This window comes from Mercenaria mercenaria, chromosome 13 (assembly GCF_021730395.1).
Source record: "Mercenaria mercenaria strain notata chromosome 13, MADL_Memer_1, whole genome shotgun sequence".
NCBI lineage: Eukaryota > Metazoa > Mollusca > Bivalvia > Venerida > Veneridae > Mercenaria > Mercenaria mercenaria.
In genome coordinates this window covers 14,338,079-14,395,709 of record NC_069373.1, presented here as the reverse complement: position 1 = coordinate 14,395,709, position 57,631 = coordinate 14,338,079, and the positions used below count along the sequence as shown (strand labels likewise).

At 35.9% G+C, this 57,631-nt stretch overlaps 3 protein-coding genes across 3 annotated transcripts; 2 read left to right on the top strand and 1 right to left on the bottom strand.

The window, feature by feature from the left end:
* Window positions 1-2,489: 2,489 nt before the first annotated feature.
* LOC123530175 (protein RD3-like) lies at window positions 2,490-18,995 on the bottom strand. The gene is made up of 2 exons (XM_045310916.2): window positions 18,860-18,995; window positions 2,490-13,107 (listed from the first exon to the last, which is right to left on the bottom strand). Exon 2 carries the CDS (start codon window positions 13,096-13,098, stop codon window positions 12,457-12,459), a length of 642 nt encoding a protein of 213 aa, XP_045166851.2. The 5' UTR covers window positions 13,099-13,107; window positions 18,860-18,995; the 3' UTR covers window positions 2,490-12,456.
* A 127-nt stretch (window positions 18,996-19,122) lies between these two features.
* Window positions 19,123-42,396, top strand: LOC123529020 (probable protein BRICK1). The gene is made up of 3 exons (XM_045309187.2): window positions 19,123-19,276; window positions 31,175-31,257; window positions 38,894-42,396. Exons 1-3 carry the CDS (start codon window positions 19,153-19,155, stop codon window positions 38,918-38,920), a joined length of 234 nt encoding a protein of 77 aa, XP_045165122.1. The 5' UTR covers window positions 19,123-19,152; the 3' UTR covers window positions 38,921-42,396.
* Window positions 42,397-53,222: 10,826 nt separating this feature from the next.
* LOC123529738 (tubulin alpha-1A chain) lies at window positions 53,223-57,236 on the top strand. The gene is made up of 3 exons (XM_045310248.2): window positions 53,223-53,383; window positions 55,291-55,513; window positions 55,855-57,236. Exons 1-3 carry the CDS (start codon window positions 53,381-53,383, stop codon window positions 56,982-56,984), a joined length of 1,356 nt encoding a protein of 451 aa, XP_045166183.1. The 5' UTR covers window positions 53,223-53,380; the 3' UTR covers window positions 56,985-57,236.
* Window positions 57,237-57,631: the final 395 nt, after the last annotated feature.

Sequence of the window (57,631 nt, the reverse complement as noted above, 5' to 3'; positions counted from 1 at the left end):
CTGATGTGTATCTATGTAGTTGTTAACATGTTGATACAGTTGAGCTTTTTGGAATAATGAGCTCGATAAGCTCAAGTGGCCAAATTGGTAAACACTGTTACCATCTCCAGATCATTTCCGTAAAATTATTTTGAAATCAAAAACCAAGAAGTTCATAGTTTTAACTATAGTTATGTAAGGAATATCTGCCCGATCCTCTGGCTACCATATTTTTAATGAAGCGGAATAATCTGGATGGATCTGGAAGTGGGTACCCAAAGGAACATTTCTGTATAATTAGATCTATTGAGAACTGGAGTTTTTGGCAAGATTCTGGAAGTTTCACTAAACCTGCCCTGGTCATTTTTGGTAAAACATGCTCTAATTCAAGGTTTTGCGAGTGGTACAAAATGCAAAAGATAGCTTTATTCAAGGTTTCAGTGTTCTGTGGGTTGCAGATGCACTTTCTCAAGGTTTTAAGAGGCAGTGCAAGATGGAGATGCTCTAACTCAAGCTTTTGAGTGGCGGTGCTATATGTAGATGCTAAAACTCAAGCTTTTGAGGGGTGGTGAAAGATGCAGACGGCCATATAGATCGAGGTTTTGCGGAGTGGTGCAAGATACGGATGACGGTATAATTCAAGGTTTTGAGGGTGGTGAAAGATACAGGAGATATTATATTTCAAGGTTTTGAGAGGTGGTGCAAGATACTGGAGATGATATTATTCAAGGTTTTAAGGTGGTGCAAGATACTGAAGATGGTATAATTCCAGGTTTTGAGGGGTAGTGAAAGATACAGGAGATGATATAATTCAAGGTTTTGAGAGGTGGTGCAAGATACTGGAGATGATATAATTCAAGGTTTTGAGAGGTGGTGAAAGATACAGGAGATGATATAATTCAAGGTTTTGAGAGGTGGTGAAAGATACAGGAGATGATATAATTCTAAGTTTTGAGAGGTGGTGCAAGATACTGGAGATGATATAATTTAAGGTTTTGAGGGGTAGTGAAAGATACTGGAGATGATATAATTCAAGGTTTTGAGGGATAGTGAAAGATACTGGAGATAATATAATTCAAGGTTTTGAGAGGTGGTGAAAGATACTGGAGATGATATAATTCAAGGTTTTGAGAGGTGGTGCAAGAGACTGGAGATGATATAATTCAAGGTTTTGAGGGGTAGTGAAAGATACAGGAGATGATATAATTCAAGGTTTTGCGGGATAGTGAAAGATACTGGAGATAATATAATTCAAGGTTTTGAGAGGTGGTACAAGATACTGGAGATGATATAATTAAAGGTTTTGAGGGGTAGTGAAAGATACTGGAGATGATATAATTCAAGGTTTTGAGAGGTGGTGCAAGATACAGGAGATGATATAATTCAAGGTTTTGAGAGGTGGTGCAAGATACTGGAGATGATATAATTCAAGGTTTTGAGAGGTGGTGCAAGATACTGGAGATGATATAATTCAAGGTTTTGAGAGGTGGTGCAAGATACTGGAGATGATATAATTCAAGGTTTTTAGGGGTAGTGAAAGATACTAGAGATGATATAATTCAAGGTTGTGAGGGGTGGTGAAAGATACAGGAGATGAAATCATTCAAGGTTTTGAGGGGTGGTGCAAGATACTGGAGATGATATAATTCAAGGTTTAGAGTAGGTGAAAGATACAGAATGAAATAATTCAAGGTTCTGAGGGGTAGTGAAAGATACAGGAGATGATATAATTCAAGGTTGTGAGGGGTGGTGAAAGATACAGATGATATAATTCAAGGTTGTGCTTTTTTTGGGGGGGGGGGCGGATTTCAAGATACTGGAGATAATGTGAAACATACAGGAGATATAATTCAAGGTTTTGAGGAGAAGTGCAAGATCCGGATGATGATATATTTCAAGATTTTGAGGGGTAGTGCAAGATACGGGAGATGATATAATGCAAGGTTTTGAGTGGCAGTGCAAGATATTGGATATGATAATTCAAGGTTTTGAGTGGCAGTGCAAGATACAGGAGATGATATAATTCAAGGTTTGAGAGGTGGTGAAAGATACTGGAGATGATATAACTCAAGGTTTTGAGAGGTGGTGCAAGATACAGGAGATGATATAATTCAAGGTTTTGAGAGGTGGTGAAAGATACTGGAGATGATATAATTCAAGGTTTTGAGGGGTGGTGAAAGACACAGGAGATGATTTAATTTGAGGTTTTGAGAGGTGGTGAAAGATACAGGAGATGATATAATTCAAGGTTTTGAGGGGTGATGCCGAAAATAATCTAATGCCAAAAACATGACTAGTTCTTTCACATATCAAATTCAGAGTACTTATATACACAGCACATACTCTGGCCAGACCAAATCAGAGGAGGGAATTGGTGTGCCAGTTTACCTACTAATATTTACCAACAACTTTACTGTTTATGTAACAATAATAATTAATCTACATTGTATACACTTTTAAAAGTAATAATGTTTTAGTAGTAGGGTAGCAGGAAAAACTTAACACATTCATTGGTTTTGTACTATAATTTAACAGTCAAAAATGAACAATTTTAACAATATCAATCAACAATATTAAACTAAGGAAAAGAAAACAGATTTCTGATATAGTTATTTGGCATAATTTGTACGAATGATTTAATCTGATAAGAACTTCTTTGTCTTCATCAGAAAATGTTCCTTGTAACAAAATATTTCATAGTACAACAAAAGGGTCACTAAAAAGATAAAAAGACTGTCAAGTGCTTCAAAGAATTGTAATACAATGTATATCAAGTTTATATTTAAGCATCATTTTAGGTAACCATCATAGACTGGAAATAGAAAGGTGCCTCATTTTTATCATACTTTTATAACTATATACGTGTGTGTAGGTTGACATTGTATAGTAGTAATAAGTGTCAGAAGTGACTGCTATAATCCGAGATTACATTCAGGAGGTACAGTACCATACTTGCAGCACCAATTTCTAGTTGAATCGATGTACATTAACATTTAGCAACTTTTAACAGACACACTTCAGTTGAGGTTTATCAATAAAAATATAAAGTGTATGCCTGTATACACATTATCTTCTCAACCTCTATCCAGGATATGATAGATCTTGAACATTGCAACCAAAAGGTAAAAGTGAATGTTTTACAATAAAAATATACAATACAGAAACACACATTTAAACACAAAACAATTAAGAATAAAAATACAATATGCAGTAATGATTAAAACATTGCAGTATTAGCACCACAATAGACTGAAACATGATGTGTTGTTTTTTTTTCAAAACAAGAGGGACATTGTGATCCCAAATTGCTCACAGACCGTGACTGTTTAACATTGTGTATGTATGCCACACTGAATCATGAAATGTAGTAACTGTGTTCAGTATAGACTAGTGACCTCTAAAAGGGGTCAAATGCCATCATTTGGACAAATTTTGGGAGAGGAATTTGCTATGAATTACTACAAACAAAGTTTCACGAAGATCCACCATGAGTTTATGAGAAGAAGTAATTTAGAAGTTTTCCTATTTTTAGTTCAAGCCACCTCTTTTGAACCAACTTTGGAGAGGACCATATAAAGATGATACAGACCAAGTTCTTTGAAGATCCAAAATGTGATTGAAAATAAGTCCTTTAAAGATATTTCTATTTTTAGTTCTAGTAGTTTCTAAAATGAGTCGAAAGCCCCATATGGATAAATATGGGGAAAAGACTTTATAAAAATGCTATACACAAAGTCTGATGAAGATCCGTTATGTGATTATTGAAAAGTTGTTTAAAAAGTATTTCTACATTTAGCTCTAGCAGTCCCTACAAAGGGTCAATACATAGATAAATAGACTAACTCTAAATTAAGCATAACTCATTACTAACACCACATTTTTCCAGTTCAATTATTCAATGGTGATGAACCCCTTTAAAAAGACCACTTCGCCATTTGCTATTAACACAACCTGTAGCAGTCCCAAATGAACCCATAACTCCAATAATAAGACCAGTTTTGACATTTCATACCTTTTTTTTTCTGTCAAGCCAGGAGAAAAGAAGAGAAATAAAATTCTGTGTATTGTATAATAATGTCATGCTGTGTTAAATGAACTTGTTTTCTTTAATCACTTTATATATAAAGGTCAAATTAAAAAACAAAACCCACTTTTTACTTTATATTTTAATTTTGATTTTTTTTCTAAATGTTTTGATTTCATCAAAGCTAAATATGTACTCTCAGAAATATTTGTCTGATAATATTAGGACCACTTCTTAAAGGAAACATAAAATTGTCTCATTAGTGGGGTTCTACTGTATTGAAAAAAGAACCTTACAATGATCCTCCAGACTAAGTTTGATGAAGATCCATCAATTGGTTCATGAGAAGGAGTCATTTAGAAGTATTTTTACTTATAGCTACCAAAACCTGTTGAATGCCCCAATTTGAACACTACAGACCAAGTCTGATTATGATTCATCAAGTGGTCAATATCAAGAATTTGTTAACTGGTACATCTATCTTAGTTCTAGTACCCCTTAAGAAGCCTAGAGCACTTATTTGAACAAAACTGGGAAAGGAGCTTTAAATGTTTCTACAAACCAAGTTTGATGAAGATCCAACGAGTGAATCATGAGAAGAGTCACTTAAAGGTATTTTTATTTTTGGCTCTAGAAGCGCCTAAAAGTTACCAAGTGCCCAGTTTGAACAAAATTGGAAGAGGATGTTATAATGATGCTACAGACCAAGTTTCATGAAGCCCATCAAGAGGTTCATGAGAAGGAGTCATTTACAGGTAGTTGTATTTTAGATCTAACAGCCCCTAAAAGGGACTGAGTGTCCCCAAACTTGGTAAAAGATCTTATGAAAGTGCTAACAACCAAGTTCAATGACTATTCATTAAGTGGTTCATGAGAAGAAATTGTTTGAAGGTTTTTTTTTTTATTTTAGCTCTAGTGACCCCTAAAACGGTCAAGCTAAACCACTTAATATCAGTTAGATGCTACTGACCAAGTTTGGAATAATTCTGACCAGTAGTTACAGAGAAGTTGTTGATGCACAACAGACAATGGATGCCGGACCATCCACCTATACTAATAGCTCATCCAGAACCTACTGTTCAAGTGAGCTAAAAACAGAAAAGAACCATTATTTAAGACTAATTCTAATAGAAAAACATTAAGACATGTATATTTCTAGGAAATGAAAAACAAATAAAGAATTGTCTAGTACTTTTAAACAACAATAAAAAGATAAATACTGTCCAATTGGGGAAAATACAACTGAAATGATATGTTTATTTCTAAAAAATACAATTAAAAATACAACAAAGAAAAAAGTAAAAATTGAATCCAAAAAAAAAAGAGTCAAGGAATGTGCTACTAATGACACACCAGAGGCTTTCACTGCATCATTAACTTCTAATATCAGAAATAATGTTTACAATAACACATAAGATATAATAAACAAGGAAAGCTTTTTCACTGACACTACTTTTTAGGTCATACAATATTTCAAGACTAAACTATGATTGTTTGAATGTACCTGTATGTAAAAGACAAGGAATATAGGCATTATTAGTTGATTTTGTATAAAAGCCATTGTCAAGCTTTTCATAGCACTGAAAGAATTATTAAAATCTGACAATTATTGAAAAAGAAATGGCAGTTTCAAATTTAAAGGCACTGACCTCCAGATCTGACTAAAAATAATCATTCTTTCAAACTGAAGTTTGGTCATTATTATGAACATTAGAATATGAGTTTTTGTTTCTAAAATATTTGAAAAATTCAAAAAGAAAAAAAAAGATGACTGCGTCGGGAATCCAATCCCGGGCAGCCCCGGCAATAAAGACATTTTCCCCGTCATCGTAACCAATAGCGCTATAGCGGAATTTGTGAATTATGACTTCAAATTATAGATATTTATAATCGAGACAGTTTACCTGGGGTAAAGCGTTACAAACGCTTTTCAATTTTCATCGTAAAAAGAAGTAAAAACAGCAAATTCTCATGTTTTTCCATAACATATAGTTTGTCAGTAATTAAGTTTTAAGGCCTTCTTAAGAAATATAGCACTTATTTCCAGATATCTAAAAAAATAATATTGTTTTGTTGTCAAACCATCTGGAGGCCAGTCCCTTTAAGAAAATGGCTGTCCATGGAGGGCTGCCATTTTAGTAAGTTAAAAATTTACACAATGCTGAATTATTTATATAGCAAACAACATTTGAATAGATAATGTCTACTGTTTCTTGAGTTTAAGATGTAAAACATGAAAGTGTCTGTCATTCTTAAAAAAGCACAGATTTTAAGGAAATAGAAATAAAATTCCAGGAAATTAAATGAATCCAGCATTTACTTACTTGGTGCCATGGAAACAAACTGTCTGTAGTTATTTAATGTGATTAATGTGAAAACTAAACATTTTGACCATGTTGTAGGGTTTTTTTTTGACTAGGTTAAATAAATGATTTAAACAAGAAGGCCAAGATGGCCCTATATTGCTCCCTTGACTCAATGGGTACATGATTTCTAGGCAGAGGTCCTCTACACAAAGCTAAATGCCAAATATCTAAGCTTTAGGCCTTCAAGTTTTAGACAAGAAGACAAGTGACCCCTTGGGTGGGCCAAATTTAACCCAGTGGGCATATTTTGAACAAACTTGATAGAGGACCACTACACACTTGTTTTTCAGCCAAATATCAAAACTCCAGGGCAAGAAGATTTGACAAGAAATTTTTAAAAGTTTTTCCTATATAAGTCTATGTTAAACTAGTGAACCCCTGGGCTGGGCCAATTTTGACCCAAGGGGCATGATTTATACAAACTTGGCAGAGGACCACTACAGAATGCTACAAGCCAATATTTAATTTCTTAGTCTAAGAAGTTCAGACAAGATCTTTAAAGTGTTTCTTATATAAGTAAAACAAATGAACCCTGGGACATAACCAATTTTAACCAAAGGGGCATTATTTGAACAAACTAGTAGAAGACCACTAGAAAATGGTACTAAATTGCCAAATATCTTAGCTCTGGGCATAGAAGTTTTGTAGAAGAAGATTGTTGATTTTTTTCTATTTGGGTGACATGGCAACAAGAATTCTGCAGGCTAAGTTTCAACTATTCCTACTGAACAATTTCAGAGGAGATATCCTTTGAAGAATGGTCAGACAGAGACAGATGGCGGATAGCGAGTGATCATGACAGCTCACCCTTAGCACTCCAAGCCTCAGGTGAGCTAATAAGACAGGCTATACTAAAATTCCCAAAGGCTTTATAAAATTTAATAATTATCACAGTAGGATTTTAATGACTTTGACTTCCACTATTTTACATATTAACAAACCCTTTGATGAATTATTTCATACAAAAATAGCAATGTATAATAATAAATCATTTCTACACAACCAAAAATGAATTAATCATGTAAATTGTGTAGGTTTAAAGTTTTTAATAGAAATGATCATCTGAAAATGTCTGGGTTCTGCTTTATCGTTCTTATTCCAAAACAATAAAAACAGTTTGTTTTTTTCATTTGGAAAAGTTACCAGCATCGGTATTTTGTATCCCTACTGGAGTAGATCAACCAACAGCAGAGTTGCTACATAACAGTATGAAAATAACGCAAACTTTTGTTTTTCATTTCAATTTCTCAAAAAGTTTAAGTATATGTGTAACAATGACCCAGACACGAGCGAACTAAATTTTATGCAGCAGAACATTGGTCTCTAACCAAATTACCTAAGTATCAAGCTTAATAGTGTAAAGTATTAGGTTTCATTCCTAACGGAAAATACTAACCAAAAATATTTTTTCTACTTCTATCTCTTTCTTAACTGAAGATACCGTGAGTGACACAATTATTTGTATTTTTAGAAACAATGACCTTGACCTTGATCCAAGCATCCAAACTACAACTCAATCCATGATCTCCATATAATCTTCCTAAATTAAAAGTTTGGCGGCAACACCTTACTCTATGCTGAGGATATTGAACAAAAACAATTTTCTATTTTAGTAACAATGACCTTGACCTTGATCCAAGCATCCAAACTACAACTCAATCCATGAACTCCATATAATCTTCCTAAACTAAAAATTTGGCGGCAATACCTTACTCTGTGCTGAGGTTATTGAACAAAAACAATTTTCTATTTTAGTAACAGTGACCTTGACCTTGACCCAAGTGACCCAAAAGCCCTCAAGAAAGCTACATACTATGCATTAAGTTTGTTAACAATATCCCAAAGTAAAAATAGACCTATGTCATTTGCAAAATCATAATCTGTTTAGTATACATTATGTAATTACTAATAAGGTCTAAAAGTAGATAAGGACGATGACTCTTGTTTTCCTCAAGCAATTTCACTGAAACTTGCAGGGTCACATTTTGCAATAACAGTTGAAATAGTCTAAGCCACATTTTACATACGGTAGGGCTCCAGACAGACTAATATAGAATAAAAACACCATATGTGCACTACATCATAAAGTACAGAGGATCATAAATCTTGTGTTCCGCAAGCAATCTGACTGAAATTTGCAGGGTCACATTTCCCTTTTGCAGTTAAAATTTCTACAATGTTTTATTACAATCCTTCAAACCATATCTGAAACAAGACTCCAGAGGGACAGAAATCTGAATACATACATTATGAATACGTTAAATATACATGTATGTTAGCACACAGGACCATAAATCTTGTCTTTCTCAAGCAGCCTCACTGCCAGGTTTCTATGTAAGAGTTAACATTTCTATCATATCTTACTGAAACTTTCAAAAAACATAATAATTGGGTCACGCCATGAGAAAATCAACATAGTGGTTTGTGACCAGCATGGATCCAGACCAGCCTGCGCATCCGCGCAGTCTGGTCAGGATCAATGCTGTTCACTAATGGTTTCTCTAATTGCAGTAGGCTTTAAAATCAAACAGCATGGATCCTGACCAGACTGCGTGGATGCAAACCCACTATGTTGGTTTTCTCATGGCATGGCTCAATTCTCTTAGATATGCCTTAGGACAGAATGACATCAGGAAGAATGACAGACAAGTCCAAAATTATTATACCACCTTCGGCAGAGGATGATACAAAATCTTGAATCTCCTAAAAAGTGACATACTATGAAACGAGATTTTCGAAGAACAGCAATGATACTTAATGTTTGCTTGATGAGCACTTTAAATACCTGAATGTTCATAAATTATAATGCTGTGATATGTTTCTTATTTGGCAAAGAAAAATGTACAATCATCATGATCATGACACAAAAAACATAGTTTTATAATTAAAACATGAAGATATTTATAATATTCAAATACACAGCGAATACACTGAAAACAAGTAATTATCAAAAACAAAACAAAAAAAATTTAATTTAACATGCAAACTGTCTAGAATAAAGAAATCAAAGCAAGAAAACTTGCTGTACAAGACTTCATTTCTCTACTTATTTTGTTGGATTTAAACTAGTTCTGGGGTTAAATCAATAGGAACAGACTTTCAGATATAAAATGTTTATATATAAACAAGAGGGCCATGATGGCCCTATATATCGCTCACCAGAGTTAATCTTGCCTACTGACCTTATTTTTTACCCCAAATGAGCCAGTTTCGAAATTAACCTAGAGTTCATCAAGACAAACATTCTGACCAAGTTTCATAATGATTGGGTCACAACTGTAACCTTTAGAATGTTCACAAACTGTGCCTTTGATTTGACTAAATGACCCAGATTAAAACTTAACCTAGAGATCATCAAGACAAACATTCTGACCAAGTTTCATAAAGATAGAGTCACAACTGTGACCTATACAGTGTTCATAAGCTTTTCCTTTGATCTGGCCTACTGACCTACTTTTTGACCACGTATGACCCAGTTTCAAAACTGATCTAGAGATCATCAAGGCAAACATTCTGACAAAGTTCCATAAATATTGGGTCACAACTGTGACCTCAAGAGTATTCACAAGCTTTTCCTTTGATCTGGCATACTGACCTAGTTTTTGACCCCACATGACCCAAATTCAAACTAGACCTAGAGATCATCAAGACAAACTTTCTGACCAAATTTCATAAAGATTGAGTCAAAACATTGGTCTCTAGAGTGCACATGCTCTTCCTTTGATCTAGTCTAATGACCTAGTTTTTTACCCCATATGACACAGATTCGATTTTGGCCTAGAGATCATCAAGACAAACATTCTGACCAAGCTTCATAAAGATTGGGTCACAAATGTGGCCTCTAGAGTGTTCACAAGCTTTTCCTTTCATCTGGCCTACTGACCTAGTTTTTGACCCAACATGACCAAGATTCGAACCTGGCTTAGAGGTCAACAAGACAAACATTCTGACTTATGAGTTTCAAACTTGAACTGTGGTCTCTAGAGTGTTGACAAGATTTTCCTTTAATCTGGCCCAGTGACCTAGTTTTTGACCTCACATGACCCAGTTTAAATTTGTCCTAGAAATCATTAAGACAAACATTCAGGATTCTGACCCAGTTTCAGAAAGATTGATTCACAACTGTGGCCTCTAAAGTATTCACAAGCTTTTCCTTTGATTTGACCGGGTGACCTAGTTTATGATCCTAAACGACCCAGATTCAAACTTGACCTAGAAATCATCAAGACAAACATTCTGACTAAGTTTCATAAAGATTGGATCACAAATGTGGCCTCTAGAGTGTTCACAAGCTTTTCCTTTGATCTGGCCTACTGACCTAGTTTTTGACCAACATGACCCAGTTTCAGACCTGACCTAGAGATCATCAAGACAAACATTCTGACCAAGTTTCATAAAGATTGGGTCACAAATGTGGCCTCCAGAGTGTTCACAAGTTTTTCCTTTGATTTGACCCGGTGACCTAGTTTTTGACCCCACATGACCCAGTTTCAAACATGACCTAGACATCATCAAGACAAACATTCTGACCAAGTTTCATAAAGATTGAGTCTAAAATGTGGCCTCTAGACTGTTCACAAACTTTTCCTTTGATCTGGCCTACTGACCTAGTTTTTGATTCCACATGACCCAGTTTCAAAACTGACCTAGAGATCATCAAGACAAACATTCTGACCGAGTTTCATAAAGACTGGGTCACAAATATGGCCTCTAGAGTGCTCACAAGCTTTTCCTTTGATCTGGCCTACTGACCTAGTTTTTGATCCAACATGACCCAGTTTTGAACTTGACCTAAAGATCATCAAGACTAACATTCTCACCATGTTTCATAAAGATAGGGTCACAAATGTGGCCTCTAGAGTGTTCACAAGGCAAATGTTGAAGGACAATGCACGAGGCACTGACGCAGGACGTCGGACGCCGGACAATGACTGGTCACAATAGCTCACCTTGAGCACTTTGTGCTCTGATGAGCTAAAAAGGATGTACTAACCCTAATATTAACATGTTTTAATTCCACTTCAGCAACAAAAATATCCTCCACATAGTATAATTATAATTTTACTTAGTTCTCAGATTTTCAATGTAACTGGTACCTGTGAAATAATCCAGTCCATCTAATATCTTGATATCTGCAAGGGAAACTGGCCCTGTACTAATCACGTTTTCTTGTACTTTACACCAGAAATCTAACCGATGCGGTATAAAAATGCCTTTCTCCAAACCACAGTCTAATGTTTGCAATATTTGACTTCAAGTGCACATGTTAATTATTAAGGATACAATTTGTAAAGAAATGACATGCCTAATGTGGGGACACAGAATTTTGAAGGTTTGCCCAATACGACCATATCATTGGGATATAGATTTGTGATTCTGACATATAACAATGGGAATTTTATCGATACATAGGAAGTAAATTTTGTGTATTCACTCCACTTAAAGATACATGAAAGTTAGTCCCACACAGAATACAAAATTTGGTAGAAACCATTGAAAAAAAAAACATATAAAATAAAAAGAAAACTTGAGCCGTGCCATGGGAAAACCAACATAGTGGGTTGCGACCAGCATGGATCCGGACCAGCCTGTGCATCCACACAGTCTGGTCAGGATCCATGCTGTTCGCTTTCAAAGCCTATTGTAATTAGTGAAACTGTTAGCAAACAGCATGGATCCTGACCAGCCTGTGCATGGATAGATCCATGCTGGTCGCAAAGCCACTATGTTGGTTTTCCCATGGTGTGGCTCATTTCTTTGTTTCCATATGCATGATAAGATCATGTGTGAACATCAGATCTAAATATTTTACTCACTGCTTTGTGGCTCATGAAAATACTGCATTTGGTGTTCATTTAGTGAAAGACACCTTGATCTTACAAACAAATACTCTGTCCTCTTAAAGTGCTTAAAATGTAAAAAATGGTTGATCAAATATGATAGTTTCTTGGTCATTACAAATAGGTTAAAGTGACATCAATATTATCATGTTTTATGAAAAATAAAACATATATGTTATATTAGAATGTTTGATACCATGACTAGTCCATATCTGTAGGCATGCTTCCTTTAACGTTTCACTTAAAGTTAAACAGGAAGATGGTCAAGATTTCTTTCTGCTCCCTGATAATATGGCAATGTGTGAGATCTTCCTTTAATCAATGTTGGTGAGACTGGTTCTACTCTAGAACACACAGTGTCTATTGTTGACTGACTCTCCACATCATCAGTGATGTCAATGTCAGTGGGAGTGATCTTAGATTGTGGTCGGAGTTTGATATTAGTAAGGCTAATAGTTCTTTTTGTAACCCATTCAGTAAGTGTTTCTTCTTTTGGACGTTGATCTAGGACTTGTTTGATACATGCTTTCATTATATGTGGCATTTCTTTCACAGTTGGCTCGTTTAAAAGAGAATCTCTAAAGAGTGTTATCACTTTACCACACTCTTGTGGTTTTATTTGATAACATAATTCTTCTAACTCTAACCTCAAAAATTGCGGAATTTCGTATGATTTGACCGGAGCTGTAACTAACCAACTATAGTCAACACCAGTCTTCTGCCGATGAAGTTCTTGCTCCCGATCACGATTCATTCGTTCCATTTCTCTAATATGAAATTCCAGCTCTAACATCAATGAATCAGTTAGCATCATTTGTTCATCTCGCTCTGGTGGTTTTTGTGTATCTCCACTGGCCCAGGGTTTTAACAATGACTTCCAAGAAAACATCACACTTATCTGAAATGTAATGAATTTGGTAAAATTAAAATGAACTGAAAATTTAAACCAGCATGAATATGATATGTATCAGTCAGGTGTGTAACTGTTTCAAGTTATCGCAGTCTATAACCCATTTGAGTTATTGCTTGTACTTTCATAACTTGTTTCAGTTTTCATAAAATATTTCAAAGCCCTCCTGTGCCAATTCCTCATTTTGAATGAGACTAATGCAATTATTTCCTGAATCCTTGAACTTTTATCTTTCCAGCTATGCAGTAAAAAATTTTACGCAAGGCTGATAAAGATTTACGCAAAAGTTTTAAAGCTATAAAACTCTTAACATCTCATTATGCTTATCAGGTCATGATCAGACTAAAGAGAATTGGATTAACCACAGTTTGCTACTAATTTCACTTTGAAGGTCACTTTGTGAGAACAGCAAAAAGACTTTTTTGAATAACTTACCTGAGTTAAGTATATTTGTAACTAATACAGGTTATAAAATGCTTGAATTATGTTGAAAAAGTAACTGAAATAAGTTACATAACTTAAAGGTCCAATACTAAGGAAAGTGAACGTTTTAATTTCTTTTAAAAAGCACAGAAACTATTTCATTTTATTGGAAAATGAAAGTTGGTATGTAGAAATTCGAAATAAATCGCAGTATATGTACCGGTACAATTATTTTTCTATGAAGTATGAAGAAAGTTAAAAAGACCTGGGGGGTCATTCTGTCGATTCATTGAAATTTCAACATAATACACATACATTTCTTTGAGTTCCAAAGACCTTCTGTAAATTTTGACCTGCCAATCTTCATTATTTAGTGTCTTGCAGAAGTCTATGCACTGGCTATGAAAAAAATTGCCAACTCACTTTCCCTTAGTAATGGACCTTTAAAACAGTTTCACTTCTGACTGATGTATTGTAAGCATATTCATGCATCTTTTGCTAGTAATTGTATGAATACAAAACACTAAAACACAAGTTTTGGTACATTTAAGACTGTGTGTTATAATATTTAAGCAACAAGAGCTGTCAGGAGACAGCATTTTACTATCACTGGAGTAGAGTAAACAATACCACCTAATGTGGATGATGATGCTGGACACCAGCTTAAGTCTGAGCCACATCCATATAGTAATAACAGAGATAATTATAGTGAAAGTGCACAAAAACTTCAACCTATGTCCGAGCTATGGACCCAATGTCATGTGATCAGTGATGATATAAGACAACTTTTTTAAGTGTTAATACAATTCATTCTGTAATAACAGAGATACAGTTTAGTGCATCAAAACTCTACACTTAACAAAATTTCTAATAGGTCACCTATATTTTATTGAAATATCTCAACAACAGTTCAACAGAGAAAATAATATTTTCAACAACAATGTATTGGTTAACTCCCTGAGGCCGATATCATAATATACATGCTGCGGCGAGATAATAATTACCACCTGACGTCGAAGAACATTATCTGATTTTACCATAATCACACTTGCAGGCAATCAATTGAAATCATGAATGGAAATATTATGAACAACTATACTGATAAAATCTTCTAAGTTTGAACAAATATTTATATATATCCACTTTCGTCTGTAACTTATATCCAAATACAATAATAATTTCACTTCGAAACATTCACCATTTTTACAAACCTATATTGCGTTTAATAAATATTTAAACATTTCCGATTTTATTACTTTTTTCACATGTAAACACATTAAATTCCAATAAATAGAAATACAATATTAACACAGAGTATTTACATCAGCATTACTCAAAATTAATACCCATTTTTGAATATCGATGGTTTATTTTGATGTATAATTAATTTCTAAACATGTACACAAACGTTATGTGACACGCACTGAGACAATTAAGTTGTAATATTTACACTCATCTTTGAAGAATAATAAAACTTTACACAGTTTACACACATTTTTATGTATGAAATATGTTTTGCTGTGTTATTTTTATCCATTTAAATTTAATGTGATGTAAGTGTACGAAGATTTCAGCTTTTTAAAACTTAACATTTTCCGACCATTTACTTCTATGATAATGAAATTTCATCGTTGGAATCATCATCCAACAGAATTGATACGTCAAATTTTGCATGATAATGAATATTTTCTTCAATGTAAGAAAAAATCTCTGGCAGCCGACATTATTTTAATCTTTTGAAATACAGTATATGAACGAAACACAGCGGAGTTCGTCTTTTTTATTTCCTTTACCGCATATTTACAAACATTTATTTTAACAAGGACACTAATTATTCACATAATTAATAATTATAACATCTAAGAAATAATAGCCGGTATGCAAAATAATTTTGCTTTTATCAGGATTATCAAAAATTAACAAGTACGTGACGCAATCAGCATGATCTCGGTGCCGCGACTATACTCGTCAATCGCCGTCCTAGGGAGTCCTGATAATGCGCGTATAGTCGGATATCGACGCCACAGGGGTAGAAAATATAGCGCCTTTAGTTGCATTTCGGCCCCAAAGAGTTAAAGTTCAGCAAAATTTCAGTTCATTCTCACCAACAGTTTAGAATTGACACCAGTTTTATCTAACCAACCCTTCATTTCAAAAGTCACAAAAGATCAATATCTTGTATGACCGCCTTGTGCTGCAATCACTGCCCAACATCGGGATCGCATGGAGGTAATGTAGCGTTGAATTTTCCTTTGAGGGATCCCATTCCATGCCCATATGATCAAAGCACCAAGATCACGTAAGTTAAAGGGCTCAGGGAGCTTCCTTACTTTACATTTTAAAAGGTCCCAAACATGCTCAATTGGACTAAGATCTGGACTTTTTGAGGGCCATGGCAACACACGAATGTTGTTGTTTTGGAGCATCTGCTGCATGGTCCTTGCTGTGTGACAAGCTGCATTGTCCTGCACTAAGCACATGCCACGGTTAACTCTAACATGGGGAATTAATACAGAGGTGATAATCTGGTCCTGGTAGCGCCTGGCAATAAGGCTTCTGTCCACAATAACCATATCGGTTTGGTGTGCATCGAAATGCCAGCCCAAATCATAACTGATCCTCCGCCATTACAATCTGCTTCAAGCACACAATTAGCCGCATTTCTCTCACCCCAATGACGGTAAACAAGTGTACGGCTGTCAGCATGAGTTTCATCAACAAACAAAACATTAGCCCAGTCGGCCCTAGTGAGTCTTGAATGTTGCCTTGCCCAACAAAAACGGGCCTTGCGGTGTCTTACAGTTAGTGTAACACCCTTTCTGGGTCCTCGGGAATGCAATCCAACTTCGCGTAGGCGGTTTCGGATCGACTGGGGACTAACAGTAACACCCTGTTGTCCAACTGTTCGTCTGGCTGTCGTTGTTGCGGGGACAAATCGAATAGGTAGGTGCGATGCAATGATGTACCTGTCCTGTCGCATCGTAGTTACACGTCGTTAAAGTTGCCGATGGAGGTCAGCTACACTTCCGGTTTAAACTTTTGCCAGAGGTGTTGTATAGTGTATACCCGTCAATTAAATGCACGAGCGACCTGAAGGAAATGTATAGAATGTTATTTAGAAAATAAAACAAGCGAATGATAAGTTTATGACATCTGAACGGAAATTATTGATCAGATTACATAATCTAGGAAACTGATTCTTACCTGCCTTACAGAAGTGCCTGCCTCTAGCATTCCAACTGCTCAACTCCACTCTTCTATAGCCATTTTTGCCATATTTTTATGTCTTTTGGCTTTCAGTAATACTGAGTATTGCACCGCATTACACGTTTACACCCATGTATCGCAAAAAGCTCCAGCACAAGTTTCACAGGCTCTAAAAGTTAAATTCATCACACGTTATGGGTAAATGGTTTTATTGGCGACACACTAATGTTAACTATGGGGAATGAGAGGGGGTATGGGCCTTAGTACAGATGTGGAACAACTATCTTACGTCTGAATAAAATCCATTTTATAATAAAAACTGTAGCCCAAATTCTAAGTAAAAAGGGGCATAATTCATTAAGTAATAGTGTTCGAGTTATGATCCTTTTTGTCATATGATGTAGGTGATGATAGGGAACAACTGTTTTAAATATAAGTTTGAAGCAAATCTATCACGTAATAACAGATATAACTGAAAGTGCATCAAAATTCTAACCAAGGTATGGATGTATCAAGGACAGCTCTCATACAGCTAAGGTAAAAATGTTGGAACATGGTCGAATTGTTCAACAAACCAAACAATAGGGTCACGATGGTCGTATAGTGAATATTGCTCAAGAAATTATAGGTTAAAAACAAGAGCACTGCTTACATGTGCCATCGCTTGTCTGCAAGTGCTGGACAACATGTAAGAAAAGAGTTAAAGTTCAGTTTTTCTAAGTAGAAAAAAAGGGCCACAATTCTGACAATATGCAGGTTAGGTTCTTGACCTACACTGTCCCCTAAAGATGATAAATAACTTAAGTGTGCAAAGTTTCAAACCTGTGGCTATTACAGTTTTTGAGAAAAGGTGGACCTAAACAAAAATTGTAACCAAGAAATTCAAATTTTCTTAGTACAAAAGTGTCCATAATTGTAATTAAATGCAAACTACATTTATGGTTCTTGGCATACATAGTCCCCTAATGATGGTAAACAAGTGTGCGAAGTTTCAAAGATGTAGTTCTTACAGGTGTAACAGTCTCAGGAAATATGCGCAGCTTTGACCGGGACTCGAACCTTGGACTTACAGTGCCAACATTCTTCCAATTGAGCTACGGAGGTCACTCGATACAAAAACCACTACACATCTTCCCTCTTATTGCGAGACACCTACAGGCACTCCTGACCAATGTCTGCTGCAGACTGTAAACTGTATTCAGATGCACGCACACCCCAGCCAAACTGCTTTGCCCAGCATGGGCTCCAAGTCTGAACATCACGTACGAGCCCCCATGTGTAACAGTCTCAGGAAAAAATGCGCAGCCTCGACCGGGACTCAAACCTCGGACCTTCGACTTACCGTGCCAACATTCTTCTAACTGAGCTACAGAGGTCAACCAATATGAGAACTGCTACTCCTTGTTTGAGAAATGATAATGATCTGAAATGGTGGACCTAAACAAAAATTTTAACCAACTCTCACGCGACAATCACAAATGACTACAATACCTTGTAGATCTTTTTGAGAAAAAAAAAAGAGCTTAATATCTATCACAATATTGTAGCAACTGGCCTTCCATCTTATGTAACACTTGCCCCCCACCCTCCCTCGCTTAGCTCAGAAGGTAGAGCGTTGGTCTGCGTAGTCGAACTAATCCGACGTATTCAGTTTGTTTTATATTGTGACGGTCAAACTGTAAGAAATTAAAAAGCAGCCACTCAGCGACAGTAAGCTTGTCTATGGTCTACGGATCACGGGGTTGTGAGTTCGATTCTCAGGTGGAGCGTATGTTCTCTGTGACTTTTTGATAAACAACATTGTGTCTGAAATCATTAGTCTACCTACCCTGATTCATGTGCAAAATAAACATGACGTGGGGAAGTTGGCAGTTACTTGCAGAGAACATGTTTGTACTGGTACAGGATCCCGGAACACTGGTTAGGTCAACTGACCGCCATTCCATAACTGATACTGTTGAGAAGACGGCGTTAAACCCAAAACAAACAAACAAACAAACAAATCAAATTTTCACTGCGTCGCGAAAACAGATGTTAAACTAGCACGTTGTTTCCAATTCCCATTTCAGAAGATTTAAAAATCGAAATTTTGTTTTTAAAAGTATCTTACTTTACAGTATAACTGCTGTCTTTAAATTTGACGATATACTCTTGTGTTGAACGTTTGATTACCTTTAAAAACCAAAATAATTTATTATTTTACTATAAACTTGTTTACTTATTCGACTATGTAACGACGTTTATTATTGGATTAAACCCATAACACTGTCCAATCTATTTTAATGAAACAAACAATTATCCAAAAATATATTAGATCGCATTTGATTGGATAAATGTTTAGAAATCTCACCAATCATTTTGCATTTCACAATATGTAAACCCGGAAGCTGAAAATATATCAAGATGTCAGCAGGACAACAGCCAAATGCAATCCAAAAGCCCATTCAACAAGACTGGGCCAACAGAGAGTATATTGAAGTCATAACATGTAGCATTAAGAAAATAGCCGACTTCCTTAACTCGTTTGGTAAGGGATTTCAAATCGTCAAAATTTCTATTGCCAGTACTGGTACTGATGATAAACCCGAACAGAAAATGAGGTTTTTACCTGTAACTTTTTTATTTTTGCAAATTGAAATCAATGGTCGGTATCAAAATAAAGCTTAACCTTTGCTGAAAACTTTACATAAATTCAAATTTATATTTAGTAAGCAAACTCACACGAATTGAGGGCCTGAAAGGGGTATGTAAAAAGGGGACTTTATGAACGTTGACTGATGATAAATTCGAACCCTTTGTCATTTACAAAATTTCCTTGGTATTATTATATTGAAACTTTCCCCAAAAAGCTGCAACAGTCATTCCTGATCAAGTAATGAAAAGTTAACAAATGTCAGGCCTTCATGTTTCGACAGTGAGCATGCGCAAAAAAACACCCTCTTCCCCAGTAATTTTGGATAAATATTTTTTATACAAAATTTACAAAGTCATTTATTTATACAGAATATTTACCAATTTTGTTTTTGTTTACACCAGTTGGTGCTGTAAGTGGAAACTATTAGATGGTGTGTTCAATTTTATAAATAACCGATTGCAATCGAATATTTCCAAGGTGTTCGACTTTATCATCTGTCCGGGTTTATCACCAGTACCAGTATTGGTCCTGTGAATGACATTTCGACCCCAAGACATTTCAACCCTAAGATATTTCGACCACAAAATTGAATTTCCTTGGACATTTCGACCCCAAAGACATTTCAACCTCAAGACATTTAGACCCCTCAGAAATATTTTTTTTATGTTTTGATCCAATAATATGAAATAAGGCAAAGCCTCAAAGTGAGCTCAAAGAAATCGGATTTATCTAAAATTATGCATCATTTATTTGTCACAAAGAAACTATTCACTAGTCACAAGAATTCAGGAGAACCTATTCACTGAAAAAGTCTACATTTAGTGTCACCATACCTATAACAGTGAATATCATACGTTGCAAAATTTAAGGAAGCCGGTGTCACGGTGACGTCATTACCGCGTTCCCATTTCTTTTTGCTTATTTTGACATTTTTTCCATTTTTTGGCTGATGCTTGATCTTTTAAATGAAAACAATATTTTTTTCAAACAACTGGAAATCATTTTTTCATTATTGTTAAGTGATGAATAATTTTTAGCAATTGAATGAAGTTATATATTCACTCTGGAAAGAAGTACTTCCTGTGAGCACCAGTTCGCTAGGGTGCACTTTTTTAAAACTTCCAACGAAACTTTTCAAATCCATCACCAAGTGTGTGAAAGTATACTTGCGTTACCGTAAAGCTCGATTCTCGAGCAGGCCCATCGGGCCTCCTCTTCGAGCTCGCTATTACATGTACTTTGACTTTGTTTCTGGGGACAATTTAATATGAGGAAGTGACTATTCTTACGGTCCCGTAGGAATAGCCTTGCAGGCTATTCTTACGGCTCTCCCATAAGAATAGTGAAAAGCCCGCAGATGTCTATTCGTACGGCAGTTCTGTATTACAATACATTGTACTGAAGTCATTCAACTGTTATATATTTTCAAACGATTTCAGAAATGACACCACATTTGGTCATTGTTTTACAAATAAAATGTCAGGGTTGATTGTCATATTACAGTGTTATATTTCATGTTGGGCAATGAACATATTGTATGTTTTTTGCCTAAATAAATTATCTTGAATCTTGTTATGTCAAGCTGATGTGTGATAAACATGTTTATAGTGGTAAGAGATTTGTACTGTTGTGAAAATTTTGCATGTATATACACGAAACATAGATCAATAATTCTCTAACTGGTTTACTTGAAAACACTTAGTCAATATTTTAAGTGTTTCAATAATGAATATCAATAACGTATGTATTTACATCTACAGCTGTACAACCAACAAGCGTTTTCCGATTTGTTTAGAAGACAAATTTCAGTGAAATAAATATTTTACACTTACAATAAATTTGTTGTTTTAAAATTGTTTATGTAACAAATGGAAGCAATATAATGTAACAAAAATGTGTTATAATAGGGGAAATCAATAACCACCTGCAGACTTTTCATAATTCATACGGGAGAGCCATAGCAATAGACACCTGCGGGCTTTTCACTATTCTTATGGGAGAGCCGTAAGAATAGCCTGTGAGGTTATTTCTACGGGACCGTAAGAATAGCCACTTCTTTAATATGATCTTTTTGATCAGGTATAATGATTATGAGATCTTTTTTTTAGCTCACCTGGGCACAAAGTGATCAAGGTGAGCTTTTGTGATTGCCCTGTGTCCGGTGGCGGTGGCAGCGGCGTCCACAATTTGACTGTTAACACTCTAGAGGTCATAATTTTGGCCTTATCTTAATGAAACTTGGTCAGAATGTTACCCTCAATAAAATCTTGGACGAGTTCTATATTGGGTCATCTTGGATCAAAAACTAGGTCACCAGGTCAAATCAAAGGAAAAGCTTGCTAACATTCTAGAGGTCACAATTTTGGTCCAATCTTAATGAAACTTGGTCAGAATGTTACCCTCAATAAAATCTTGGACGAGTTCGATATTGGGTCATCTCGGGTCCAAAACTAGGTCACCAGGTCAAATCAAAGGAAAAGCTTGTTAACACTCTAGAGGTCACAGTTTTGGCCCAATCTTAATGAAACTTGGTCAGAATGTTACCCTCAATAAAATCTTAGATGATTTCGATATTGGGTCATCTGGGATCAGAAACTAGGTCACCAGGTCAAATCAAAGAAAAAGCTTGTTAACACTTGAGAGTTCACAATTTTGGCCCAATCTTAATGAAACTTGGTCAGAATGTTACCCTCAATAAAATCTTGGACGAGTTTGATATTGGGTCATCTTGTGTCAAAAACTAGGTCACCAGGTCAGATCAAAGGAAAAGCTTGTTAACACTCTAGAGGTCACATATTTGGCCCAATCTTAATGAAACTTGGTCAGAATGTTACCCTCAATAAAATCTTGGATGAATTCGATATTGGGTCATCTGGGGTCAGAAAGTAGGTCACCAGGTCAAATTGAAGGAAAAGCTTGTTAACACTCTAGAGGTCACAATTTTGGCCCAATCTTAATAAAACTTGGTCAGAATGTTACTGTCAGTAAAGTCTTGGACGAGTTTGATATTGGGTCATCCGGGTCAAAAACTAGGTCACCAGGTCAAATCAAAGGAAAAACTTGTTAACACTGTAGAGGCCACATTTATGACTGTATCTTCATGAAACTTAGTCAGAATGTTAATCTTGATTATCTACAGGTCAGATTCAAGTCTGGGTCAGATGGGTTCAAAAACTAGGTCACTACATTTTTTGTAGGTCATTTCAAAGGAAAAGTTTGTCAACACTCTAAGAGGCCACATTTATTACTATATCTTCATGAAACTTAGTCAGAATGTTAATCTTGATGATCTTTAGGTCAGTTTCGAATCTGGGTCATGTGGGATCAAAAACTAGGTCACAGGGTCAGAACAAAGGAAAAGCTAGTTTACACTGTAGAGGCCACATTGATGACCATATCTTAATGAAACTTGGTCAAAACGTTAAGCTTGATTATCTATAGGTCAGGTTCAAATCTGGGTCAGGTGGGGTCAAAAACTAGGTCACTAGGTCTTTCAAAGGAAAAGCTTCTTAACACTCTAGAGGTCACATTTATGACTGTATCTTCATGAAACTTAGTCAGAATGTTAATCTTGGTAATCTTTAGATCAAGTTCGAATCTTGGTCATGTGGGGTCAAAAACTAGGTCACAGGATCAAATCAAAAGAGTAGCTATTTAACACTTTATAGGCCACATTTATGACCATATCTTAATGAAACTTGGTCAGAATGTTAATCTTGATGGTCTTTAGGTCAACAGGTCAGGTGAGCGATACAGGGCCTTCATGGCCCTCTTGTTTACTAAAGGAAATGTTGTTGCTGAGTTAGACCATTTAGTATTAATACTTTAATATCTGTATGTATATAAAATGTTAAAAGAATATATTGTTTGTAAATTGTTTGTTTGTGTGTGTAGTTTTTTAGTATTTTACACAATTAAATACTCGTAACTATGGATTTAATCTAAAATATGATTTATTCAACTTAACAATCAACAGAAATGTTTACACCTGGTTGATTAGGTGTTAGTGGTTTGAAACATAGCATAGTTAATCCTTTAACACCTCATTAATTAATCAATGACACGATTCTTGTTAAAGACTTAATCTTCCGACATCAAAGTGCATTCATTAGGACAGTCAGGAAAAGGCAGATAAATGAATAACGTTACTATTTCTTGTTTAACTAAATACCAAAATATTAATAAAAAACACATACAATCGTCGAAATATGAATTTAATGGCATAATGACATTAAATAACAAGAGCTGTCCGTAAGACAGCCAAGCTCGAATATTCGAAATATTGACCCAGATGCAGGAAAATATTACCCAAAAAAGTTAAATATCAAGTTTTAAGTTCAAAAGGAGGAATAATTTGACCAAAATGCATATCAGTTATGGGACTTGCTGCTATCAACTAGTTTTATAACCCCAAAGGCACATGAGAAGTTTCAATTCAATATCTGCATTAGTTTTGGAGACAGAAACTTGCATGTAAAACTTTAACCAGAATTTTCAAAGTCCAAAAGGGGGCATAATTTGCCCAAAATACATGCCAGAGTTATGGGACTTGATCCAGTGAGGTTAGTAATTGATCTAGAAAAAGAAAAAATAAGTTTCAAATCTATATGCCTTTTAGTAATGGCTGTATGTACTTGCATGCAAAACTTTAACCAGAATTTGCTAAGTCCAAAAGGGGGCATAATTTGGCCAAAATGAAAGTCAGAGTTATGGGACTTGCTGCTATCAACTAGTTTTATAACCCCGAAGACACATGTGAAGTTTCAAATCAATATCTTCATTAGTTTTGGAGATAATAACTTGCATGTATAACTTTAACCAAAATTTTCTAAGTCTAAAAGGGGGCATAATTTGCTCAAAATACATGTCAGAGTTATGGGTCTTGACCCAGTGAGGTTGGTAATTGATCTAGAAAAAGAAAAAATAAGTTTCAAATCTATATGCCTTTTAGAAATAGTTGTATGTACTTGCACGCAAAACTTTAACCAGAATTTTCTAAGTCCAAAGGGGGGCATAATTTGGCCAAAATGAAAGTCAGAGTTATGGGACTTGCTGCTATCAACTAGTTTTATAACCCCGAAGACACATGTGAAGTTTCAAATCAATATCTGCATTAGTTTTGGAGATAGTAACTTGCATGTAAAACTTTAACCAAAAGGGGGCATAATTTGCTCAAAATACATGTCAGAGTTATGGGACTTGACCCAGAGAGGTTGGTAATTGACCTAGAAAAAGAAGAAATAAGTTTCAAAGCTATATGCCTTTCATTGATGGCTGTATGTACTTGCATGCAAAAACTTAACCGAGGTGTGACGCCTACGCCAGGGTGAAGTAATATGCAGAATATCTTCGAATAGTGACGCTAAAAACGATCCATTGTATCTACACCCACAGACACTGTTATAATTGGTCAATGTTGTAATTTGCGATAACTTGATAATATTTAAAATTACACGACTACATTTGTTCAATATGCATTTACTCTCATAACGGTAAAAGGTTGTTTATTAGCTCGAATAAAAATAGTCAAAGCTATTCTTAGACAATGGCGTAGTACTCACCAAACTTTAACAGATTTTGCTAAGTCCAAAGGGGCATAATGAGGCAATATAGATTTGGAACTTTGCTTCATCTTTTTATAATACCGAAACCTGTGGTTCAATCCATAACTGCATTATTTTGAGAATAATATGCATTAGAACTTAACAAAATGGTTAATTTTAACATACAAGTACATTCGAAAACTATGCAGTATTCTTTGACTCACATGGCTAGGGTATACACAGTATGGTCAAGTTCCCATAACTCTGACTTTCATTTTGGCCAAATTATGCCCCCCTTTGGACTTAGAAAATTCTGGTTAAAGTTTTGAGTGCAAGTACATACAACTATTTCTAAAAGGCATATAGATTTGAAACTTATTTTTTCTTTTTCTAGATCAATTACCAACCTCACTGGGTCAAGACCCATAACTCTGACATGTATTTTGAGCAAATTATGCCCCCTTTTAGACTTAGAAAATTTTGGTTAAAGTTATACATGCAAGTTATTATCTCCAAAACTAATGAAGATATTGATTTGAAACTTCACATGTGTCTTCGGGGTTATAAAACTAGTTGATAGCAGCAAGTCCCATAACTCTGACTTTGATTTTGGCCAAATTATGCCCCCTTTTGGACTTAGCAAATTCTGGTTAAAGTTTTGCATGCAAGTACATACAGCCATTACTAAAAGGCATATAGATTTGAAACTTATTTTTTCTTTTTCTAGATCAATTACTAACCTCACTGGATCAAGTTCCATAACTCTGGCATGTATTTTGGGCAAATTATGCCCCCTTTTGGACTTTGAAAATTCTGGTTAAAGTTTTACATGCAAGTTTCTGTCTCCAAAACTAATGCAGATATTGAATTGAAACTTCTCATGTGCCTTTGGGGTTATAAAACTAGTTGATAGCAGCAAGTCCCATAACTGATATGCATTTTGGTCAAATTATTCCTCCTTTTGAACTTAAAACTTGATATTTAACTTTTTTGGGTAATATTTTCCTGCATCTGGGTCAATGTTTCGAATAGTCGAGCTTGGCTGTCTTACGGACAGCTCTTGTTATAATGGTTCCTAATATAATATTATAAACCTAATTATCATAATGACAATCAATAAATTATTAGTAAAAGGGTTGTAAAAAGGTGCAATAGTTTGATTGGTGAAGTAATCTGATTATGTTACTGATTGAATTAAATTTCAATGGACTGGAGCTTTGTATAAATGTTTTAACTTTGACCAACAATGTCATTGTGACTGCACATGCCACTACGCTAAATAAGTATCACTTTATCTTTTATAGACGAAACTTAGTGCTTATGTATTTTTGTCGCTCATATTTAAATTTCAGTATGCTAAATATATTCCAGATGCATCCATTTTTAGCTCATCTGATTTTTTGAAAAAAAATGATGAGTTATTGTCATCACTTGAGCGGTTGTCGGCGTCGGCGTCTGCGTCGGCGTTGCCTGGTTAAGTTTTATGTTTAGGTCAGCTTTTCTCCTAAACTATCAAAGCTATTGCTTTGAAACTTGGAATACTTGTTCACCATCATAAGCTGACCCTGTATAGCAAGAAACATAACTCCATCTTGCTTTTTGCAAGATTTATGGCCCCTTTTGTACTTAGAAAATATCAGATTTCTTGGTTAAGTTTTATGTTTAGGTCAACTTTCCTCCTAAACTATCAAAGCTTTTGCTTTGAAACTTGGAATACTTGTTCACCATCATAAGCAGACCCTGTACATCAAGAAACATAACTCCATCTTGCTTTTTGCAAGAATTATTGCCCCTTTTGGACTTACAAAATCAGTTTTCTTGGTTAAGTTTTATGTTTAGGTCAGCTTTTATCCTAAACTATCAAAGCTATTGCTTTAAAACTTGCAACACTTGTTCACCATCATAAGTTGACCCTGTACAGCAAGAAACATAACTCCATCCTGCTTTTTGCAAGATTTATGGCCCCTTTTGGACTTACAAAAAATGTAGAAAATATCAGATTTCTTGGTTAAGTTTTATGTTTAGGTCAACTTTTTCTCTTAAACTATCAAAGCTATTGCTTTAAAACTTGCAACTCTTGTTCACCATCATAAGCTGACCCTGTACAGCAAGCAACATAACTCCATCCTGCTTTTTGCAATAATTATTGCCCCTTTTGGACTTAGAAAAATCATTTTCTTGGTTGAATATTATGTTTAAGTCAACTTTTCTCATAAACTATCAAAGCTATTGCTTTAAAACTTGCAACAGTTTTTCACCATCATAAGTGGACACTGTACATCAAGAAACATAACTCTATCCTGCTTTTTGCAAGAATGATAGCCCTTTTTAGACTTTGAAAATCATGGGTAGAACAACATTTCTATTATACAAAAAAAATCAGATGAGCGTCAGCACCCGCAAGGCGGTGCTCTTGTTATTTTTGCTGATCATTTGATGCTTTGTAAAAATGAAAAGAGTTACACGAATAAAATGATTGCCAAAAATGTTGAGGGGCGTTAGAACTTTCAGTTAGGATATAGAAGTAATGCACACACCTGAGAAACAATATTTTGATGGTACTTATATTTGTTGTACCATTTTAATGTATTATTTCCCTTTGGTTAAATCTTACTGATATTGAAACAAAGGTTAACCTTTATTTCATTTCTGATTTTATAGAGACAAGAAGACAAACAGAGGGACAAATACTTTATCTATTCATTATATAAAATAGAACTTGACAACATCTTATTTCCTGTCAAAATAATCTGTTATTTCTGCAGTGGAATTCCTAGGATCTAATCCAAAGATCTAAAAGGCATACTTAGTAATTAAGCAGTTTTAATTAACTCAATTATCCTAATATTAAAAAAAATATCCAAACCTATATTAATTACATTTAAAAAGAAAAGATCAACACAATCACGTTTTCGTCATTCTATTGCATGTTATACATTATAGTATTCTTTATAGTTAATATCTCTAAAAGGGTTAAATGGATACACCATTTTTCAAATAAACTAACATCATTTAACCTACTATACATATAATAGAAGGGGGTCAAAATGTCTAAGTAGTTGGGGTTGAAATGTCTTTGGGTCGAATTGTCTCTTGGGGTTGAAATGTCTTGGGGTCGAAATGTCTTGCTAGCGGTCCTGTACTAGTCAAAATAATTCAACGTTCAGATTGTTTTATATTTGTGACGGGCAATCTAAACATCAAAACTTTGAAGCCAGAAAATTTGTAATGTTGGATATCATTTGATATTTACATAAATCAGTGAGGAATTTAACCCCCTTTCGATACATGTATGTAAGTTTTATTTGAATTTATGGCCAATTCATGAGATAATCGGCATTTAAACCTATAGGAGAGATTGCCGTGACGTCACTCACTAACATCTTTTTATCTGGTAGTGGACAAAACAAATGTTTTTTACACCGTTTGCATATGGGATCAAAATTTTTGGTAACTTTTTTGCTCATTTATGGATTTTCAAAATTCAAAAAGATTTGAAATACTAACAATTTTCATATTTTAGTATTCAGGTATCATTTTTAGCTCATCTGATTTTTTGAGAAAAAAAATGATGAGTTATTGTCATCACTTGAGCGGTTGTCAGCGTCTGCGTCGGCGTTGCCTGGTTAAGTTTTATGTTTAGGTCAGCTTTTCTCCTAAACTATCAAAGCTATTGCTTTGAAACTTGGAATACTTGTTTACCATCATAAGCTGACCCTGTATAGCAAGAAACATAACTCCATCTTGCTTTTTGCAAGATTTATGGCCCCTTTTGTACTTAGAAAATATCAGATTTCTTGGTTAAGTTTTATGTTTAGGTCAACTTTTCTCCTAAACTATCAAAGCTTTTGCTTTGAAACTTGGAATACTTGTTAATCATCATAAGCAGACCCTGTACATCAAGAAACATAACTCCATCTTGCTTTTTGCAAGAATTATTGCCCCTTTTGGACTTAGAAAATCAGTTTTCTTGGTTAAGTTTTATGTTTAGGTCAGCTTTTATCCTAAACTATCAAAGCTATTCCTTTAAAACTTGCAACACTTGTTCACCATCATAAGCTGACCCTGTACAGCAAGAAACATAACTCCATCCTGCTTTTTGCAAGATTTATGGCCCCTTTTGGACTTAGAAAATATCAGATTTCTTGGTTAAGTTTTATGTTTAGGTCAACTTTTTCTCTTAAACTATCAAAGCTATTGCTTTAAAACTTGCAACTCTTGTTCACCATCATAAGCTGACCCTGTACAGCAAGCAACATAACTCCATCCTGCTTTTTGCAATAATTATTGCCCCTTTTGGACTTAGAAAAATCATTTTCTTGGTTGAATATTATGTTTAAGTCAACTTTTCTCATAAACAATCAAAGCTATTGCTTTAAAACTTGCAACAGTTTTTCACCATCATAAGTGGACACTGTACATCAAGAAACATAACTGTATCCTGCTTTTTGCAAGAGTGATGGCCCTTTTTAGACTTAGAAAATCATGGGTAGGGCAATATTTCTATTATACAAAAAAAATCAGATGAGCGTCAGCACCCGCAAGGCGGTGCTCTTGTTCAATGAATGACCATTTTAAATGACATTATTATGATTTTAAAAGCGGCGTAGTGATGTTGAAAACTTTTAGAAAAACAGTGTAAGTTAAGCATTCATAATTAATCCATTTTATTTCGAAAAAACAATTAAAAGTAATCAATAAATTGCATGTTTTATTACCTTTCCATTCATCAAAAATCGTTGATATAATTTGTGATTTAAGAAAGTTTAGAAAGTTAAGAAAACATCACTGTTTACAAAAAACACATGGAGGATCGGCTTCTGTCCACCCGATCACTGTCTTATCAGTTCTTAAAATAGAAAATACACCAGATTTGTATACAAACAGGATCTCTCCTATAGCATGTAATGCATCGGCAGCGATGATAATTTCATCCGAAATTACTTCAACTATTTTGGTCTTTCGAGTGTTTGACGCAAGTGGGGATATTGCCCTTATGAAAAAATTATCTCAATATTTCCTAGAGTCACGTCAAATTAGTTGGACTAGTCCTCACAGTGCTAGCGTCAAAATAATTCGACGTTTAGATTGTTGTTAAATTTGTGACGGGGCAATCTAAATGTCAAAACTTCGAAAGACCAAAATAATGGAGGATAAATCACAGTACACAGTCATGTAAAGTTATTGGTTTTATCGCTTTCCCATAGGCTGTGTAGATGTTAGACAAGCTACTGTTGCTGAGTGGCTGCTTTTTAATTTTTGACTTTTGCAGCTACCGCAGTTTGACTGTCACAATATAAAACAAACTGTATACGTTGAATTAGTTCAACTATGTAGACGTTGACAGTGTACAGTACATTTGTAGCGGTTTTCTTATCGGGTGGCCTCGATAGCTCAATTAGTAGAGCGTTGACACAGTAAGCCGAAGCACAGGTAGTTTAATTATTTCCAAAAAAATCACTGCTTTTATAATCTGTTAACAGCAACTTCAGCAAGTGTCTGCTGTCCCATTAATTACTATGCGCATAGTCTACTGGGAGAAAATCAAACAGCACGGATTCCAATAAATGCCACAAATTTTCAGCTCGATAGTATGCGCTTGATCTATACCTGTTTTCCTCTTATGTCTTAAACCATAATGCAAGTCGGTGCCGCTTTGCGTCGCTGGTAGCTCTGCTATAAATTACACAGAATTCATAATTTTAACATGTCCAAAACATTGCAGAATGATACTTATTTCACTTGGGTAATGATTACATTTTACTCGGACTTTATCATAGACTCCCTTTGTTAAATCTCAAACTTTAAACTAAAATAAAGGTATTAAATCCATATAATATTTCAATGAAACTTTGAAGTTTTGTTGTTTGTAGGCTAGCATCATCTGGGGCATGTGCAGTGAAAAGTCTTTATTTGATTTCTAAAACTGTGTGAATTGTAACTATTCATTTAAAATAGTCTTTTATAAGGAAGATTAATTTTTTTTATGGAATACTGTCAAGGATCTCAGTGCAAGAACCGTAACAAAGCTCAATTTTTTTCTATCAATAAGGCATTTAATAATCATAGCGTCATAGCGTAGCTATGGGACAAATAGCTCCTGTGTTCCCAGGATAGGGTTTTAACTTGGAACTAAGGGTGAGGTAACCCCGAAAGAAACCTAGAGAGTTGAAGACAGAGGTGCTGGGCCATTGGCACCATGCAATATCGCTATTTAATAATCAGAATTGTTATTTTTTTATTGTAGATACCTCATGTAGATCCAGGCTTGCAACACTTAATGAAAAGTTGACACAGCTGGAGAGGAGAGTAGAGTATATAGAAGCTAGGGTAAGTACCACGAAATAGTACTAAGTTGCAAGTACTGTGATATAGGTACTAAAGTTTAACTAAATTTTTCACGAAATTGGGAAGAAGCCCCTGTCAGTCAGTTTTAGATGGACTTTTGAAAGAAAAGGTAGAGCTATTGCACTCGCCCTGGTGTCGCCGTCGCCTTTGGTTAAAGTTTTTGATAAAGTCAAGTATCTCTGTTACTATCAAAGCTATTGACTTGAAGCTTAAAATGGTTATTTACTATCAAAGTCTACACCAGGAGAAACAATCTCCATAACTCTGATTTGAATTTTGACAGAATTATGCCCCTTTTTAACTTAGAATTTTTTGTTAAAATTTTTGATAAAGTCAAATATCTCTGTTGCTATTAAAGCTTTTGACTTGAAACTTAAAATTGTTATTTACTATCAAAGTCTGCACCAGGAGACACAATCTTGATAACTCTGATTTGAATTTTGACAGAATTATGCCCCTTTTTAACTTATATTTTGTTGAAATTGTTGATAAAGTCAAATATCTCTGTTACTATTAAAGTTTTTGACTTGAATCTCAAAATAGTTATTTACTATCAAAGTCTTCATCAGGAGGCACAATTCCTGTAACTCTGATTGAATTTTCACAGAGTTATGTCCCTTTTTAATTTTGATTTTGTTCTACTGGCAAAGCTCCAATTCAGAGTCAAGCACTGAGATAAGTCCAGCACGCTGTCTTAGGGACAGCTTTTGTTGAATATACATTTACTGCAATTTAGGTTGAAACCACTTCACTAAGGAGCTCAAGAGTTTAAAAAAAGAGAAAAAGCTCATGAACAGAACAAAGCATGATAGAAGCATCATTGTAATGTATGGACCTTTCCAAGTTTGTGCAAATGGTACAACTTGACTGTCTGGGTCATATCAGTGAATGTTTTTTTTTTGTATTAAACAAAAAACTGTTGCCTTCATGATACACTTTGTCATGATAAAATTATATAGTAAAGGTAAAAAAAAATAAGGCCATGCAAGTGATTTAGTTTTTAGCTCCACTATTCGGAGACTTGGGGGGTTATTCTACTCGCCCCGGCGTTGGCGTCGGCGTGAGCTTTCTTGGTTAAAGTTTTTCGGCAACCTTTGTTTTTCTGTCATATCTTTGTTACTATTGCTTATATCTTACTGTAACTTGACATAAACATTGTCCAGCATACAAACAGTATACTGTGAAATCATTTAATTTCATAGGCATGAAAAATGGCAATTTCGTGGGGATATGAATTCGTGGATTACAACTTTTGAACATAAAGTAAATGGGAATTTTACTTGTTCGTTGGGATTAAATTTCGTAGATTGACTCAACCACGAAATCCACGAAAATTAGTCCCCCACGAATATTAATGATTTTACAGTATTCAGGGGCTGGGCCCATTATACCCAAGGTCAAGGTCACCAAGGTGTTATACTTAGGTTATTTTTAAGGTTAAAAGTTTTTCAGCAACCTTTGTTTTTCTGTCATATCTTTGTTGCTATTGCTTATATCATACTGTGAGTTCACATAAACATTGTCCAGCATACAGACAAAGTATGTGCAGGGGCTAGGCTAGACTGGCTCCCATCCCTATGTTTGTTCTTATTTACATATATGTTTATTCATTAAGAGGGAAGTAACTCCAGCAGGTTGTTTCTACATTGACATTTTTATTGCCCCTGGCTCCGAACATAGGGACTGGTGAAAGTTGGCTTACAGTGTCTCACAAATTTGTGAGACAAATTCCCATTAATTTCTTTTAGTGATAATCAGCAGCTATCACTGTGACATGTTATCTAAGGGTTTCATGTGCTAGCCACCATTTAATGAGCCGAAGCTAATTTACCGATTTATGGCCTGCTCGCAGCTTGTAATGGCTTATCAGGCAACAGGAATGTGCTTTCATACAAAAGGGATGCATATTTAACAGAGGATTTGTGATCTATTTTCAAGAATTAGATCATTATAAAGTACACCTTTAATAGTGAAATGGGTGAAGCTATACTTAAAGGTCTAAACAATTTAAAATAATTATGAACAAATAAGACCAAACCAAGAGCATGTTCAAAGGAAATGATGTTTTATTCTGGCAGTGGCAAAAGTTTAACTTTAAAATTGCCCCATTTGCATTTGATTTTTTCCTCTTGTGGCTCTTGTGAAATTGAAAAAGGAGGTGTGAAGGCAGGGTATTTACAGGATATATACAAAGGAAAAAATGAAGTAAAATATATGTAACAGAAAAATCTGGTTATAGTTTTGCGTGCAAGTTACTATCTGCAGAATAAATGCAGATATTAAATTGAAACTTCACATGTGCCTTCGGGGTTATAAAACTAGTTCATTGCATCACGTCCAATAACTTTGACATGCATTTTGATCAAATTATGTCCCCTTTTGAACATAAAACTTCTGGTTAAAGTTTTGCTTGCAAGTTACTATCTCCAAAACTAATGCAGATACTTGATTGGAACTCTAAATATAGTTTAACATTTAGGGTAACATTTTCCTGCTTCTGGGACAATACTTTGAATTGTCGAGCATTGGCTGTCTTACGGACATCTCTTGCTATTTTAATTATTTGTTTATTATAATATTTTCACAATTTTCCAATGTATGCCCCATAAAAACAACTGTAGGATATGCAACGCGCGAGTCATACGTAGTCGAGTCATTAGCACAATTTCTACAGAAAATTTCGCTGTACTCATCTTCCGAAATATTAATACCCAAACTTGCTCAATTATGTACCATAAGTCTGTTTTTTCTTGACCATGAAAGAAGCGTTGTCTTTCTTTTCCGTTTTCTTTCATTTCTGCACATAGAATACATTTGATTTTTTTTTTGATGTAAGGGTTTAAAGTTTACCATAACACTTTCTTTAGGTGGAGTGTCCGTAATTAACAATTAATAAAACCTTTAATTCATAAAGCTAGATGTGTGTCCATAGGACATAGCCCCCCCCCCCCCACTCCTGCCACTGTAACATGGTTTTATGACTCAGGTTAAATAATTTTTTAAGATGTTTGCAACACAAACTTTTAAGAACCTTATGTGTATTTTTCACTTAGTTAGCCATAACTCTGGCCTAGCTGAGTAAAATTGTAAAGGGAACACTTCACAGGCTATAAAACAATCCTCTAATGTTTTATGATTCTAGGTCAAGTAAATTTTAACATACATGTTTCACAAACTTTTTTTTTTGAGTAAGTCTGGACAAGAAGTCTGGTCTTGTGTAATGAAAAAACTTAAAAAACAAAATAAGTCAAGGGCCATAACTCCTACATGACTGAATGAATCCGGACGCGAAACCCCGGGTGCACAACTGCACATGCTGATCAACATTCCTGTAAATTTTGGTGACTCTAGGTCAAATACTTTTGGAGCTACGCGTGACACAACATTAAAATGACCATTTTTTTACTAAGTCAGGGGCCATAACTCCTACACGACTGAATGAATCCGGAGGCGAAACCTCAGGTGCACAACTACGCATGCTGACCAACATTCCTGTAAACTTTGGTGACTCTAGGTCAAATACTTTTGGAGCTACGCCTGACACAACATTAAAATGACCAATTTTTTACTAAGTCAGGGGCCATAACTCCTACACGACTGAATGAATCCGGAGGCGAAACCTCAGGTGCACAACTACGCATGCTGACCAACATTCCTGTAAACATTGGTGACTCTAGGTCAAATACTTTTGGAGCTACGCGCGACACAACATTAAAATGACCAATTTTTTTCTAAGTCAGGGGCCATAACTCCTACACGTGTGAATGAATCTGGACACGTAACCCCAGGTACACAACTACACATGCTGACCAACATTCCTGTAAAGTTTGTGACTCTACGTCAAATACTTTTGGAGCTAGGCGCGACACAACACTAAAATGACCAATCTATACAAAGTCAGGGGCCATAACTCCTACACGACAGAATGAATCCGGACGCGAAACCCCAGGTGCACAACTACACATGCTGACCAACATTCCCGTAAAGTTTTGTGACTCTACATCAAATACTTTTGGAGCTAGGCGCGACACAACATTCTCGGAAGGACGGACGGAGGACGGACGGACGGATGGAAGGACGGACGGACAAGAGCAAATCTATATGCCCCCACCACTCATGGGGGGCACAAAAAGATCCTGAGTTTATGTTAATTCCAAGTAATTATTCACATACAATATTTTTACACTTACATTTACTATTAAACTGTTGAATCATGAATGGGCTCAATATTATACTTTTCCAGAAAATAACAACATCTTGGATGTTTTCTCAAATGACCCTTATCAAATTGGTAAGGAGAACTTGTCATTAGGTAGGATAGTTAATTGCCTTACAATTGATAGGGTTCTCAGTAGTTAACAGTTTACAGGGGTAATCTAGGGTTACATTGGCCAACTTTCACCAGGCTGTATGGTTCAGCCATCAGATAAAATGTGCTATTTTAGAGATTTTCTTATTTTGCTTGCAGTATTTATATAAAAAAAATAACCATGCAGCCAGGGAGCCAGGCTAGGGCTAGGCCTAATATATCCAAGGTCAAGGTCACAAAGTTGCTATACTTGGAAATATTTTCATGTTAATTTTTTTTTTAAAGCTTTGTTTATAGACATATCTTTGGTTCTTTAAAAGATAATGACTTGAAATTGAAAATATCTCTTTATTATGTGTGTTACAATCCCCATAACTCAAATTGTATTTTTGACAGAATTATGCTTTTTTCATACTTAAAATGTTTTGGCAATCTTCGCTTTCTTGATGTTACTTTAGTACAATATAAGATAAGGACTTGAAACTTGAAATGTATCTTTATCATCATCATCAGAATGTTACTCTCAAAAACTAGGACACCAGGTCAAATCAAAGGAAAAGCTTGTTAACACTCTAGAGGTCACAATTTTGGCCCAATCTTAATGAAACTTGGTCAGAATGTTACTCTCAATAAAATCTTGGATGAGATTGATATTGGGTCATCTGGGGTTAAAAGTTAGGTCACCAGGTCAAATCAAAGGAAAAGCTTGTTAACACTCTAGGGGTCACAATTTTGACCCAATCTTAATGAAACTTGGTCAGAATGTTACCCTCAGTGAAATCTTAGACAAGCTTGATATTGGGTTAGCTGGGGTCAAAAATTAGGTCACCAGGTCAAATCAAAGGAAATGCTTGTTAACACTCTAGAGGCCACATTTATGACTATATCTTCATGAAATCTGGTCAGATTGTTAATCTTGATGATTTCAAGGTCCAGTTTGAATCTTGGTCATGTAGGATCAAAAACGAGGTCACCAGGTCTAATCAAAGGAAAAGCTTGTTAACACTCTAGAGGCCATATTTATGACTATATCTTCATGAAACTTAGTCAGAATGTTAACCTTGATGATCTTTAGGTCAAGTTTGAATCTGGGTCATATGGGGTCAAAAACTAGGTCACCGGGTCAAATCAAAGGAAAAGCTAGTTAACACTTTAGAGGCCACATTTATGACCATATCTTAATGAAACTTGGTCAGAATGTTAATCTTGATGATCTTTAGGGCAATAGGTCAGGTGAGCGATACAGGGCCTTCATGGCCCTCTTGTTTAGATGAGTTCTGAAGCAGGTCCTACAACTTTCATTAATCACTCTGTGAATACAACAATGATGGAATTTATCACCACAAGGGTATGAGAGAAACCAGTTTCTCTTTTAATACTGGGTGCTAAGCAAAGGAGTGAATTAAGGTCATTATGAACATTTGATGACTTCCTTGTGTACGGCTACTAAACGCTAGCGCCACCACCAAATTGTGGTGATAAGGAAAAGAGCTATCGACATTTCCGTGGTGCAGCTATCGCCCGTTTCTACTTGTAAACACGTGAGTAAAATTTATATTTTATCTTATATTTTCATTGATATTTTCATTTTTCGAAAATCGGAGAATGTATTTCCGTGTAACAACACTTTTACTACAGGTTGGCTGTGATTTCATTAAAATAACAGGCAAATTTTGGTGTCAGGAGCTTTTCTCCCGAATCTGACAGTTGCATATTTTCATATCGGCCAGCATTCGAACACCATTCCGATGAATAGACACACTGTAAGAACATAGCTGGGCATGCAAATGGTGTAGAAATGATAAATAATTATATACGCACACACCATGAATAATAGAATCTCGGGTTAGAAGAAATATACCAGGATTTTTAAAAGTGGTGGCGCTATAACTCTAGTGATGGCACTATACAGCAGTGGTGGCGCTGTTACGGCATTCAGTAATACGAACTGCTGACGCATCCGGAACAAAAACACCAACATTCTCTAATTGATAATTTTCCTGCAAGGAATTATGTTATTAAAGAAAGAAAAACACGATCATAGTTTACTTACCTTTATGAAACATTCTCTATCCAAGAAAAAAAAAGAACAAAATATTCACAGACCCTTGGGACTCTTGTAGTCAAAGTAAATATTTGGCTTTGTTTAAAATGTTAATGTATAATTATTTCTAACCTTTAAATATTCTACTTAAATACAAATGTAAGTGTACTTTCAATTCAGGTCAAGAAAAATAGTAGCAATACTTTTATTTCAAAAAAAGATTTATGTCCAGGAAATAATTTGAAGATATTGTAGAATTTATTTGTTATATTAAGATTCTGAAAATTACTCCCCTTTGTTTTTATACGTCGTTTGCATGTCATTGTAAACAAAAGACCTTTCTGAAAAGCGAGTACAGTACATTTTCAATTCCTATCAATTAAATAAGATTAATCAATAGAGCTTAGATGTACAGTCTATTGAATCCATATACATGTAGATTTGTTTGCGACCATGTAGAGATTACTACATGTATTTTGTTGAGTAACGTAATTTGGGTGTAGTGTGGGATAGGTTGATAACATCGATTATTGTAGAAATTTTCATGGCTTGCAGACAGACATTTTCATATATTAAAATTGAATATATCAGCCACTAATCATATACAACAGCGCCACCACTACTGTATAGTGCCACCACTTGAGAGATAGCACCACCACTTTCAAAAATAGTTCTGTTTTAACTTTTTACTGTGTTTTTCGTAATTGTTTGGTGTAAGGGAATACGTGTAATTCATTTCTACACCCTTCGCATGCGCAGGTATATTCTTACAGTGCGTCTAATCATCTGAACGGTGTTCCAACACTGGCCGATATGAAAATATGCCACTGTCAAATTCGGGAGAAAAGCTCCTGGCACCACAACTTGCATAATATTTTAATGAAATTACAGCCAACCTGTAGTAAAAGTGTTGTTACACGGAACTACATTCTCCGATTTTCGAAAAAAGTTCTATCAATGAAAATATAAGATAAAATATAAATTTTACTCACGTGTTTACAAGTAGAAACGGGCGATAGCTGCACCACGGAAATGTCGATAGCTCTTTTCTTTATCACCACAATTTGGTGGTGGCGCTAGCGTTTAGTAGCCGTGTTGTGTAAGAAGGAAATAATGTGAATAACTTAAGGAAAAATGCTTGGTATATCTTTTCTGGCCTTTAGAGCAGCTGATCTCTTGTGGGTAACCTGTCTTTAGCATTGAAAAATAATCCTGAAAGTTTTACGTCCTGAAATAAACAGATTTTTTAAAAATTTTTCTTGCAGATAACAACAGGGCAGACCTTGGACTGATGTGTGGAGTTATGAGGACATTTGGCAGGCCAACATTGTGAACTTGACATTTAAATGTGTGAAATGCACAGAGAAATGGAGCACTCTACAGAGGATATCATCTTATACCAAATTGTTGAATAAAACTTGAAAATATATGTTCAGGTGTAAATGGGACAATAATGTGAAATACTGTTAAGGTTTTTAGTTATGCCCTTTGTTTTAGACTTGGTTAATTTTTAGCTCGACTAATAGAAGAATAGGGGAGCTATCCTACTCACCCCGGCGTGAGCGTTAGCATGAGCGTCACACAAATGTTAAAGTTTGCGTACCACACCAAATATTTTCAAAGTCCATTGAGATATTGCTTTCATATTTTGCATACTTGTTTACCATCATGACTCCAGTCTGTAAAAAGGAGGAGGCAACTCTATCAAGCATTTTGACTGAATTATGGCCCCTTTTCGACTTAGAATATGCTTATTGTAATGTTAAAGTTTTACTCATAGCTAATATTATACTATCAAGTACTGAGAATAGTTGAGCGCGCTGTCAACTGACAGCTCTTGTTTTATAAATATTTTGTACATAAGCTGGTATCACAGTAACCATTTCAAGGAATGGATTGAAACTTCACACATTTGTCCACTGTGATGATCCGGCATGTAATGCCTAAGGTACATGCATCTTTTTGACTCTGTTTTCATGAATTTAATTTCTTTAATGATGTAGCTTTGTCAGAAGTTAACATTTGCAGTCCTCTGACAGCTAATTTCTTTGATCTGCTTCTATACAATTGGTGGGATTTGAATGGAACTTCGCATGTATAATCAGCACCAAGTGTTTTGGCACAAATTTAATGGGCTTTACTGTTGAATGAATTTTGCCATGTTATGACTTTGATTTTCATACATAATGTACACTCACAGATGCAGTTTAGGAGTTTTGTCACCACTTGTCAGATTTTGATCAAATTTAACAGTAATGATTGGTATAAAGTTTAGTTATTCATATCAATATCATGTTCCAATGGAAATTTATTTTCTAGGTTACGACCCCTTATATAATGTCTTTTTCTTGATCAGCTTTCTTTGAAATACCGGTACTCATATATTTTTGATGGGACTTGAATAAAACTTAATAGGAATGATCAGTACCAAGCTTTGTTGCAAATATTTTAAAAGGTTTTAACCTTTAGCCTGTTGGCGGCGAATTTTTCTGCCTTTGCGACCAGTGCAGACCAAGATCAGCCTGCACATCCATGCAGTCTGATCATGGTCTGCACTGTTCGCTGTTCAGTCAGTAAATTTTCAGCAAACACCCCTTCAAATAATAAGTGGCATTGCCCAGATTGAATGATGGACCAGTCCATTATAGAAATTAAGCAGGCTAAGGGTTAAAGTTAGGTGATTTTTTAACAAAGTTATGCTCTTCTGATTCTGATTAATAAGTCTACATAGGTTCTTGTCTTGACATCACTCCGTAATCCCCGTAAATGAAACTTTACAGGAGTGACTGGTATTAGGCTTATTATGTCTATTGTTGACACATTTCAACTTCGTGAATTTTCATGCAGCTATAGCTCTATGATGATTTCAGATTTTGTGGGGAGATACTTTTTTTTTTATTTTTAGAAAACTTTATAGTTAACACTGGGATTCATTTTAAATTTTGAACTGTCCAATATGTGACGTATTATATTCAATACAGAAATATATATTGTGAGGTCATGTGATGCAAATGTAGACCACATTTGAATAGGAAAATTTGTATTGAGTACAAGGAAGTGCCATCTCATGACTGCATGTTAAAGAAATTCAATAAATTGATGTTAGTTACTGAAGTGCTGAAATCCTAGATTTACCATCTTTCTGTGCATGTGTGTTCAGTATGCATAGCTGTTACAGAATGGACACCATTTATCTGCACTGCTGCACAGTTGTTACAGATTAGACATCATGTATGTCCACTGGTGTGCTTGTGTTAAACATGCAAATCAGATAGAAAACAGACATCATGTATGTCCACCGGTGTGCTTGTGTTATGCAAAGCAGATAGAAAACAGACATCATGTATGTCCACCGGTGTGCTTGTGTTAAACTGCAAAGCAGATAGAAAACAGACATCATGTATGATCCATCCGGTGTGCTTGTGTTATGCAAAGCAGATAGAAAACAGACATCATGTATGTCCACCGGTGTGCTTGTGTTAAACATGCAAAGCAGATAGAAAACAGACATCATGTATGTCCACCGGTGTGCTTGTGTTAAACATGCAAAGCAGATAGAAAACAGACATCATGTATGTCCATTGGTGTGCTTGTGTGAAACATGCAAAGCAGATAGAAAACAGACATCATGTATGTCCACCGGTGTGCTTGTGTTAAACATGCAAAGCAGATAGAAAACAGACATCATGTATGTCCACCGGTGTGCTTGTGTTAAACATGCAAAGCAGATAGAAAACAGACATCATGTATGTCCACGCGTGTGCTTGTGTTAAACATGCAAAGCAGATAGAAAACAGACATCATGTATGTCCACCGGTGTGCTTGTGTTAAACATGCAAAGCAGATAGAAAACAGACATCATGTATGTCCACCGGTGTGCTTGTGTTAAACATGCAAAGCAGATAGAAAACAGACATCATGTATGTCCACCGGTGTGCTTGTGTTAAACATGCAAAGCAGATAGAAAACAGACATCATGTATGTCCACCGGTGTGCTTGTGTTTAAACTGCTCAGTTGTTACAGAACAGACTTCATGTATCAGTTCTGATGTGTGTGTGTGTGCGTGCGTGCGTGTGTGCATGCGTGTGTGTGTGTGTGTTAAGTACAACTGTTATATAACTGAATGCAAGAATTTGTATACATGAAATATTGAAATGAAGAGATCTATTTTATATGTAATGTTCCTAATATGTCTAATCTTAATAGGTAGTGAAGAGCAAATAGTGAAGAACACTCTGGATAAAACTGGTTAACTAGTAAAGCTAATAACAAAAGGAAAATAATTGTTATGAGACAAATTAATATGTTACCATTGCAGATGAATAGATTATATTTAGCAGTAAGCATATCACTACACTGCCTCTGTCATAGTTAATAACTGTAAACTGTTCACAAGTATGTCATGGTTTAAACATCTTAATAACTGTGCGTACCATGATTTATACCTGTAGATTCAATCTCTGTGTTATGATTTACACCTGTATACTGTCTATGATATGATATGATTATAATGGGGTTATCATAACAGTTGCTCGATCTGGAACGCTGTAATCGGCTCGAGTGGATTTTTGCCAGATCAGATTTCACGAGGCGCGCAAACGCCAGTGTGATCTTACCTTGCAAAATCCACAAGAGCCAAATACAAAATCCCAGATCCAGCTACTGTTGTGATGACCCTTTTATTATATACCTCTAGCTTTTTGTTTGTTGTTTTGTTATTGAACGAAATCTGCAATGTTTATCGATATTAAAATGGAACTAAGTGAAGTTTTCATGTGCATTATTTATAGAACTGTGTCGGGTCATGCATATTAATGAAAGTGGTCCGACAGCATACAATACGGAAGGTACAAGACCGAATTTAAAAGGCACAATACAGAATTTTTTTCTGCCTCTTCTTATTTTATTGTGAATTACAAGCCGATTTTATTTACAGAATGTATACAGGTATATAATAAAATGAATTACACCTGTACACAGTCTATGATATGATATATATCATGACTTTGATATACCAGTCGACTTTGTAGTCTTTGTCATGGTTACAACCTGTACGACTATCTTTATTTACGCTTTACACAGTGTGAAATATATCTGATATTTTTAATTTGAAATATATACAGACCTACACTTGAATATCAGGAGAACATGACAGCACTCTAGAGGTCACATGCAGGTATGGAGAATGTTCTTTGTGGTTATTTGATAGAAGACAGCATGTCTGAAATTATTTTTCTTGCACCGGTTCAGTGTGCACTGGGGATGTCAGGAACAAGTGTGTACAGGTAAAGAATACAAGAGTAGGTCAACTGATTGCCTTTTACCTAAATGGAATACTGTTGAAAAATGCAGTAAACCCACATCAGGCAATTTTAACAGTTCTGTGAAAAATGACTGCATTTAATTTATTTACCAATGTTATTGAAACACTCATATATTGAGAGCCAAGCAGGAAACTATTGTAAATATATGTAAATAAACAACAAGATGTAACAGATATGCACTCAGCCTAGGATGTACATTTGGTCTATTGTATTCCTGTTCCATTAATCATTAATTCTAATGTAAACAAGTATTTTTTTTTTGGTCAGGGGAAGCTATTCTGTAGGCATTGTTTTATTACAAATCGAGTTTGTTCCCCTGTTGCACTGTTTCCTGAATTCTAAATCATCAAAATATGGCTAATAATGTACCATTATATCAGTCTGATGTAAGATGCACAGGTCGGTAATTTCAAATATCTATTTAAGCAGATCAGGTTTAGTTTTGATATTTTTCTGACTGATGTAAAAGGTAATGAAATGAAAGTTTTCAACATAGCACTATGTTATTTAGGAAGTATAAATTAGAATAAAAAGAACCAATATATCATTCACCAGCTTGTAAAGGTTCTTTCTAAATATATCTCTTAGATGCATGGTAAAAAAATGTGTCGTGACCTATGCTTTTTCTGCTCTTATATTTTGTGAAATTGATATTCTTCAAGCTCACAAAATATTAAAATTACTTTTTGCTCCATCATCCTTAAAAAGATAAAAGATAAGGGTAGATTTACTGGAAGCACAAAGTACCACAAACACAGCCATAGAGACATGCATTGCAAAGTAGGCCCACAACAAAAAGAAGCTGTAATGGAAAAATATTGTTGATAGGTTGCTTAAAAAATCCATCAAGAACATTTTAATTATATGCAAAATACAGAAAATGGGTTTGGAGTGGGGGCGGGACGGGGAGGGAAATCTTGGCAGTGGGTCAAGGGATTTTATTATCACAGAGGCTAATGACTAATTTAATAATAAATTAAATAAAACTTTGAAAATTATACCTATCTTTGGCATTTTATTATTATAATAGTGAGTAACTTATTAACAAATATATCTTTAAAGTCCTAGATTCACTACTATACAAGTGTCCCCCTCACCCCCCACAAAAAAACAAAACAAAAAAAAACCCCAATAAATAACAGTAAATAGCATGACAGTGGACAGAAAAACCTTGGCCCACTGCCAAGATCTAGGCCTGTTTGTTTGAATTAGGCATTCTTCAAAGGTTTAATAATGATCCAACAGTCCTGTTGGGTTTATAGTGGTTCAATGATTGATTAAAGAACTGATAATTTTATTTATGCAATATGAGCCCTGGTCTGAAACACTGAAGAAAACTGGTTAGATAATTTGAACTGAATTTTAAAATGACATGTTCACAGAATGTTTTTATAATTGACATGGCATAAATAGATTAAATTAAGTTAAATTGTTCTCTATCTTGTCTTATTAAGATGTTAAAGAAATTATTTTCAGATCTTTGTTTGATTGATTATTGATATGAGTCGCGCCATGGGAAAACCAACATAATGGGTTTGTGACCAGCAAGGATCCAGACCAGCCTGCGCATCCGCGCAGTCTGGTCAGGATCCATGCTGTTCGCTTTTAAAGTCTATTGGAATTGGAGAAACTGTTAGCGAACAGCATGGATCCTGACCAGACTGCGCGGATGCGCAGGCTGGTCTGGATCCTTGCTGGTCGCAAACCCATTATGTTGGTTTTCCCATGGCGCGGCTCATATGTTTGTTGATTATTGATGTGTATGTTTACCAGTATTTAACTGAATATAAGATTACTGCATACTCTGTACTGTATTTTATTTGTGTCATTAATTTGTATGTCTTTATTTGCATTAGATTTATTTCCATTTTTTATCCATTTTGACAAAATATGTAAAACTTTATTATTAATGATGAAATAAAGTGATCTTTTTCGAAAGATAATGTTTAAATTTTTGCTTACACTGGTGAAGTAAGGGGTATCATGAAAACATGTCTACAGTTTCATGTGGCTCTTGAGGCTTTGAGATCTATAACATAAAAGGAGCTGCTCTCCAGATTTTGGCTAAAAATGATCTTTCTTTAAATTTGAAGTTTGATCATATTAAGAACATTATAACACGAGTTTTTGTTTCTAATTTATCTTAAAAATACAAAACCAGGAAAAACAAGTCTGAGTGGAAAATCAAACTGGGGCCGCATTGGCAATTAAAACTTTCCTACTTTCATGACCAATACACCAAGGAGGAATTCCTTTCTTAACAACCTTTAGAAAAGCTGTATAATTCAGGCAGTTTACCTTAAGTATCCTGTCACAAACACTTTTTATGGAAAAATTAGTAAAACCAGCTAATTCTCGTGTGTTTCTATAACATATAATCTGTCAGTAAACAAGTTTTAAAGCCTCCTTAAGAAAGATAGCAATAATTTCCTAATTTTAAAAGTTGTCGTACAGTCTGGAGGTCAGTGTGTTTTTAGCTCACCTGTCACAAAGTGACAAGGTGAGCTTTTGTGATCGTGCAGCGTCCATCGTCCGTCCGTCCGTCCGTGCGTCCGTGCGTAAACTTTTGCTTGTGACCACTCTAGAGGTCACATTTTTCATGGGGTCTTTATGAAAATTGGTCAGAATGTTCACCTTGATGATATCTAGGTCAAGTTCGAAACTGGGTCACATGCGGTCAAAAACTAGGTCAGTAGGTCTAAAAATAGAAAAACCTTGTGACCCCTCTAGAGGCCATATATTTCAAAAGATCTTCATGAAAATTAGTCAGACTGTTCACCTTGATGATATCTAGGTCAAGTTCGAAACTGGGTTACGTGCCATCAAAAACTAGGTCAGTAGGTCAAATAATAGAAAAACCTTGTGACCACTCTAGAGGTCACATTTTTCATGGGTCTTTATGAAAATTGGTCAGAATGTTCACCTTGATGATATCTAGGTCAAGTTCGAAACTGGGTCACGTGCGGTCAAAAACTAGGTCAGTAGGTCTAAAAATAGAAAAACCTTGTGACCTCTCTAGAGGCCATATATTTCACAAGATCTTCATGAAAATTGGTCAGAATGTTCACCTTGATGATATCTAGGTCAAGTTCGAAACTGGGTTACGTGCCATCAAAAACTAGGTCAGTAGGTCAAATAATAGAAAAACCTTGTGACCACTTTAGAGGTCACATTTTTCATGGGGTCTTTATGAAAATAGGTCAGAATGTTCACCTTGATGATATCTAGGTCAAGTTCGAAACTGGGTCACGTGCGGTCAAAAACTAGGTCAGTAGGTCTAAAAATAGAAAAACCTTGTGACCTCTCTAGAGGCCATATATTTCAAAAGATCTTCATGAAAATTGGTCAGAATGTTCATCTTGATGATATCTAGGTCGAGTTCGAAACTGGGTCACGTGCCATCAAAAACTAGGTCAGTAGGTCAAATAATAGAAAAACCTTGTGACCTCTCTAAAGGCCATATTTTTCATGGGATCTGTATGGAAGTTTGTCTGAATGTTCATCTTGATGATATCTAGGTCAAGTTCGAAACTGGGTCACATGCGGTCAAAAACTAGTTCAGTAGGTCTAAAAATAGAAAAACCTTGTGACCTCTTTAGAGGCCATACTTTTGAATAGATCTTCATAAAAATTGGTAAGAATGTTTATCATGATGATATCTAGGTCAAGTTCGAAACTGGGTCACGTGCCATCAAAAAGTAGGTCAGTAGGTCAAATAATGAAAAAACCTTGTGCCCTCTCTAGAGGCCATATTTTTCATGGGATGTGTAGGAAAGTTGGTCTGACTGTTCATCTTGATGATATAAAGGTCAGGTTTGAAACTGGGTCAACTGCGGTCAAAAACTAGGTCAGTAGGTCTAAAATTAGAAAAATCTTTTGACCTCTCCAGAGGCCATATTTTTCAGTAGATCTTCATGAAAATTGGTCTGAATGTTCACCTTGATGGTATCTAGGTCAGTTTCGAAACTGGGTCACATGCAGTCAAAAACTAGGCCAGTAGGTATAAAAATAGAAAAACCTTGTGACCTCTCTAGAGGCCATATTTTTCATGAGATCTTCATGAAAATTAGTGAGAATGTTCACCTTGATGATATCTAAGTCAAGTTCAAAACAGGGTCACGTACCTTTGAAAACTAGGTCAATAGGTCAAATAATAGAAAAACCTTGTGACCTCTCTAGAGGCCATATTTTTCAATGGATCTTCATGAAAATTGGTCAGAATTTTTATCTTGATGATATCTAGATCAATTTCAAAACTGGGTCACATGAGCTCAAAAACTAGGTCACTATGTCAAATAATAGAAAAAACGACGTCATACTCAAAACTGGGTCATGTGGGAACAGGTGAGCGATTCAGGACCATCATGGTCCTCTTGTTAATATATGTAATATTTTGCAGTTTAAGCAATGTTTAACTTTTCAGAGCCACCTTGGCTAGTTAATAGTAAGTAAACCATGTCGAGTGTAGGACAAAATCCCCTGCGGACAAAACCCCCTTCGCTCATTTTTGCATAGGCGGAAAAAAAACATCGTTTTTACAAAGAGGACAAAATCCCCTTTGCTGAATTTTACAAGGAGGACAAAAACCCCTTCATGTTTTTTACAAGGAGGACAAAATCCCCTCGCTTTTTTCACAAGAGGAACAAATAAAACGTGAAGTGCCCGTGTTTTGTCCTCCTTGTGAAAAATGCGAAGGGGGTTTTGTCCGCCTTGTAAAATTCAGCAAAGAGGGTTTTGTCCTCCTTGTAAAAAAGATGAAGGGGGATTTGCCCGCCTATGCAAAAATGAGTGAAGGGGGTTTTGTCTGCAGGGTATTTTGTCCTGATCCCAAACCATGTCATGTATTATGCCCCCTCCCCCATCTGATAATGTATGGGATCTAAATGTAACCCATGACCTACTATGTTTGTGTCCATTCATTAGTTTTTCTGCATATCCTGTCTGGTGAAGAGTTTTAACATGCTTGGCTTAATCTCAGAATAACTTAGTATAAATAACCTTTATAACAAGCTGATGTACCACACGCAGGACCCAGAACCCTACCCAAAAGGTCAAGCTCACAAAAAAATTTCTTGTTCCCTTTTATTTTAAAGACTGATAGCACACATTGCTCACATAGGAAGATGAAAGATTCTAAAAGGTCAGGATTGCACTTTTAGATCAAAGATTTATTGTCTGTTTATACACATAAACTTGAAAATTTTATACTGACATAAACTGTATGTAATAATTATTCAGATATGAAATTTGGGGGTAATATACCTTTAAAGAAACTGATAAGTATTGCCCTTTAACTTCATTATGCATGCATAGGTGTTTGGTTTACTTGGCAAAAAAACATTTTCTTTAACTAGACAATCATATATTGCTCAAAGATATCAAAGCTCAAGTTCTCAACTTACATGTCAAAGATTATGTTGTTTTGAGACCATTTTGTAACCTTTGTTTTAGTAGATGGATACTCAAACAACTTGGCACAGGTATTCACATACTAGTAAATAGACCATGTGTCTTGTGCAAGACCTAGACCCATAAATATAATAAGATAATGTGTCACATACAACATCCTGGTTACAGTTAAGGGCCATTTAAGATGTGTTATCAGTTAGCAATGAGTGTTATTAGTAAGCAGTGTGTGCTTTCTGTGAGTGATGTGTGCTATCATTGAGAGAAGGTTCCACCAATGAGCAGTATTTGCTGTGTGTGCTGTCAGTAATGATTGCTACCAGAAATGCAGTATTACTGGTATCACTTAAAGTGATGTGTGCTACCAGAAAGTGACTTGAGCTACCAGTAAGCGATGTGTGATACCAGTAAGCGATGTGTGCTACCAGTAAGTGATGTGTGATATCAGTAATTGATGTGTGCTACCAGTAAGTGATGTGTGCTACCAGTAAGCGATGTGTGACACCAGTAAGTGATGTGTGCTACCAGCAAGTGATGTATGCTACCAGTAAGTGATGTGATGGTGTGTGCTACCAGTAAGTGATGTGGTGATGTGTGCTACCAGTAAGTGATGTGTGCTACCAGTAAGTGATGTGTGCTACAAGTAAGTAATGTGTACTACCAGTAAGTGATGTGTGCTATCAGTAAGCGATGTGTGCTATCAGTAAGTGATGTGTGCTACCAGTAAGTGATGTGAGCTACCAGCAAGTGATGTGTGCTACAAGTAAGTGATGTGGTGATGTGTGGTACCAGTAAGTGATGTGTGCTACTAGTAAGTAATGTGTACTACCAGTAAGTGATGTGTGATACCAGAAATTGATGTGTGCTACCAGTAAATGATGTGTGCTACCAGTAAGCGATGTGTGATATCAGTAAGTGATGTGTGCTACCAGTAAGTGATGTATGCTACCAGTAGGTGATGTGTGCTACCGGTAAGTGATGTGTGCTACCAGTAAGTGATGTGTGCTACCTATAAGTGATGTGTGCTACCAGTAAGTGATGTGTGCTACCAGTAAGTGATGTGTGCTATCAGAAAGTGATGTGTACTACCAGTAAGCGATGTGTGCTATCAGTAAGTGATGTGTGCTACCAGTAAGTGCTGTGTACTACCAGTAAGTGATGTGTGCTACCTATAAGTGCTGTGTGCTACCAGTAAGTGATGTGTGCTACCAGTAAGTGATGTGTGCTATCAGAAAGTGATGTGTACTACCAGTAAGCGATGTGTGCTATCAGTAAGCGATGTGTGCTACCAGTAAGTGCTGTGTACTACCAGTAAATGACATGTGCTACCAGTAAGTGATGTGTGCTATCAGTAAGCGATTTGTGCTACCAGTAAGTGATGTGTGCTACCAGTAAGTGATGTGTGCTATCAGTACGTGATGTGTGCTACCAGTAAGTGATGTGTGCTATCAGTACGTGATGTGTGCTACCAGTAAGTGATGTGTGCTATCAGTACGTGATGTGTGCTACCAGTAAGTGATGTGTGCTATCAGTAAGTGATGTGTGCTACCAGTAAGTGATGTGTGTGCTACCAGTAAGCGATGTGTGCTACCAGTAAGTGATGTGTGTGCTACCAGTAAGTGATGTGTGCTACCAGTAAGTGACGTGTGCTACCAGTAAACGATGTGTGCCACCAGTAAGTGATGTGTGCTACCAGTAAGTGATGTGTGCTACCAGTAAGTGATGTGTGCTACCAATATTAAGTGAGCATTTACTGCTACCAATGAGCGATATGTTCTACCAGGGAGATTAATCAATTCTCGCCTAAATAAGACTTTAAGAAAGCTAAACTTTCGATTCTTGGCAATATAACATGATTCCAGAAAGTTTCCAGTGCACAGGAACTGTTAATTTCATAATTCTGTCTAATTAGAAATCATTTAACGTACACATTGATAATCAAGAGAAACGATTTAACTATATTTTGCTTTAACTGTAACCAGTAAGTGATGTGTGCTACCAGTAAGTGATGTGTGATATCAGTAATTGATGTGTGCTACCAGTAAGTAATGTGTGCTACCAGTAAGTGATGTGTGCTACCAGTAAGTGATGTGTGATATCAGTAATTGATGTGTGCTACCAGTAAGTGATGTGTGCTACCAGTAAGTGATGTGTGATATCAGTAATTGATGTGTGCTACCAGTAAGCGATGTGTGCTACCAGTAAGTGATGTGTGCTACCGGTAAGTGATGTGTGCTACCGATAAGTGATGTGTGCTACCAGTAAGTGATGTGTGCTACCGGTAGGTGGTGTGTGCTACCAGTAAGTGATATGTGATACCAGTAAGTGATGTCTGCTACCAGTAAGTGATGTGTGCTACCAGTAATTGATGTGTGCTACCAGTAAGCGATGTGTGCTAACAGTAAGTGATGTGTGCTACCAGTAATTGATGTGTGCTACCAGTAAGCGATGTGTGCTAACAGTAAGTGATGTGTGCTACCAGTAAGTGATGTGTGCTACCGGTAAGTGATGTGTGCTACCAGTAATTGATGTGTGCTACCGGTAGGTGGTGTGTGCTACCAGTAAGTGATGTGTGCTACCAGTAAGTGATGTGTGCTATCAGCAAGTGACGTGTGCTACCAGAAAGTGACGTGTGCTACCAGTAAGTGATGTGTGCTACCAGTAAGTGATGTATGCTACCGGTAAGTGATGTATGCTACCAGTAAGTGACGTGTGCTACCAGTATGTGCTACCAGTAAGTGATGTGTGCTACCGGTAGATTTTGTGTGCTACTGGTAAGTGATGTGTGCTACTGGTGCAACCAGTATGTGCTACCAGTAAGTAATGTGTGCTACCAGTAAGTGATGTGTGCTATCAGTAAGTGATGTGTGCTACCAGTAAGTGTTGGGTGCTACCAGTAAGTGATGTGTGCTATCAGTAAGTGATGTGTGCTACCAGTATGTGCTACCAGTAAGTAATGTGTACTACAAGTAAGTGATGTGTGCTATCAGTAAGCGATGTGTGCTACCAGTAAGCGATGTGTGCTACCAGTATGTGCTACCAGTAAGTAATGTGTACTACAAGTAAGTGATGTGTGCTATCAGTAAGCGATGTGTGCTACCAGTAAGTGATGTGTGCTACCAGTAAGTGATGTGTGCAACCAATAAGTGACGTGTGCTACCAGTAATTGATGTGTGCTACCAGTAAGTGATGTGTGCTACCAATATTAAGTGAGCATTTAGTGCTACCAAGGAGCGATATGTTCTACCAGGGAGATTAATCAATTCTTGCCTAAATAAGACTTTAAAAAATCTAAACTTTCGATTCTTGGCAATATAACATGATTCCAGAAAGTTCCCAGTGCACAGGAACTGTTAATTTCATAATTCTGTCTAATTAGAAATCATTTTGCGTGCACATTGATAATTAAGAGAAACGATTTAACTATATTTTGCTTATTTTATGGCATTATTGGGAATTCAGAATTCGGCAACGATCAAAAATTTTGCCGACGGTGACATTATATACCTTTTTCATGATTCGCCGGGGCTGTGACTAAGCAGAATATCACTAGGCAAATAAACAAAAACACAACACAAAGTTATGTTCGTAAATCTTGTTTATCCGCAAGCCCGAATAATAACGTGTACAAATCTAAAATACCATTGTTCAATTTATCTATTATTGGAGATTTAAACTACATTGTATTTGTTTGGTACTCGAAACGAATATAAAGCCTGGTCAAAGATAATAGATAGGATTATACATTGCCATTGTGCCAGAGGATTAAAAGCTTGTTTGAACGTGTAGGCCGTACTTTTATTATACCAAATTCACAAACACACCTGATAAACTATTGATCTCGATAAGGCCAACCATAAATTAGTTTTTCATGCACACACTTTTTTCATCTGAAAAGGTTACCTAGCGCAGCGTATTAATAGGTTTTTCACTGACACGAGAAAATTTACATTACATGAACATCTTCATAAATTATGTAGTCATGGAAAAATTTTGTTCTCTTCTAAAATGTGGAGCAAAGATACGTCAATTTGCTACCTTCTTCCAAGTTGTATGCAATTCATTGCTATGTTCCTAGGTCGATCGCTATCGCGATAGATCATCTTTATGCTAATTGGCGAAATAATGTTTTTCTCGGCTAATATTTCAACGCAGTCCCTTGTATATTTTGTTTCAGAAAGTTCGTTAGTTCATTTGATGAAATAATCGTAGTTCTGAAAAACATACTTCTTTTGCTGTTGTTTAATGACTGTAAAAAGAGACCTGTACTTATAAGGCATTTCATCCACGCTGCTTATACTGTGGCAATATTTCTGTTCAAGCAACGATTATTCTATCCGTTTTTCTTACTTATTATATCTGTTTTTCGTGCCTTGCGCAATATATATTAACAAAAATACCCAAAATGTATCCAAAAATCAGTAATCTTTTATTCATTTCAATGGAAAACAAGGGTGATAATATATTGAAAGGTAAAAATGTAGTGTCTACATCCCAGTAAAAGGTTACATAGTGACGGAAGATATTATACAGAAAGCATGACAAATTTTACAGGACAGATTCGATACAAAACCTTTTTAAATATATATACAATATATAACAAATAAATTGAATTTATTCTTCTTTAGTTATTGTATCAAAACCCCTTATAATATTGATTACCTATTTGAAAAGCTGACAGTTGGATATGCAAATCAATACATTATACATAAGAGTATAACCTAACAATTGATCGGGTTTGCCAAAAGTTTACTTAACTTAACGGGTTTACTTAAAGGCAATCGTGAAACATCGGGTATTTCCGTATCCTAGGCTATGCCTTGTTTTCCATCACATGACCGAATCTTTCCAATAAACATTCAGTATTTTTCATTTGCTAGGCAACCGATCAACAGAAGGACTATAAATACCGCAAAATAAACGCCGCATTTTATCTACAAGTATTTCTCACGCCGACACATTACGTCCTTTGTGAGTTAATATTCTTCGCTTTCTACAAGCAAAAGAACTAAACATCAATCATGGTAAGTGGATTTTCTTCGATTTATTTTTAAATCTAAGGTATTTGTTTGTTTTATTAATACTGAAATCTTTTTATTTATTAAAATAAAACGTGAAGTTTCGGTTATGATAGTTAATTCCTCTGGATGTTAATTTACTTCTTACTCGTATTTAATACATTCATAGCTATATGGAGAGAAGTTATATATTCAAGTTTTTGATAGCTTTAATTACTAACATTTCTCGAATCTTGATTTATTGTAGACGCTACAATTAATGACAGAATTTGAAATTAGCTAATTAAGGAAATGTATAGGGTACTGATCCGTACCTCTTGAATCGAATCCGTACCTCTGGACAGCCTGCTAGGGGTTTTCTAAGGGTATCACCTTTTCCCAGACATCTTAAATTTTGTTGAAAATGAAATAATTACAGATACTAGCGTTCGCTCTATTGTTTACATTTTCTTTTGAAGGAACACCAAATCTATCAGGAGGAATAGCATTGGCACAGTTATTTTAAGATTAGACTAAACTAATGTTATATTGCGATGTGACAAACGTTTTGAAATAATAATTAGGGTATTTATGTTTTCCATGTATTTGGTGACTATTACGAGATTTCACAATCAGTTCCTTTTACTCGTGGCGGTTATAATTGCTTTAATATAAAACAAATTGTTGCGTGCCGATCTTTAAATCATAAATTGGTGCATATGCCTTGTCATGCCGTAAAGTATGTTTTCAACAATCTTTTTTTTCCTGCTGAATTTCATTCAAGGTTTCGATAAGCTTCTTAATCTTTTACCGACAGTTTAGTGCACTATAAATTAATCACACGGAACAGCGTGTTCAATTATGATCGCTGATATCTGTAAACCTAGACGAATATTGATTAAGCCTTATTTGATATTTGATCTTCAACAAAATTCAAGATGTAAATAACCATAAATGTCCGTACCCCTAACAAGAGGCACTGATCCGTACTGCTAAAAGTAGTTTATTGCTTTCCGTTATTGCCGAGAGCAACAAATAAATACAAATACAAACAAATGAAAATTAATTAAGTTGATTTTACTAATTTTTCCATTCAAAGTCAACGGGTACCGAAGGTAAACTGCCTTTGTTATAAACTTTACGACCGATTTGTACAAATTCATCTGTAGTTATTTGGGAAGAGGGTACGACAGTAATTATTGCCAAGACAACCCGGGCTCGATTCTCGACTCGTTCCTTTTTTCTTGATTTAGTATTAAAAAATAGTTCATATAAAACAGAAACTCAAGTTCTGATATTCATAATACGACCAAACCTCAATTTTAAGGAACGATTATTTTAGTCAAAATCTAATTACAGTCATTAGAAGGTCAGTAAACTCGAGGATTTAGTCGCATGGCTACTAGTATCCCGTATTTGCACCATATCAGTATATTACTACCTGTCAAATAAACAATTTACTTCCCTTTAGCACATATCATTGAAGTACTTCCTGCTATTGTTCCGTATCTAACAATCGTTTCAATGAGAATAACTTTGATTCTGTCAATAGACACCGTTATGTACATTGTGCATTTTTCTGATTTTGCGCTTTAACTAGTGTCTTTTAACAAACAAGCTGGATTAATTGCTGTACTTCCTACGCGCTAATTATCCACCACGCATGCTGTGGTTTTTATTATGGACAGAAGATCAATATCAGTGTCCTGTACATTCTTTTTGAGTGACCTTTTCTGCATACAAAGAAGCAAAGTGACCTTTACACTCTTTAAACTGGAAATTTCCTGACAAATTCGAGAAAATTATTTTATAACTTTTTTTATCCGCGAATCAGTCCGCAAACATGAATTGGTGCGAAAAACAAAGTTAACAGTAAACAAATATATATAAAAATTCATTGGTATAACTTGACGATTCATATGTTTCTTTTACAGCGTGAATGTATCTCTATCCACGTCGGACAGGCCGGAGTCCAGATCGGTAATGCCTGCTGGGAATTGTACTGTCTCGAGCACGGTATCCAGCCTGATGGCCAGATGCCAAGTGACAAGACCATCGGAGGTGGTGATGACTCTTTCAACACCTTCTTCAGCGAGACCGGCGCTGGCAAGCACGTGCCAAGAGCTGTCTTCGTCGACTTGGAACCAACTGTAGTCGGTACGTCTAACTGTATAATTCATGTTTATCTCTTCTTTCTCAATGTTAGGCAAAAAGGTCCAACTGTATATTTTGCGTTTTTTATTTGCATTTACTGAAAAAGTTTCTAGCCAGACAGTGCTATTGATTGCGAAGGATTACAAATGACAGATATATCTTCTGTGCAGAAATTTTCGTTTGGCTGATTTATATCTATTCCTTCATAAAATGATTTCCCATTTAACCATAGGTCTGTATGAAATACATCATAATTTGGACAGCTTTATGAAAATAATAGACTGTAAAATTGGACGTTATTTAGCTTGTCTAGTACTATCCTAGTTTTCATTTTCTGTCTTCAGATGAGGTTCGTACCGGCACCTACCGTCAGTTGTTCCACCCCGAGCAGCTCATCACCGGCAAGGAAGACGCCGCCAACAACTACGCTCGTGGTCACTACACCATTGGTAAGGAAATCGTCGACCTTGTCCTCGACAGAATCCGTAAATTGGCTGACCAGTGTACCGGTCTTCAGGGATTCCTCATCTTCCACTCCTTCGGTGGTGGTACCGGATCTGGATTCACCTCCCTCCTCATGGAACGTCTCTCAGTCGACTACGGAAAGAAATCCAAGCTGGAATTCGCCATCTACCCAGCTCCCCAGGTCGCCACTGCCGTCGTTGAGCCATACAACTCCATCTTGACCACCCACACCACCCTTGAGCACTCCGACTGCGCCTTCATGGTTGACAACGAGGCTATCTACGATATCTGCCGTCGTAACTTGGACATCGAGAGACCAACCTACACCAACCTGAACAGACTTATCGGCCAGATTGTCTCCTCCATCACTGCCTCTCTGAGATTCGATGGTGCCCTCAACGTCGACTTGACTGAATTCCAGACCAACTTGGTACCATACCCACGTATCCACTTCCCTCTTGCCACATACGCCCCAGTCATCTCCGCCGAGAAGGCCTACCACGAGCAGCTCTCCGTTGCTGAAATCACCAACGCCTGCTTCGAGCCAGCCAACCAGATGGTAAAATGTGACCCACGTCACGGCAAGTACATGGCTTGCTGCATGTTGTACCGTGGAGACGTCGTCCCCAAGGATGTCAACGCCGCCATCGCCACCATCAAGACCAAGAGAACCATCCAGTTCGTCGACTGGTGTCCAACTGGTTTCAAGGTCGGAATCAACTACCAGCCACCAACTGTTGTACCAGGTGGTGATCTCGCCAAGGTCCAGCGTGCCGTGTGCATGTTGAGCAACACTACTGCCATCGCCGAGGCTTGGGCACGTCTTGACCACAAGTTCGACTTGATGTACGCCAAGAGAGCTTTCGTCCACTGGTACGTCGGAGAGGGAATGGAAGAGGGAGAATTCTCTGAGGCTCGTGAAGATTTGGCTGCCCTCGAGAAGGATTACGAAGAGGTCGGAGTTGACTCCGTTGAGGGTGAGGGAGAGGAAGAAGGCGAGGAATATTAAACAGTTCCGAGCTGACATTTCACGTGCCGTCTTGTGAACATTGAAAGCGAAATATGTAGATGTATAAACTTTTATTGTCGATAACTTAATATTTTTAATTCCAACTATGTGGTATGAAATAGTAAGTGATAAATTCAAGCATTATATATCAGCATTATTCTAAAACAATATAGTTGTTATTTTTGTATAACTCTACCGTTCACATGAAAGAAAAGGTTAAAATACCGAGGAAATAAAAAAATAATAAAATAATTATTGTTTTTGTCTATAAATGAGTAAGGGTTATGGGTCCCGTATTCAATCTGGAGTCAGAAATAGGTCTCGTTTTCAGGGACCAAACATACTTTGTTAGTGTGTGCGATGCCCTTATTATAAAAAATGTTGAATTTGTCCCAGCCTATCTCTTAAGTGTTAAGTGGGATTTCAATTTGGTAGATACCAATCATGGTTTTCGGAGCGTTTAGATAATTTCCACAGGATATTAAGATATTCCCGAAAATATGATTATTTTAGTTCTACAAGAACGCTTGAAATATTTCCTGTTTTTAGCTCAACTATACGAAGTATATGGAGAACAATCCTACTCAACCTGGCGTCGGCGTCGGCGTCCTTCCGTATCCCCACCTTGGTTAAAGTTTTTGTACACT

Bases quoted from the DNA above. Each gene is read 5' to 3' on its own strand.
- LOC123530175 (XM_045310916.2), bottom strand. From the start codon at position 13,098: ATGTTTTCTTGGAAGTCATTGTTAAAACCCTGGGCCAGTGGAGATACA.
- LOC123529020 (XM_045309187.2), top strand. From the start codon at position 19,153: ATGTCAGCAGGACAACAGCCAAATGCAATCCAAAAGCCCATTCAACAA. The intron at 19,277-31,174 runs GTAAGGGATTTC...TTTTTATTGTAG, and splicing joins CGACTTCCTTAACTCGTTTG to ATACCTCATGTAGATCCAGG. The intron at 31,258-38,893 runs GTAAGTACCACG...TTTTTCTTGCAG, and splicing joins TAGAGTATATAGAAGCTAGG to ATAACAACAGGGCAGACCTT.
- LOC123529738 (XM_045310248.2), top strand. The intron at 55,514-55,854 runs GTACGTCTAACT...TTCTGTCTTCAG, and splicing joins CTTGGAACCAACTGTAGTCG to ATGAGGTTCGTACCGGCACC.